The 72089-nt window shown below is 42.0% G+C and overlaps 2 protein-coding genes across 5 annotated transcripts; both read right to left on the reverse strand.

Moving 5' to 3' along the window:
- Positions 1 to 20853: 20853 nt before the first annotated feature.
- On the reverse strand, positions 20854 to 29499 carry LOC130862834 (arylamine N-acetyltransferase 2). Its single transcript, XM_057752654.1, has 2 exons — positions 29416 to 29499; positions 20854 to 22803 (listed from the first exon to the last, which is right to left on the reverse strand). Exon 2 carries the CDS (start codon positions 22795 to 22797, stop codon positions 21925 to 21927), a length of 873 nt encoding a protein of 290 aa, XP_057608637.1. The 5' UTR covers positions 22798 to 22803; positions 29416 to 29499; the 3' UTR covers positions 20854 to 21924.
- A 2153-nt stretch (positions 29500 to 31652) lies between these two features.
- Positions 31653 to 40632, reverse strand: LOC130863165 (arylamine N-acetyltransferase 1). 4 transcript variants are annotated; one of them, XM_057753063.1, is made up of 5 exons: positions 40578 to 40632; positions 40437 to 40475; positions 36629 to 36860; positions 35917 to 35994; positions 31653 to 33204 (listed from the first exon to the last, which is right to left on the reverse strand). In XM_057753063.1, the coding sequence occupies exon 5, from the start codon at positions 33196 to 33198 to the stop codon at positions 32326 to 32328; it is 873 nt and encodes a 290-aa protein (XP_057609046.1). In that variant the 5' UTR covers positions 33199 to 33204; positions 35917 to 35994; positions 36629 to 36860; positions 40437 to 40475; positions 40578 to 40632; the 3' UTR covers positions 31653 to 32325. The 4 variants fall into 4 exon arrangements, with proteins under 4 accessions (XP_057609046.1, XP_057609048.1, XP_057609047.1 ...); XM_057753065.1 differs by lacking the exon at positions 36629 to 36860; XM_057753064.1 differs by lacking the exons at positions 40437 to 40475; positions 40578 to 40632 and adding an exon at positions 39352 to 39406.
- Between the last annotated feature and the right edge of the window lie 31457 nt (positions 40633 to 72089).

Below are 72089 nucleotides of genomic sequence, written 5' to 3' on the forward strand. Positions count from 1 at the left end.
CGGAAACTTCATTTTTATTTTTCCTACCACATAAAAAACACTGTGTTCATTAGAATCACTTTCTTTCCATACTGTGCCCATTCTCTTCTAAAATTGATTGCAAATCTGGTGGTTGGAGATCCAGCATCCATGCTGTGTCTTGAGGATAATGGATACAGATTGTCTTCTCTGGTCAGTGGGGACATGGGAAAGACATATATCTGGTCACTTTGGAGTGGAAGGTGACTATAACAACCCTATGTCTATGCATTGTTGAGAAGGAAGAAATTAAAAACTGGAATGCCCACTTGCACAAACAGCTTCCTTGCTGCATGCTGAGATGCTTCCACGAGGATAGCAGATTGGCAGAGTCAAATGTCACAACAGTAGCAATGGGCACCTGCATCGGGAGACAAAATGAGAACTTGATTTTTTTTTTTTTTTAGAAAGGAGATTTTTGTCGATATACTCAAAGTCCTTGTACAAAAAGAATGTTGAGGGTCGACTTCACTTGTAAAGGAAACTGGAGTATTAGAATACGGCGGCATTGGCTAGGGGATGCCATTTCTTCTGGTGCCTATTTCATCTGCACGATATACTTTTTCTCTCAGAAAGTGTCGGACGATAAGCTAAGTAGCAATTGAAATTCACATCTGACCAGAATGGCAGATTCTGGAGGCTGAGAGCTTGCTCACATAGTGAACTGCAAAGAAAAATTTACATGCTCAGAATTAGAATTTCTTTCATGCATCTGTGGCCAAACTATTAATCGACGGACTGCATTTATTAACCCCCTAGATTTTATTTTTTCCTAAAAGACTTGCTCCTTCCATAACTTACAGCATAAATCAAGGCAGCCACATTGGCCACCTGTCCTGTCATTTTTCTTATTATTAGTATCACTGCTTTTACGATGCAACCTGTCCCTGCCTTGGGGAGGATTTCAAGGTTTTCAGCTTTGTTTGCTTCTGGTTCTGGTTGATGTGTTCGCTTGTTTTGTCATGGTAGGCAAAAATAAGCACGAGGAAGGGTCTGGAGATGTGGTTCTGTTATAGAGGGCTTCCCTAGTATTCATGAAACCCTAGGGTCAACCTCCAGCACGACAAAAAAACAAACAACAAAGATCCCCCAACAATAGCAATAACAACAACAAACACTTTTGCGTACACAACAGTATTTTGCCTTTTCTTATTACTGAGAGTGGAGAGCTTTGGTCTTGCCAGCCACCCCTATGGGGCACTAACCTCCCCTTCTGTTGGAGTAGATGGAGACCTTAGACGTGCATAGAGCACCAGACACCATAGTGTTAAAGGCCAGTGAGGATGTGGAATGGGGAAAGGTTGATCCAGTTAAGGGCAGGTTCCCTTCCACGAGCAAAGCCTGCATTATTCCTGTCTCATGCATCATTCAGCAAGCGTATCTTGAACACTGCTGTTTGTTGAGCTCAGCTCATCAGAACTGGATGCGTTCATCCATTTGTTTAACAAATATTTGTTTGACAACTGTGAGCTCAAGGATGAATAAGGCAGACTCCCTGCTTGGTGTGAGCCTAGTTGGAGCCTCCTTCGGGAAGAAAAGTTCTTCCCGTGCTTGCAGTCTCTCCTGTATGTCAGTCATAAGCAAACCGCATGCACTCATGAAGTCCCTTGAAGACTGCATATGCTCAGCAGGCAATGCAATCCTGCTCTTCCTCTGCCCCTTGTTGTAAAGCTTGCGTAGAGGCATTTTGTCATCTCCATGAATTTTTGTGGTTTAGATAGTCATTGAGAATCTCCTGTGCTGCTCAGAGGTTTGGGCTAGTGTCCCATTGGTTAGTGTTACAGCAAGACTGAGCTACAAAGTTAGATCCTGTGGAAGAATAAAGAGACCAATTCAATGCCTCATTCAGGGATTCGCCTCCACAGTGTAGCTCTAGAATGTTGATTTTTTGCAAAATATTTTCAGGACAAGTTCAAAGCATGAAAAGCGCTACATAATTCAGACAGTAGCACCGTGACAATAGAATACTAATGACTCAACTGTAACCATGAGCCAGTCTGAAAACACCCAGGAGTGCAGCAGTTGAGTGACGGATAGGCAGAGCCCCTGGGTGTTACCGGGTTCCCAGAAAATGAGTGGATTCTGGCTTCTTGAAGAATTAAAGTTTTCCAGGCCGCTGTTCGAAAGCTTGTGTCCAGCTGGGGGAATGCAGCCACCTTTCTGCTGTACACTGGCTCCTCATTTGCATTCAGACCCAGTACAAACCGCACAAAAACCATCTGAACACACACCCACATACATACACCAAAAGGTGAAACTCCTCACCCTCTAAACCTGAATGGAGCTTCTAAACTTGGCTGCTTCTTTACCCCAGGGTACCTTGGGTGGTCCTTGCCTCCATCCCCACATCTCCTTTCCTCGCCTTTCTGTCAAGTCCCCACAATGTCCGTGCAGGTCAGAGGTCTGGGCTTTGGAAAGCTTCATGCTGTAGCACCACACTCTGTCACTATGCCTGCTTCCTTTCATGTCCTCTTGCTCATCCTCTTTGCGATGAGCCCCATTTTTGTGACTTGGTACCCTCCTTGGTTTGTGGGTGGAAATGCCCTCACCCTACTGGGTATCATTTGCCAAGTCACTCACCCTATCAGTGTCTATCAAATTGGAACCCGTAATCAGAAAATAGTTCTTGCATTAACTTTGCCACCAAAAGGAAAGTGACAGGTTGCATGCGGTGACTCCTGAAGCCCAGAGAGTTGGAGTGTCAGCCATGGAAACAGCTCCCATGTTAAGGTTCAGTTCTAATCAAAGAATTACCACATGCACCCAGCTGGACTTCAGAACTGGTACCTAGCAGATGCTCCTGGGTTAACTCTTGCATGAATGGTGGCTGTCTTATGTTAGTTCCGTTATTGTATTTTGGGTGTTTGGAGGGAAAGTTATTTGTGCTGATAGGTGACAAGGTCTGAGGTCAAGAGCAATGGCACTTAAGGTTTGGACTTGCATTACCACATCGGAGAAGTCTTCTTCAACTCTGGACATGGTGACAAGACCTCGGCCTTCCAGCCTGAGTCTCAAGCCATAATGCAAGAGGGGGGTTATTTTAGAGTTTGAAATGAACAAAAAGTATTTTGCATATTAAAGGAGTGTAAAAAAATTCTGAATAGATGATTATGGCAGGTTATCCCTGTTATTCTTTGGTTGCTGGTCCCTTTAAGGGACAAGCCTCGCCCACTCCCTGCGACTTCTGACCTCTCGTCACTATCTTGAAACTTTCTTACTGTCCTTTCTGGCGTGTGCGCACGTGCCTGTCCCTCTCTCTCTCCTTTCTCTTCTCCTTCTTTCTGTCTCTCTCTCTCTCTCCCTCGTTCTCTCTGCCCCTCCCTTCTCCTTTTCCCTTCCATAACCCCCTAAATAAATATTTAACATGAACATGTTCTGTCTGTCCATGTCTCTGACTCCTGTCCATTCACCCCTGCTGACTAGCATTTCCCGCCGCCGGGCACCCACTGTGAGCTCGCCGCCCGCTTGGGTGGCTCTCCTGGGAAACTGCAAGTCTCTGCTTTGGAACTGGCTGTTTCCAGAGCTTGTTGCCTGCCTATAGCCACTCGGGACTTGCCAGCATTTCCCTCAGTTAGCTGCTCGGGGAACCGCCCGGGGATTTAGGAACACTGGGATTTTTAGAACAAAAATCCCAAAGATGGTCTGAAAAATGTAGAGTCTAGAACCTTCTACTTACGCACTAAGAAATGATGACTAGTTCTATCCTTGTATCTGAAAAGTTTATGGCTGTAAACCCAACGAGAATGTGGCAGAGAAGATACCTTGTGATTTTGAAGCTAGTATAAAAGGGTGTCGGAACTGCTGCCAGGAGCCATGTGACTTCTTCAGGGTTAAGGCCTGAGAGCAGCATGAGCAAGTTCTCCTTTTGTCAAAGCCTGGGGGAATTTAACCCATTTTGGCGAGGCCGATGGACAGTTCGCTGTATAATTCTGGACATGACGTAGGAGCATATTTACCGTGTGCTCCCCTTGCTTTCCGTAAGCCAATCGTATTGCTGGATGCCTCTAGTTTTATTCTCTTAGAGCCGTACATGAAATGGCTATTGCGTTAGGAAAACTTTCCCCTGATGACTCTCCTCAGGGTGAGCCAGAGGGGATATTACTAAAAATATACAGTGCGTCTAGTTTAGCTCCTAAAGCCTTTGATGGTTCAGGTGTGACCATGAATTCAGGCTTCTCAAGAACAGGTTGGCTCCTTTCCAATGCACCTCGTGGCTGGTGTAAAGGAGTCACAGTAGTTTATGACATTACAAATCTGCATAACTGATTTGAAGAGAATGATTTTAACCACAAGAGTCTATGAAAAATGTCAACAGTAGATGATATCGGAAGTTAATGGTAACAGTCTAGGAATGGGGAATGAAGCAGAATCATGGAAACCCCCAGTGTCCTCATTTCTAATAGCCATACCAATGCTATAGGAAGCTGAGAGGAGGGGGATGCGAGAAGGAGGAATAAACAGTGCCGACTATTGAGAGTAAGCTTTTAGGTTATGAAGTTTATAGGATGATAGGAAAACACCGGATACATCCCCACAGGCGGTAGAGTACTGTAGAATGAAGAATGAGTTTATTCAGCCTTGGTTGATAAGCTGATTGTGAGAACTCAGACTTCACCAGAGGCGAACATTAACTCCTCTTCACTTTGAAAGACGCTGTGATGGCAAATGCTGCCCACTAGGTGTACCTAGTTAGAACGCTTCCTTTGCTGCTCGCAGTACTGTTATGCTTTTAACATTAAACTATGAGCCAAGTAGGCAATGGTTACCAGTGGGAAAACTGGGGGACAGAGGGAGAATGGGGTAAGGGGACGAACTGGCGATTATTGTAATTATTATTAGAAACTTAAGGAAACAAATTTGATTATAAAACTGTTCATGTAAACTATTGAAACTGTACAAATAAAAATGGCTCAGGCTATCTGGGGCCACTTGTTTGAAACAGCTGGTCAGAGTTTTGTCGTTGCAGGAACTTCACACATCTGTCCCAGATCATTGGGAATAAGGACTTAGACTCGCCAACAGGTGGCGCCCGAACAGGCCTGATAGAATAGTAAATTACTGGATGCTTGCAGTCTGAGAAAAAGAAAGAAAGGAAGGAAAGAAGGAAGGGAGGGATGGAGGAAGGAAGGAAGGAAGGAAGGAAGGAAGGAAGGAAGGAAGGAAGGAAGGAAGGAAGGAAGGAAGGAAGGAAGGAAGGAAAGAAAAAAAAAGAAAAACAGCTTCTACCACAAGAACCTGCAGATCCCCTGGGGTTGAGTCCAGTTGAGGACGAATAGAAAATCCAAGAACTTTTGAGAAGCTAGTAAGAAAAATAGAATAAACTGAATTAAAGGACTGGATCTTTTTGGAGATATTATCAAACATTCCCTTAAAGAGACAGGGATTAAAAAAAAAAGCCCTAGTCAGGTTATGAAATTTCTACAATTTATGCAAACAGTCAGCCTCTGGCTTCCAGACTTGGGAATTTCAGATGTAGAGATAAGGATACAAAATACAACAAAGACAGTTATAAAAACCTGGGATACACTGACTGGAAAAAAGGACACGCCTCCTACAGCATTGTCTAGTTGGAGTGTGCTTGGCCAGGCATTAGCCTCGGATAAGGAGCCCCTGTGTGCACCAAAGCCCTTTGCTCTCCCTCCTTGTGAGGAAACTTCTTCATTGTTATCTTAATCAGGATCTAAGAAAGCAGCAGCAGGGTACTGTACTCCTGCTTGGCCTCCCCTGCAATGCCAGATTGCAATCACTGTGGGATTTGCTGCTGCCATAGTCAGGCCACTTGCAAGGTGAATCATTAAGGAAAGAAAAGAAAGAGTTTACTTGCAAATACTTAAGGGCGTGGACAACTCCTTGGAGGCCGCTCAACTGAAACTAACAAAGTAAGCCTCCCTGACAGGGTCTGAGTGCTATGCTGGCCTCTGACACAAATTGGAGATTCTAAAAGGTAATTACCCCACCCTTATGTTAATCCCAGCATTCAGGCTAATTCTCTTTATTGTCTCTCTAGCTGTTTCCTCCCATTCCTGCTCTGGGTGTTTGTCTCCCCTCTCACTGGTTAAGAGTCATTAGAAAACCACACGTATGGGGAAGCTTCCTTTAGTCCTACCAGGACCCCCATCACGTCGACACTGGCGCCTCTCCTATGCGATTGGGGACATTTCCATCTCATGGGTCTTTTAGTCTGTTTGGAGATGGGCCTGATTGAAATTCTTGTTACCAGTACACTTACCCTCTGTGCTTCCATAGCACCTCTTAGTTCCCTCCTGTAACTTCTATACACCCACCCCTCCCCAAGAGCTTCCTGCCTTCTCCAGTTCTCATTTAAGCCTAAAGTTACCAACAGACTGCAAGCTGTTAAGCATAATTTAAAAATACAAGTTAATGATTAGTTACCTCGTAAATGATCAAATTCTTAGTTATGCTAAGTAATAATGTAATTAATTTCTTACCTAGCCTACTGGCATTAAAAGTATTTAAACTTCCCATAATGAAAAGAACTGCCCCTAAATTCTCCCAGCTTTCTTCTTATGTAAAAACCAGGCCACAGACCTCACTGTCTTAAGGCTTTTACTCTCTCTAAAAAATGATTCCAAATTAAAAAAAAAAAAAATAGACTTGCCAAACAAGGTTCAAAGTAACATTTTAGCTATTCCTTTATTTAAAAGAACTTGCTTTTACAATGATTCAGTTGTCAACTACCTGTCTCCCAATGAAAAACTGGATTTTTAAAAAAACGTGTCTTGTAACATGAGGGCAGGCTTGTTGGGGTTTCTGTCCCGCTCGATACCCCACAACCGGCAAGCCCAAAAGAAAATCACACAGAGATCTCCATAAGTTATGAAACTGATTGGCCCATTAGCTTGGGCTACTTATTAGCTCTTGTAGCTTATATTAACCCATTATTCTTACCTATGCTAGCCATGTGGCTCTGTATCTTTCTCAGCCGGGCAGATTACATCTTGCCTCTTCGGTGGTCTGGGCTGGACTGGGAGGAATGGGCTTCCTCCTTTCCAGCATTCTCCTGTTCTCATAGCTCTGCCTCTACTTCCTGTCTGGTTGACCCACCTATACTTCCTGCCTAGCCAATCAGCGTTTTATTAAAATACATGATTGACAGAATACAGACAATTCTCCTGCACCAGTGTCTGAAGTTCTCATAGGCCTCAGGAAATCGACTTGGATCCACCTCACAGGTCAAAATATACTACGGATAAGTACTGCCAATCAGCAGTCTGTTTCCCCACCTATCTGTTTCTGAGGTATGGAATCCATCTCCCATCTGCCAGACCATTTCAATTAACCCATTTCTATTCAGCTATGTATTGCTACATGTCTGTGACATTTATAGGTCTGCTGGCATGTTGTTCCTTGGGTGGCTGTTCATCTCTCTCTCGACGCTGCCCCTCCTCATTTGAGTCCTATTGGTCAAACAGCTTTTATTATTAACCAATGGGAACAATATATATTCACAATGTACAGAAGCATCCCATAGCATTTACCCCTTTCTGTCTAATAAAAAATGAAGGTTTTAACTTTAATATAGTAAAATTACATCAACAAAAGAGTTATTAAGTAAGAATTATAGTTATAATAGCTAGTCTGTTTGTATCCAACAAAATTAGAAAAAAATATTAATTATTTATTTATTCTCTCTTACTGAGCTTAAAGTTTTATATCCAATTTATCCTTTATCATAATTAAAAACTATAACTATATTTATCTAGTCTTCAACTACATTAAAGACCTGAGAAGGAAATAATATTACCTGAGAAAGCAGGAAGTTCAAGCAAATGACTTCCAAAAATGTAAGAAATAACAGAAATATCTGGCTGCCTGGACAGTCACCCAAGATTCCTCTGCAACATTAGTGCATCCAACTTTGGTCTAAAGGCCATCACATTTGACAGATTTTCCTGTGAAGCAAGGAATTTTGAAGGACAGTCCTACCTTGTGTTGGCAAAGCTCAGCAATTGCCTTTCTTGTGTCCAGCTGGTTGAGTTTGGGCAGTGACTGTCAGCAACTGAGGGAGGGCAGTTTCTTGGCTCACATGGATAGTTTTTGCCATAAAGAAAACAAACTCCATATGGAGTTTTTTGGGTTTTTTTTTTTGTTTTTTTTTGTTTTCTGGAGTACATCAGTGTACTCTTCAGAACAAATATGTCTCAATGCCACAAAAAATCTAAGTTATTAAAACATTTTAAAAGCATTATTCTATAGGTCTTTGAAATGTTCAAAGTTATTTATCTATCTGAAATATATTTCTGTATATCTAAAAACCTTACTAACATGACCTTAAGTTTGACTATTATAGATAACTAACTGCATATTTTAAATTTTTAATTTTAGTTATACTTTACATTTTAATTGAGCTATATAAACACAATACCTTAAACAAGAATAATACACACACACATACATATATATATACATAGTATAATAAAATTAACCTTAAATATTATATCAATAAACTAAAATCCATACCAATGTAAAATATTTGAGATTAACAGCTGTTCTTCAAATTAAAGTTGATTCAATAATCTACCCTTTTCTTCTTCTTCATTTCTATATCATATCTCCCCTTATTCTTTAGGAAGAGATTGACTATGACAAATAACAATTTGTAACCAATCCCCTTAAATGAAAACATTCATAAATATATTCTGGGAATTTGGGTATAGCTCCCTAGACTACTTCCTGTGGATTGGTAAATGCTGGTAATCTTTGAGGGATCCTGGGAAAATATAGAGTTATGGTTAAATCTTGGCTGTAGAGGTCTGTGAGACTGCATTGAAGCTTTTCTGAATGTTGAGTCACCTGGGCCATCACTCCCATCAGAAGCCTCTCAGGAGTCTTCCTTGATCAAACCATATTAGCCTAGAAGGAATCTGCTGCTTCTCATCTTCTGTGAAAACAAAAGTCGAACCTCATTTCCAAAGCAGCATATCCTTATTCCCAAATTTCAAAGCCATAATATTTTTAAAATACATAGACTGGATTAACTTAGTAGCTCCCATATTCAAATGTCTCTCAGCTGGTAGCTTATTAACAGTCAAAAAATCCCAAATAAATACAGTAATATACATAATTCAGACTCTGTGTATTTTCTATCTTAATGTGGCTTACTATATATTAATATTTTCTATTCCCTTAATGACTTTAGTATTTTTAAATTATTTTTTTAGTATGTTACAATTTCTATCCTTTCTCCTTTCTCTTCCAAGGCTACATACATTTGAAACAATCTGTTACCTGTTTGGAGGGTTTTTTTTTTTTGTTTGTTTGTTTATATGATTTTTGTTTTTTGTCTAAATCTATCTTTATTCTAATCTATCTCTATTGTTTTTTGATTGCATGGGATAAATCTTAAAATTGCTATGTTAGCTATCTGTAGACTCAGTTTAGTGAATGGCAGTAGGGCATGGTGATTGGCGGGAAGGAGCCCCTCAGTTCTCTGAACATCTAATCTCATGGCAGAGGTACCAGAGAGTCACACTTACTTCTTCAACTCTGGGAGGCAGTGGGTCTATGCTGCCACTAAGGAGCATGCAGACCACCACCTACAAACCCCAATCAAGTGTTCCGTTGCAGAACCTCCCAAAAGAGCCACCCATAGTGCCAGCACCAAGCCAGAAAAGCTCTCTTTTAAAGGAGTTGTGTATCTGCTCACCACCAGCAAACAGAGCCTGCCCTGGAAAATGTAGTTACCAAGAAGCCATAGCTGACTCCATTTTTTTTTGTGTGTGTGTGTCTAGAAGCCCTTTTATTAGACTTTCTTAGACTTTCGTGCTACACTTGAGCACCATGTGTAAGTGGAGGTTTTTCTGTTCTGCTCCACTCAGTAACTGCTTCTAAATAATCGCTCAGAAGCTTAACATTAATTACAAAATGCTTGGTTGAATAGCTCAGGCTTATTGTTAACTAGCTCTTGCCTTTAAACTAACCCATTTCTATGAATCTATATTTTTCCACACGTGTTGTGGCTTTACCTGTGTTCCATTACATCCTGCTCCTCCACTGACTGGCTGACATCTACCTCCACTCTGCCTCTCCTTATCTGAGTTCTCAGTTTGGTTGTTCCACCTACAGCTTTTATTGTTAACCAATGGGAACAATACATATTCACAGTGTACAGAAGCATTATATAGAAATTCCTCATCATCAGAGTCTATCTTTCTGAAACTTTGATCACTGTTATCCATTCTCACATCTACCCTGGCTCTCAACATCTGATAATTGTCATTCTATTCTATCTCTATGCATTTGACTATTTTATATATTTACTTAATTTCAGTTTGTGAAGACAGAATCTTACTATATTGCTCAGGTTAACTCCAACTTGCCATGTAGCTCAGGCTGGCCTCCAATGTGTGACCTTCCTGCCTCAACATCTAGAGTGCTGGGAATACAAATGTGTGCCATTATGATTGCCTTGTCTTTCTTAAATTCCACATGTTAAGTGAAATGATAAATGTTGTTTTTCTGTTCCTGGCTTATTTCCCTTAGTGTCTTTAAGATTCATCCATATTGTAGCAAGTGATAGAATTTTCTTTTCTGTAAAAGCTGGATGGTATTTGTGTATGCATACTACATTCTAAAGTTCATTTGCCAATGAATGTGCACTTGGTTGTTCGTTTTTTGACTATTGTAAATAACACTATAATGGACACGTGAGTGTAGACATCTTTACAGCATACCAATTTCAATTCCTTTGGGTATGCATGTACAAATGGTATTAATGAATTCTAGAATAGTCCTATGCTCAGTTTTTGAGTTACTTTAATACTTTTTTTTTAAGTGTCTGTACTACTTTATCATATTGCCAGTAGGTGTCTACAGATATTTTATGTCTATATGCCTGTGAACTTGTGAAAAATCTTTTGGATAATGATCAACCTGTCAAGTAGCTATTGGCCTTTCATTTTAATTTGTATTTCTCCAATGGCTCCTTATAGTCTGCCCAAGTCATTTGCTGACTTTTAATAAGATTATTGTTGTTTCTATTATTAAATAGTTTGCTTTCTTTATATATTGTAGGATGTGTTGCTTTCATTAGTTGAGTAAAGAAAACTGCCTTAGCCTTTTGATAGGGCAGCCCTTAGGTGGGCAGAGTAGACAGAACAGAATGCCGGGAAGAAAGGAAGTATGGCAGATGCCATGATTCCCCTTCCCGAGACTGACGCTGGTTAGACTTATGCTGGTAAGCCATGACCTCCTGGTGACATACAGATCATTCGAAATGGGTTAATCAAGATGTGAGAGTTAGCCAATAAGAGGCTAGAAATTATGGGCCAGGCAGTAATTTAATTAATATGGTTTCTGTGTAATTATTTCAGGGCTAAGTTAGTAGGACAGCAGGACACAGCCCGCCATTCTTCTGTACTACACTATATGTTGGGTGTTAGTCCATTATATGATATGTGATTTGCACATCCTTTATTTCACTGTATGTGTTGTCTCTTTACTTAGCTGGTTACTTTCTGCTCCACGAAGAAGACTTTTGGTTTCATGGAATCCCAATTGTCTGTTTTTCTATTTAGTTTTATGTTTGTGATTTGGGGGTCTATCTAAGTTATCAATGCATAGGTCAATGTTATTGAGCTTTCCTGTTATGATTTAATCTGTTACTTTCATGGTTCAAGTCATCAGTCCATACTGAGGCTATTTTTGGGGTAAGGGGTAAGATAACTGTCTTCATTCTTCTACATATAGATATTCAATGTTTTCAACACTAGTCACTGAAGAGACTTTCCTTTTCTCATTATAACTTTCCTGGTATTTTTGTGAATAACTTGACCATAAATTACAAGGTTTATTTCTGGGCTGCTTGTTCTGGTCTTTTAGTTCAGATGCCATCTTTTAATGCCAATAGCATGCTAATTTTTTTATCACCATAATTCTAGAGGCTTTTTTGAGATCAGGTAATGATACCACTCATTTTGTCCCGTTGCTTAAAATGATTTCAGCTATAGTTTGAATAAATCTTCTAAAATTTGTTTGGAGATTAATGCCTCAACTCATATGCTAACATGTTTAGGGATAAAGTTATCAGGGGGTAATTAATACTAGTTATAGTCATGAGGATGAAGTTTATGATGGGAGTATTAGTTTTATATGAAGAAGAGATACTCTACCTGGCACACTTCCACTTCCGGCCCATGGTATACCCACTGCCAAATGCCATGCAGCAGGAAGACCTTCATACTAATGACCACCCTGAACTCTTCAGTTATAGTCTACAGAACTCTGAGAAATAAGTCTACAATGGTTTGTATGCTATCAATTATCAAGTATTCTATTTTAGGAGTAAAGAGTAGACAGAGTATTTTTTGGCTCTATGTAATTTTTTATTACTTTCAATTTCTAAGAAGCATGAATAGTTTTTCTAATAAAGCATTTATCATTTTCTATCTATAGACCTTTTGCTCCCTTGCTTAAATTTATACACACACACACATTTATAAGCAATATAGTAACTCTTTCTCTATATACAGCTGATTTGATTTTCTGTTATTTGTTTCATTCTACTGGGGACTCAACACAAGGGCTCACACATGTTAATTGAAGATTTACCCCTGAGCCACCTCCTCAGCCTATTTATTTAGTTTTGATATTATTGTAAAAGAGATGGCTTTCTAACTTTTGTTTCCAAAAGTCGAACATTAGCTTATAGAGATGCTATTAAGTTTCTTGAATCTAAAGAGAATATAGTGCTTTTATCATTTTTTCTTTTTTAAGAATTGCCTAATATATTCAAATTTATAGACATTTGAATGCTGCTTTTCCTCATTTGTCACAGGGCTGTCATGCTACATGTCAAATCTAATTACAGTAAGCACTGTTATTTCTAAATGGGGCTCACTTAATAGATATTTTATATACCCAACTATAAAATTGAGGTGATGTTTTGGAATCTATTTTTTCACATTTTATTAAAAATAGATTCTTTCCTCATACAATGTATTCTGATTACAGTTTCCCCTCAGTCTACTCCTCCCAGTTCCTTTCTACCTGCCCTTCCATCCAGATCTACTTACTCCCTATCTGTCTCTCATTAGGAAAGAACAGGCTCCTAAGATATAACAACAAAACATAGCAAAATAAATTATAGTAAGCTAAAACAAAAACCACCACATCGAATTTAGACAAGGCAAACTGACAGAAGTAAAAGAGCCCCAAGAGAAGGTACAGGAACAGGAAAACCACTTGTTCATGCGCTCAGGAATCCCATAAAAATACTAGACTGAAAACTATGGTATGTATACCAAGGACCTAGTACAAGACTTGTGCAGGCCCTGCGTTTGCTGCTTCAATCTCTGTGGGTTTGTCTAAGTTTTGCTTCATGGATTTAGAGAGCCCTTCACCACTTTGGCTCTTACACTCTGTCTGTCTTTTCTTCTGTGTGTTTCCCTGAGTTCTGAGGGGAGGGATTTAATGGAGATACCACATTTAAAGCTGTGTGTTCTAAGCTCTCTCTGTGTGCATGTGTGTGTGTGTGTGTTGTCTGAATGTGGATCTCTGTATTTCCTTCCATCTGCTGCAGAGGGAACATTTCGTAACGATGGCTGAATAAGCACTGGAGATGCTATTGATCATTGATTTTTAAAGATCACTCTAATACCACACAAATTTCCTGAATTTGTTTATTTCTAAGATTGTTAGCTGGGCATGATGGCGCACAGCTTTAATCACAGTTCTTCAGAGACAGAAGACAGATCTCTGAGTTCAAAGCCAGCCTGGTCTACAAATCAATCCCAGATCAGCCAGGGCTATAGTGAGAACTTTTCTCAAAACAAAAAACAGTTGTGGGCCGGGCGGTGGTGGCGCACGCCTTTAATCCCAGCACTCGGGAGGCAGAGGCAGGCGGATCTCTGGGAGTTCGAGGCCAGCCTGGTCTACAAGAGCTAGTTCCGGGACAAGCACCAAAGCTACAGAGAGACCCTGTCTTGAAAAACAAAACAAAAAACAAAAAACAAACAAACAAAAAAAACCAAAACCAGTTGTGTTTGTGTGTATGTATGTGTGTGTGGTGTGTTGAGAGAGAGAGACAGAGACAGAGACAGAGACAGAGAGAGAGAGAGAGAAAGGAAAGGAGGAGAGAAAGACGTCTTTTTGGTGGAGACCATAGGATTCCATATGCGATCATGGTTAGCAAAGACAAGGCTTTCATTTCTTGCATTCTCATTTGAAACTCCCTGCCCCCTGCCCCCGGAACTAGCATGCCACCCACACTAGGCCAAGCAGATTGCTGGGAGTGAGCATCCTTGTCTCATTGCTGACCGAAAAGGAAAACTATAGACTTTTTACCTTAGGTTATGATATTAGGTATGAGCTTGTCATATGTGACTTTTCTTCTTTTGAGGAGCATTCTTTCTGTGTCAAAGTCATTGAGAGGTTTTATCAAGAAAATAAGTTGAACTTTGACAGAAGTTCTTTCAACATCTCTTAAAGTGATTATATAACTTTTATATTGTTAGCATTGCAAATCACATTAACCAATTTGTATATGTTGAGCCATTCTTGCACCTAGAGGATGAACCCTACATAACACACTAGTGAGGCTTTGATGTGCTATTGGACACAGTGTCCTTGAGGGTTTGCATCTGTGTCATTAGAAATATTGGACTACTGTTTCTTTTCTGGGGACATCATTGCTTTGGCCAGGTGACACAGGGTTAGAAATGTGCCTCCTTCCTTCTTCAGTTTGCAGGAAGAGATTGAGAAGACTGTTAATATTTTTTCTTCAAATGATTCAGCTATCACGCCATATGGTTCTGGGTTTTTCTTCAATTAGAGATGTCTAATGAATGTTTTAATACCCTTTCTTATTATTGGTATATTCAAATATTCTATTTCTTTCTGGTTCAGTCTTGGTACATTATATGTTTCTACAATGATGTAGGAGGTCCTTCTGTCTATGTGTTGCTTTTATTGGTTAATGAATAACGAAACTGCCTTGGCCTGTTGATAGGGCAGAACTTCGGTAGGCAGGGAAAGCTAGGCTGTATGCTGGGAGAAAGAAGTGCAGAGTCAGAGAGATGCCATGGAGCCACAGGAGATAGATGCCAGGAATTTTAGCCAGTAAGCCACATCCTTGTGGTGATACAAAGATTATTAGAAATGGGTTAAATTAGTATGTAAGAGTTATCTAATAAGAAGCTAGAGCTAATGGGCCAAGCAGTGATTTAATTAATACAGTTTCTGTGTGGTTATTTTTTTTTTTTTTTTTTTTTTTTTTTGAGGGGGAAAAGCTATTACCCTTTATTTTGGAAAATATTGAATTGTGAATAGAATTATGCCTCCTGGTCTCTGTGTGGTTATTTTGGGGCTAAGCTAGCCAAGCATCTGAAAACAACCAAGCAGCTCTCTCCCCCAACACTACAAACATATCTTTTCCTTAGTTGTCTCATTCATTGTTAATGATAATCTCTTAGAAACCTTTGCAGTTGATATTAGTTATAAGGTCTCCCCCCCGTCAGGTTTTTTAAAATTTTTTTTATTTTTATTTTTTTTCCTTTATTTTATTCTTTTTTACTTAAAATTTCTACCTCCTCCCCGTTTCCCATTTCCCTCCCCCTCCTTCCACACATCACCCCTCCCACACTCCCCTCCCCTTCTCCCCACTCCTCTCCCCCTCCCCCCACTCCATTCCCCCTCCCTCTAGGTACTGAAGAGCAGTCCAAATTCCCTGCCCTGCTGGAAGTCCAAGGTCCTCCCACTTCTATTTAGGTCCAGAAAGGTGAGCATCCAAACAGGCTTTCAGCACTTTTTTAATTCCTATGTAGTCTAATTAATAGTTTCTTGGTACATTTAACTTTTCCAAAGTCTGTGGCTGATCTTTTCTATTGCTCTGTTATTGTGCAATGATTATCTGCTCTCATTTTATGTCTCCCTTCTATTAACATTGAAGTTAGATAGCTCTTGCTTTTCAAGCACCTGAGAATATAGTGTTAGATTATTTTGTTGATATTTTCTTCTCTTTCAATGTAGACACATTACTATGAATATCACTTATAGAACTGCTTTGGCTGTGCCAGGGCTTTTTATCTTCTGTGGTCCTACACCATTGAAAATGCAGGTGTAGCTATGCCGTAACCTACTTCCTGTGGTTTCTTCTCCAGAATTAAAAGGTGAACCTTTAAGAGAACTAAAGGGACACTGGCATTTGTCACAGTTCTTCTACCTGCATAGTGTAGATCAGGACATGAACTTCACTTGGCTCTATCTTAAAGACAGAAGGAACTGATGTTTACATTCATTGTTGGGAACTGTTCCAGACATATCCCTGGGATCAAGCTTCTTCTACCTTATTAGTCCAGAAGCTCTTGCAGGAGACAGCATATCCTAATCTCCATGGCTCAGGCAGAAGGACAGACAACAGTTTGGGTAACCACGGAGAATGGAGGGCTATCTTAAAATCTCTGGCTATACATTTTGTTGAGATTCTCCTTTATTTCTTTATTTAAACTTCATTTGGTAGAAACTAACACTGTGTAGTCTACACTCAAGTCCTGATTGCTAAATATTATAGCTATTTGTATCTTTTGGTACATTTTTGTTTTCCCCATATAGTAGAAAGTTGTAAGGAAAAGCAACTGGACTAAGGTTAGGGAGTTCATTGTACAAATAACTTCACTGAGAGTGTTCTAAAACCTCTTTGTTCTCAATGGGCCACATTTTGATTGGCTTAGTGTGTTGTGTTAGCGTCAAGGTCTTCATCAATGTGTGAGATTCTTTTCTGTTCAGAAGAACCAGGAAGGCTTGGCACTGGCAAAGAGAACAGTGGAGGAAAACACAGCTAAGGAAGGGAGGCGGGAAAGCATCATTAACTGAAGCATAATTTTATTATTCATTTTTACTCAGGTCAGGCTTCTTGTCAACCTCTGCCTAGGACGTGCATCCTCCCTGTATGTCTCTGTCACTACATAAAATATCCATGCGGAAACCCGCTAGCTTAAAGAATTTTTCTCTATTCTAATATTGCTTCTGACTTTACATTTTCTTGATCATCATAGTTGAAGAGAGAAAACTAGTCTCAGAAGAAGTATGGATTTTACATTCTATCCCTGATACTGGGAAACACAATAGAGAATGTGAGCTATAAAAAAGTCAACTTTCCAGGTCTGAAGTGCTAGGCATGAGCACCAGTATCAGGATCTGATATCAACCTTCCACCAAGGATAAAGCTGTAGGTGACAGTGGGAGAAGATTTCAGGCTAGAGAGAAATCATGCAGGACAGAAGATGGGACAATTGCAGAGTACAATAAAGCAAGACGGAGCTTTCATTAAAAACTCCCCAAACACACACATACACCCACCCCCCCCACACACACAGACATACACACACACAGAGACATACACACATAGACATACATACACACAGACACACACACAGACACACACAGACATAAACAGTCATATACACACATACACACATACATACACACAGACACACACAGACATAAACACACATATACACACATACACACATACATACACACAGATATGCACACACATACACACACAGAGATATGTACACATATTTTCAAAAATTCAAAATGCAGAAGTCTCAAATACTATTCCCAAGCATGTCCTGACACATTGATATGTCCTGAGAGTTGGAAATTGCTTGTGATAAAGAAATATGGCAGCGTCAATGGGGCAGCCTGCCTCAGGCGCTGGGTAGAAAATATGGACCTGCCTGACACCTTGCAGCGCTGGGTGGTTGAGCACTATTGTGGTGAGCAAATGTGCGGTGTAGTTTGAAAGGGAGAAATAGAACAGGTCAGTTCCTGTGGAGAGAGGCAGATCTGAAGAGGTGAAGGGTTGACAAGTAGGCTGAGGTGGCTGGATTGCTACCCGGGGCCATGGTGATGTTCAGGTCTGGGCTGCTGCCAGGGCCCGTGTCTGGGTCCATGACCTGCTGCAGCCATGGTCTATGTTGATGTCCATGGCTCTTGATACCACTCAAGGCTGAGAGGATAGGGCTGCACAGAGTTGGCCCCACACTTTCCTGGCTGCAACACAAAGGGAGAACTGGCCCTGCCCCTCACCCACTGTAGTACATGAAAGAGCAGGCACAACACCTTGATTGGGCAGCATAGTAGAGCTGACCCTTTGGGCACAGGCATGGGAGAGCTGATCCCAAGGGCATGAGTGTGAGCTAACTGTTCATCTGTCATGCAGCTGCATGGACAATGAAGAGATGCCCCCTCGCCCTTCACCTCTTGCCTCCTGCAACATATAAGGGAGCTGATTCTTCCCCCTACCAGCTGCAGCTCTAGGGAGAGTGAGCCCTGCACTTTGCCTCGGCAACAAAGCAGAGCTGATCCTGTGGATGGGAGCTTGGGTGAGCCGGTTGGAGAAAATGAGTGTTGGAGATCTGGCCCCATCCCTCATTGGCCATATAGTGGTGTGGGTGAGGGAGAGAAGCCCCCCCTCGCCCCTTGCTACCTGTGGCCTTTGGGAGAGCTGGTCTTCAGGTCATAAGAGCAGGAGAACTGCCCCTGCGCCTCACCAGCTGTGGCACTCAGGAGAGCTGTTGCACCTCACCTGGGCAATACAGAAGAGCTGGCCCTGATGGTGTAGGTGTGGGCAAGCCAGCCCAGAGGGTGTGAAAGCAGAACTGGTCCCACCCCTTGCTTCTTGTTCCATAGGGTGAAGTAGCTGGGGAAACTCTGGAGAGCTCACCCTGGTGGTGAGGATCGGGAAGGACCCTGAGACTGATCAACCCTGCAGTTACCCAGGCCCAGAACCAGGGCTATGAATTGTTCTACCCCATCTTTGATCTGCTGGAGAACATGAAGAGGCAGGTCCAAAGCTGCAGGATCTCCATGGCACAGGGAAACAACAGGATAGCCAAGAGGGCCCAGTATCAATGGTGTGGCAGATACCAGAGTTCTCAAGCCAGACCAAGACTCATTGCAATGAACACTTGCAGGTAAAGATGTATGGACTAAAAGATATACTGTGTCACACTATAGCTTCCATGACATGATTCCCTCCCTCCCTCCCTCCCTCCCTCCCTCCCTCCCTCCCTCCCTCCCTCCCTCCCTTCCCCCCTCCCTCTCTCTCTCTCTCTCTCTCTCTCTCTCTCTCTCTCTCTCTCACCTTTAAATTTTATTTTATTGAGGGCAGAGGATACAAGGGCAGGGGGTGGATACAAAAGGACAGGAAGATAAATGGGATTGGGGTGCATGATGTAAAAGACACAAAGAATAAAAAAGTTAGACATAGAAGGCCAGGCAGACGCCAGGGATCTGCACCACCACCTGGGGCCACTCTCCCATGAGGGCCATGCTGATCCGAGTGTACTGTGTTGCCACCTGGGACCATGGTGACAACTGAGCCCAGGCTGCTGCCAGGGGCTATGTCTGGGTGCCTGGTTCCACTCAGCCAGTGGCTCGTGGTGCCAACAAAGGCCACATGGATACCTGGGTTCTAGGCCACATTCTGTGTCCATGTTGGTGTTCAAGGGCCATGCCCACTGCTGATCTGAGTGTCCTGCACTACCCCACATGGTCATGGTGTTGTCTGGACCCATATTGTGCTGTGGACCATGTCCAGGTCTGTTCCCGGCAGCAGCCAGGATCTGGCTTGAAGTCCACGGCACATGTTACCACAGGGCTTCAGAGGAACCATGCGTGCTGAAATCCTAGTGTTGTGTTGAGCCAGCCCTGCTTCTCACTGGCCCTGGGATAGCCGGTCCTGCCCCTTACTGGACCATTCATCCAGAGACCTGTCTCCACTCCCCATGTGGAGAGTTGGCTCTCGGCACTCAGGAGAGAGAGCCCTACCCCTCACCACAGGCATGAGAGAGCTGGATCTGTACCTCACTTGAGCAGGGCCACCCTAGAAGTTGGACTGACCAACTCGGCTACCACCCAGCCCCACACCATAGGTCTTGGGTTGACCCATCCTACCTATCTATCTAGCCCATCTATGACCTGATTGAATGAGTGAAGGGACCAGTTAAGAGGAGTTCACTGAGGGTGCAGTGATGACGGTGTGCCAGAGGCCTTGAACCAGACCAGACTCATTGCAATGGGTATTTTGTGGGTGGGGCTGATTGGACAAGAGGATACACTGCTTGACACACCACAGCTCCAGATGCCGCTAGGATGATTGAAGAGGTATTGGAGACAGAGGAGTGAGGCGGGCTTTTTGTTGCTGTTTTGTTTTGAATTAATTTGGGGAGGGGATTCTTTTGAGGTGACATGCTGCAGGGATGAGGGGCAATATGGAAGGACTAGGAGATCAGGATTGGGGTGCATGATGTGAAATTCCCAAAGAATCAAAAAAAGCATTGTGTTAAAAAGTTCTCCTGCCGGGCAGCGGAGGCACACGCCTTTAATCCCAGCAATCGGGAGGCAGAAGCAGGTGGATCTCTGTGAGTTCGAAGTCAGCCTGGTCTACAAGAGGTAGTTCCAGGACAGGCTTCAAAGCTACAGAGAAACCCTGTCTCGAAAAACCAGAAAAAACAAAAAGGTTTCTCTACTTTCAAAATGAAGATATTACACAGGCATCAGACATCCATCTAACAGATAATTATTAATAATTTAGTCTTTACTGTAGGCATAGAACTCTCCCCCCATGTGCCTAAATCTGTGGCTGACTTGTCACAGATAAAATGAATACCACCGATATAAACTTGAGCTGATAGTTTGAGGCTCAGCGATAGCTGTAGAGGTGAGAACACAAAGTAGCTGGGCACAATGTGCCATAGTCAGAGAACAATTGAATAAACATTGCTCAGCTCCCTTTCTGAGAATTCTTTCCCATTTTATCCAGTCAGGGACCTAAATAAGGGCATGGAGCCATCCACAATCCTTCACCAGCTGGGTCTTTCCTCTTCAGTTAAATGTTTCTAAAAATATTCACAGGAGAGCCTAAAATTCCTCTATGTGATCACAAATCTAGTCAAATCAGCAGTAAAGAGTATCAGCATGATTGAGGAGGAAAATAAAGAGAAGACTCCTCTGGAGAAGACACCATGTCCATTGTATCCCTGCTCCTCCAGACGAAGCCCTCCATTTACACCACATTAGTCAACGTGTTTTAATAGACCTCTTTGCAAATGTTTTAGATATATATTACATCGTTTATATTAATTATTTTAGTCATACATTTCAAAAATCCAGAAGCTGAAATTTCTAAATATCGTTATTTGTTCCCATAGTAAGAAAAATCATATAAAAAGGACTGGATACAAATACAACACAGAAAGAAATTTTTAGCTGTGTGACTGGTTCTCTTGGGTCCTAATCATATCTCTCTAGGTGTTGGTGGAAGTCATATATTGATAGACTATATAGTCTTAAATATATTTGGAACCAACATTAGCACCCATTCTTCTTTGCTGCATCCAAATCCTAAATTATAAGGTAACATCTCATAAAAATTAGATATTGGATACATGCTGTTCGAATTTAACAGCAATGCTTTTCTCACTACTCTTTTTATTGAGCTATTAGCACAAATTCCATGTGAATTAGCAATAAGCAATGTCAAGAACTCTCTAGCACACATCAGCATGGTCACCAGTATGTTCATGTCAACAGTAAAGTGCTCTTTGAATGGCTGATTTCTAGCTCTGTTTCATTCAAAAGTCATGCAACCAGAAGTGCTGATGTTTTATGGATGACATGTCTAGGGTTTTCTTCCATTAGGATACAGGAGTAGAGCCTTGCACAGTGGCAGGCAATGAGGTTTATCTAAGGCACAATTGTTGCTAGTTAAAACACAGAAGTAGAGAGGATACAACAGATTGTTAGTTACCGATAACTGAGAAGCTGGGGGATGGATGCAGAAAGACTCAGGTGATTACATGTACTGCATGTCTGTTTGAAATTTATCATTAAATGTTCAAGTACACAGAGTGACACCACAAATTTTTACTGCTGCTTATTCTAAATGGTAAAAAATCTATCACCATGCTTGGGCACAAGTTTTTTCTCTAAAGAAATGCCAAATATAGTTTTCAGTACATCGTCTATCTCTTCCTCCTTCAGACTCTTAAATTCTACAAGATCTATATTGTCCTTATAACTGAATCTCCTATAGGTGAGGGTGGAGCCCACCAAACAGTGAACCCCCTCTGGGGTCTGCAAGGAACAAAAGGACTTGCTTGTAAACACAGATGCTGGCGACGTCTGAAGGTAGATATTCATGGACTCGAAGTCCTCAATAGTGCGCGGCTCCAGGGTGAAAGAGTAGATTTTCCGATATTCGTTCTTCTCAAGGAGGTCGGAGTTAAGAAATTCTTGGTTTGGAATATACTGCTCTCTTCTGATTTGGTCCAAGTACCAGGTTCCATTCTCTTCTGTCAAACGGAAGATGGCAGGCACCTGAGGCTGATCCTTCCCGGATGCTAATTCTAGAGGTTCCCACATCTGGTAAGAACGTCCAAATCCAGCATCAACAATGTAGATCCTATCACTGATGGTCACCTGGACCAGAAGGTGAATCATACCAGTGCTGTATTTATTAGCTGGAGCGTTAAAGACGTAGCCTCCCAACATCGTGGTTTCAAAGCCCATTTTAGTCAGAGCCCAGTACAGGAGATGATTGACCTGGAGACACCACCCACCCCTCTTCTTCCTCACAATTTGATCAAAGATGGCTTCTAAGCTCAGCTCCATGGGTTCCCCGCAATGGATGTTCAAGTTCTCAAAGGGAACAGCTCGTATCTGGTGCTGAAGGATTTCAGTTAATGTCTGCAAGTCCAGTTTGTTCCTGGAGTTCTGATAACCAATTCGTTCAAAGTACGCTTCAATGTCCATGGTTCCCTAAGGCAAGGAAAACAATCCAAAACAAATATTACTACTAAAGTGGAATAAGTACAGTCAAAACTCATTTTCAGTTTATAAATACAGACAATGCTTACAACTGTTTATTTTGTCCTATTGAATGAACTGACACACAATCAATGTTCATAACACCTAGACAAGTGTAGAATACTCTCTGTGTGCCAGGATGAATATTTTCTCATTGACTTGAAATACAGGCTAAATGTTGAGGCAGACAATAAACTGCTTAGATGTAGGGCGCTCTGTAGCCTTTCCTGTCTATGCTCAGTACAGGCGCCAGGTAAAAAGAGCCAGACGAGGGAAAGTAACAAAAAGATTCCACTCAGAATCCATTAAAATAGGCTTCTGCACAGTTGCCTATAGAATCAGAACTGTGCACCAAGGTACACAGTTGTCATGGTACCACTTACGTAAGCATTAAACATCTAACACCCAGAAAGAACAAACAGAATTTAGTTAGATGTCCCCAGCACCTGTTTGCCTCCTTGCTCGGATTTGTATGGAGTCTATGGGGGAAGCGAGCAGACTGGGTGGTGGCTAATGCATGACAAGGCAGCTGACTGTTGCTTCCCCAGGCCTGGGGAAGAAGGGTGAGGTGATAATGCACAGAGGATGGGACTGGAGCAAACACTTGGAAACCATTACAGGCATCACAGTGAGGTAACAGAAACAGTGGAATAAGCAACAGCCAGATTTTGTGTTTGGTTTGAAGACTAAGTTTTGAGTTGGAATTCAGATTTAGTAACTGTAGGTTCATTATCATTAAGTCAGCTTTCGCTAGGAGCTCAACACTAGCTATATGTTGTAAACAAATCTTACCTGGGTATATTGTGACTAAATATATTTCAGCTGTATACTGATGAAGCTGTGCACAAGGTAAAATCTTATGAGTTCCTGGAGAGGAGTTGGTAGGGAAGGAGATCTGTGAAAATTGTGATTAGTTTTGCACGCAGGCTAGCAGAGTCCCTGTGGAAGGACAGACACTTGCTTCAGCCTGATCATCAATGTAGATAGGACTTAGATAAGGCTGGAGAACACACTTAGATCCTTTGAGATTTCTTAGAAAATGCTTTTTTATATGTATCAGTTCAAAGTAGGCTGTTGGCTTTAATTCAAACAGTATCAGAATGTTTCTTCTTCCTGGTACAAACTCTAGAAAGGAAAGTTTAAAAATGAACTATAATATGGGCTGGGAGGACGGCTTAGAGAGAGGAGAGCACTTGACTCCAAGCTTGAAAACCTGAATTTGATCCTCATAACTTGGAAGATGGATAGAGAAAACCAGCTCCCACAAATTTTCAGCCCCATACATCATGGTATACAATCCCCAAGTTATTGTAAAATGCTAAACTGGTATTACTTTTCTTTAAAGAAAGAGGTAGTTGTTTGTAGCATAAATGACGTTACAAACATAGAATATAAACTGCATTGAAGTGAACCTCTGAGCTACACAGGGAAGCCTGTAGAAAGTGTGATGTTGATAGATGGGAGTACCATGATAGGTTCTCAGCCTGGGACTTCCAGAAGTACCTGGATGTTCTCCTAAGTACAAGGTTCAGAACCATCATTAGTTGGCATAGGAACATCAAAGAGATGAAGCCTGTTTGATGTCCCTGATTAGTTTGTACAGTGGCCTTCCTTGACGTGACAGCTACAGCAGGAGACTAAGGGCAGGAGAAGACAGTGGCCGTCTTAATGTGGTTGCCATCGGAGAAGGAGAGGGATGTGGTGATATCCTGTCTGTATACTAACAAAGTTGTCTGAAGATCAGAATGTGGAGCTAGACACTAGTTAACCATAGAGGTCTGGAGGTCTGTACAGACAGACAGGAAGTGATATGGCTGGGCATAGAGAGGAATATAAGGCGGAGGAGAAGGGAGCCCTGTCTCTTTTTAGTCTGAGGATTTTGTAGAGGTAAGAGCTCTAGTGGCTGGCTGCTCTGCTTCTCTGATCTTTCAGCTTGAATGTGACGACGTAAACGAATGCAGACAGATTATAAAAATATATACAGCTTTAATAGGGAAATAGACTTACAGGACCACAGGTTCCCGCGGAGAACAGGAAAAGCAGAGAAAAGGGGCTGCTGGGATCACACCCGGCAGATTTATCAGTAAACATTAGCCCGAGGCGAACACGCCCCCAATGGGTGGGACTATATCCCTACACTTGAACCCCCTAATATCTGACTCCAGGTTTTTATTATTAAGACCAATTAGAATTCGTGCTACAGAGGGACAACTTCCTTGTGGAAAACATGTCACCAAGCAATCTCCTGTCACATTTGATTCTCTCGCCTCTTCTGTTATGAAGTCCAAACCCGATTCTGGATAGACACTTCACCAGTCAAACTGGATTCAAGGAAGAAATTAAGAGTTCCACATGCAAAGTTCCACATGCATGATTAAATAAAGTGAAACAGCAAATGGAAATATACCAAGAGGCTGGCACTAGGAGAAGAGATATGACGAGCATGTCAGAAAGAAATGGGAAAAAGGACTAGAAGTTCTTCATAGAGGCGACAGACATACAGTGACTGAACAATGTGGTTTATGCAAAGAAACACTTCAAACTTAGACTTATTAAAGACATAAAGCAAGATATTACATTAATTATGATAAAAAGCACTCTATAGATAGAACATAATAACACACCAAGTATGTAGAAAGATAGCTTGATGGTCAAGGCTAATGGAACAATAAAGTTAAATGCTCATAGATGCAAAGAGCACCAAAGTTTCTGAAATGGAAAGTGTAAAATTAGAATAAAAAAATATATGATGTAAGATGTGTGCATATGAAAATACTGCAGGAATCACATCAGAAAGAGAAGTGAGATAACATTCCAGGAAAAATTGAATTCTATGTACATGACATGTGACTATATCTATTTAAACGTTTGAAATCTAAAATTATGAAGAGCTATTCAAGCATCTGTCAGAGAAATAAATAGTTCCTCATCAGGAAGATATCAGCTTGGCAACAGAATGTTCCACAGAAGCACGCAAAGGTAAAATAATAGAACCATGTCTACAAAATAATGAAGGGGCACGCAAGTCGTGCTTGGTATTCTCTTCGCATCCACTGAATGAGAAAGTCTCCAGGCACTCAGAGACAATCGGAGAAACAACTGTGAGCTATCCTGGTAAAGTGCTTCCTCCTTCCCAGCCAGTGGAGGGGTAAGTGAAAAGGAAAGGCAAGAAATAGAGAGGGCAGCAAGCTGGGATGCTATAATCATCGGCTCCTTTCATACAGGGAAGAGTAGGGAACACATTGTGGTTCTGGATCAAGCCACTTTGTCTGATAGAGAAATAGATGTAAGCCAATCATTAAGCTCAACGAAGAATTGACCAGAACTAGGAAGACCCGATGAACCATTACAAAGTCAACCTGGAATATCTGATTTTGCAATAGCTAATGGGAGTTGACAATTCATATGTTAGACAGCACAGACCTCAACCAGTTCAGTGTTCCCGTGGGCTGTGACCAGTGAAATCTTTTCTAATACTCTCCCTGTCAAGAACAAAGGCCGTGTTTGAGGAGTCAAGGTAGAAAGCTCTCAGAGATGGCTTGGAAGCTTCTGATGGCAAAGTCTCTGGCTTTGTTTATTGTTTATTCTATGAACCACAAACACTGGAGTCATCCAGTCAAAGGTGACACACAGGCTCTGTAATGGATGGTTAGCAATCATGATAAACAAGCAAAGAACAAAGACTGTTTGATGAGCTAAGGTAGAAAGACCTAGCGATTGGCTGGCAGCTTCTGATAGGCTAGTCTCTGGCCTTCTTTACTGTTTATCCCATGAACCACAAACACTGGAGCCACCCAGTCTAAAGGTCATACCGAGGCTCTGTAGTGGATGGTTAGCTCTTTTCTGTTGCCGTTATTAAACAACAAGCAAACAACCTATGGAAGAAAGCTCTATTTTGGATGGCAGTTTTAGATGCACCAGTCTGTGCAGAACTGGCTTCATTACCATGGGTTTGTATTGAGACTGAAGTATATGGTAAGGCAAACATGCTCACCTCATGATCGTCGAAAAGCAGAGGCAAAGAGGAAGGAAAGGGTGACAAGATAGACCCTTATGGCAATACCTCCAGTGATGCACTTGCTCCAGTGAGGTCCTGCTTCCTAAGAGCCCACTCAGCTGTGAGCTTGGTCCATTGACGAGGTGAGCATCCTCACAATTAAATCACTGCCAAATAGCACCAGCAGTTGGAATTCAGCCTTCAATATCTGAGCTATTTATGGGGACAGTTGGTATCCAAACCTTAAAGAATGAATCCCTAACCTAGATAATGTATTGACATACAAGGCAAAAAAGTATGCAACAGGGAAGGGCAAAGCCCAAGCAGAGTTGGATTGCACTTCTTACCTAAAATGAGAAAAATACATGTAAGAAAATATGGCTGGTGAGATGGCTCCATAGGAAAAGGCAGTTGCTGAAAGACAGATAGATGGGTAAAAATAATGATAATATTTGAACACAGCATGAATCACACGAAGCCCTTACACATACTTCTGTCTACCATGTGCACTAAAGAATAAAGACCATGGCATGTTTGTGCCCCCAAAGAGGGCACAGGAGCTTGGAGAAGATTTAAAATCAAGGTGAGGTTGTGAGGAAGGATTGTCAGTAATTCACTTAGATCTGTAGATTCTTTTTACCACTTCCTGCACATCTGTGGCATGGCTTGTATGCTTATATTTACATAAAGCCCTGAACCCTGTACCTTATTAGGGGACTCCTGAATGGCTTCTGGGGGTTCCTTTGCTTTTTTTTTTTTTTTTTTTTTTTTGCTAAAGAGTATAAATGGCAAACCCAAATAAATGTCCTCCCAGCTGTGGGCCAAGGACACATTGGCACGGGGACTCTGCACAGCTTCCTTGCTCTTGTGTGAACAAACTAAGAGTTATAAACATAGGCAGAGCTGCCTGTCCCCAGCAGTTTCCTCATACATGTAACTTTGCCCTATCTTCAAGTTTGTTCCATGGAACAAGGTAAGGGACTTCTATACAGTCTGCATGCCACAGGACTGCAGATCACAGGGATATTTATTTAGTCAAATGATCCATATGCGATAGTTATACCAGCTGCTGTCATTTGTCCCTAAATGACACAGCACAGCACACCACTCACAAGTTGTCCTTTTTAGACACCCTGCCCTCCACCCCCTGCCAGAGAACAGGTTGGTGTACAGAACTCTTGTTGCTTTAGCTCTGCATCTTTCTAGTAAAGGAGTGATTTTCAACTGTTTTAGTAAGAGAACTCCTTATTCTTCCCACGATGGACTTGTGAGCAAGAGGCCAACAAAGAAAAGCTAGAGATTAATCCAGAAGGACATGTGAGTGGCATACTGTCGTGCTGGAAGCAGGAGATACCATTGAGGGGCGCTATATTCACTACATGGATTACCAGCAATACTCAGTGAAGAGCTATGATGAAAACTAATGAATTGCTTGCAATTTTGAATGTGTAGGCCACCCCCTCCAAACCCTTTTTCTCTTTCATTTCTGCTATGAAGTCCACAACATACAACATACAACTCTATTGACAACCAAAAGCAAAAAAAAAAAAAAAAAAAAAAAAAATCTTTGATTAAATGGATGGAAGAGACTACACTTGTTGACCTGGACATATGCAAAGAGCACCAGCTACCTGCCCCCAGGTTATAGAAAACCTACCTGGCACCCGTGGCTTCCAGTACAGGCCACCAGCAGCTAGGCAAAGGTAGGAGAGCCTCCAGGAAAACAAAACCAAAGAGAAAGAGAAACTAGGGCCACAGGTGAACATGGCATAACCACATAGTTAGTCTGTGGTAGGCAACTTTAAAAAAAAGTTGGCATATTTTTTTCCTTTTTTCTCTCTGTTTGAAAAACAGGGTGGAATCAGTTGCCTGAGGCAGTCAAAGGAGGGGCTAGAGAGAGGGAAGAGCCCTTATCAGAAAAGAGCCAAGCACTGTTGTTGACATTTTGCCCACAGTATAGAACAGAGTTCACAGCTAGAGGCCAATGGGCTGCCAGCTCCTGGACGTTTGCAGTCTCTGGCGCCTTGCTGCTGTGTAATCTTACAGTCTTGTTCAGAGGTAACAACTCAGTCTGGGTTCACAGGAAGTAGTTAATTTCTGACGTTATTGACAGCTCCTAAAAGACCCTCCAGACGAGCCCTTCTTCAAGCATGACAAAAATTCCTCCGTAAACCCCCTAGACGTGCAGTGGTCAGCATCGTTAAAATTATCCACGGGGATTCAATTAAAGAGCTCCTAAGCGGTCGACACACCTCTTTATCTCTCACAAACCCTTTGAGTAGCACTACTCGTGTGCTCGTGACTAATAAGGAAATAGTACCAAACGGCTCTTGAAGTCTCTCTAATAGAACCTGCTGTGGCTGTCACCCACTTGAACAAAACGTTGTTAGAATCACCTGTGTGCGACAAAGTATTTATAGCACGGGTTCCAAGTCTGTGCCACCCAAACTTCCTCAACAACCTCAGGATTGGAAACTCACGGCTGAGTTATGCTGTTTTCTCCTGGTCTATCTCTTAGAAGAAGAGGGAACCCCGATCTCCAAGTTTATCTGGGAGAACCCACTTACCCAGCTACTAGGACCGCGGCCAGGAACACCTGGAAGCCGGCTGAGAGGTCTGCAGAGGAAGTGCTTTCATTGGCTGTCCAAGTTGATCCGTCCCCCTAAGCCTGGCGAAAGCCAGGCCAAGGATCTCTGGGAAATGTAGTTGTAGGGCCTCACGTCCCCCTGGCAAACTCTCAAGTTTGAAAAGGGCTGAGCTATCTTGTGAAGGGTCTTGGTATTTCACAGAGTTCACGCTCTGTCGGCGCCTGTGGGAGGTCAAAGCTTGAGAAGGGCGCAGGCAAAGCAGCCAGGACATAGAGGAGGAAGCCATGGCCCCGTCTCATTCACGCTCCCAGTAAAGGAATCCCCTTCTATTGATGTTTCCCTTTTTCTTTCTTTTACCTCTCACCTTCAGGTCCTTCTGCTTCTCTCGCAAAGGCACTGTGGATTGTATATGACGTGTGTCCGTACCTGTGCTGTACACAGGGCGCGTGCCGTATGGTTGTACTTCAGCGGTCTTTGATTTATAATGATAGTGGCAGATAATGCTTGCTGCTTCTTAGCTGTTTCCCCTGTCCGTTGTATTTTAAAGACCCTCCAGAATCAATCCTCTGTGTTATCCCTTTGGCTCATACTATTCATATATTCTGGGTAAACAGAATGGATTCTTAAATTTAAGTCTCTGGGGGAGGGGCTTGAGGAGGAGGGGTGAGTTACAGAACCCGTATCCCCACTTTCCATCTGCTCAGTCGGGTCACTCTGAGGCATGCAATGCCTCTCAGTGTGCTTCTGAGGGATTTTGCTTCCTTTGTTGATGACAACCATTTGTTAGCAAACAGCTTGTTTATTTTTATTCCTGTACTAGCAGTTCCCAACTATTATATTGCTACAAGCAACCAACCAAAACAAAAACAGAAAAATTGCTATGCTGTGGCCGCTGCCTAGTCCTAGCACTTGGAAAGAGAAGGTAGAACAATCAAAAACTCAAGGCCATCCTGAGTTACATGGCAAGTTCAAGGCCAGCTTGGGCTATGTAAGACCAGTCCCCAAAGACAAAACAAAACAAAATAAAACAAAACAAAACAAATCCATCCTTGTGGCAATGTAACCTGTACATTTGGAAATATCCTGGCCCATGCTTTTCTGTTAACCTTAATATGATCATGACCAGTTGAAGACTGAAGGATAATGGACTCTCCTGTGTTAGCCAGAGCCCTGACATTGGAATCTGAATGGAGAGGGGTATTCAAGAACACCCTCGACTGGATTACTGGGGAGTAATGGGTTTATTGGAAGAGTTATTAGCATCATGGGTGTATAGACCAAGGGGCAGCAGTATGGCTCCAAGGAGACTTCAGGCCTCAGCTCCAGAGTCAGGCAGCATAGCCGGGTCTCTGAAGAGAACAAGAATCTATGTGGTAGAGGATGGAGGAAGTTCTCAGCAAGAGCCTGCAGCCAGGATCTCTGATTCCCAAGCAGGATGTATAACATCTACAGTGCCAAAGCCAATGCTTCTCTTGATGTTAACTGGCGCTGGGACCGCCTGTTAGCTAAGGGCTCACATAAAGGAGCCTGTCAATCAGTACCCGTCGCTATGGAGTGAAGGTTGCTGCAAGCACGGTGGCCTGAATAGAGGCTGGATTCCAACACGACACTCTTAGAGAAACCAGCCAGAAAGCATAGTACAGAGAAGTTAAAGGTTCAGATTTGGGGGCACAAGCCAGACGTGTACGCCTCTGGCGTCTGTTCTCATCAAGAACGCCATAGGCAGCTCACAATACGAACAGAATTTTAACAGGAGTGAAGAAAAGCAAGAGGGAAAGACTTAGAAATAATTGCCAAATCCCAGAGCAAAATAATTTTGTGTGGTAATGCTGTAAAGCAAATTCTCGGCTTCCAGTATAGTGGGCCTGTAGACTAATCCTTGCCCTACATTTGTCTTCTTTTTGTCGGGGACAGAATATATATGCCTCAAACTTAGTTTTATTTTTTGAATCAGATCCACAGTTCTACCCAGGAATGTGCTCAGGGACTGAACTCTGAGGTCCACTAAGAGCCATGTTTGCTTGCTTCTCTTGAGCTAAAGTGGAGAAGGGAGTAGAGATATTAGACAAGGATGAAAGGAATACATGCCTTACAGATGGCATATCCCTTATCATATCCCAGTATTTCCAAGAAACCTTTGACTCAGATGATATTAGCCAACACTACTTTAATAGAGTTAGCAATCAATATACTTCATAAACAATGTGTTCCCAGTAACATATATTTTATAAATCACCTAATTCCAAATATCAGTGTTCCCATAGCTTTAAAAAAAGTATCAAATACAAACAGACGTATGTCACAAAATTAACCTTGGAAGAAATTCCACGCCATACCATTATCTTGGCAGTTACTCATAGAGCCCCATGCACTGGCTTGAGGAAGTTGCCTGGAACTGAATTGATGACTCATTCTTGCTTGCTTTATTCTGATCCTAAGTTGTGAAGGTGGCTTCTTGGATACCTTGGTCATCAGATTTTTTCTCACTGAACTTAACAGTTGTGTTTATTCATACTGAACTACTAGTATAAGTTTTATGTGAGTTCAACAATAACATAATATTTGAAGGTTTTCTCTTGCAAGTGAATATGGCCCCCAAGATAACCACATCTTCATTAAGAATTTTTTGTATGATTAATCTTGAAAAGGATTGTGATTATATTCATTAAAATTTTATTTAATTATAACTGATTATATTTTTCATGGTTAAAATAACAGGACTGCTAGGATTTCTTTTCATAAAATGTAAGGAAAAAAAAGATACAAATCATTAGTTGATCAATATCAAGTTCAGTGATGATCCTATAAGGACTGTTTTGGATACATCTGCATATGTTTCAAATGTTAAAGAACATGAAATAGTAATGAAAACCAATTTTACTCCTCACCCTAAATAGTAAAAGACAGGTTACCATTTTTGGGTACAAGCTTTCTCTCCAAAGAAACACCAAATGCAGCTTTCAGTACGTCTTCTAGTTCTTCCTCACTTACATTCTTAAACTCCACCAGATCTACATTGTCCTTATAGCTGAATTTTCTACTTGCAAAGGTAGAGCCTATTAAACAACAAACACCTTCTGGGGTCTGCAAAGAACAAAATGAAGTGTGTACAAATGCGGATGTTGATGACGTCTGGAGGTAGGTATTTACATATTCAAAGTCCTCTATAGTGCGCGGTTTCAGGGTGAAAGAGTAGATTTTCCGATATTCGCTCTTCTCAAGGAGGTCGGAGTTAACAAATTCTTGGTTGGGAACACACTGCTCTCTTCTGATTTGGTCCAAGTACCAGGTTCCATTCTCTTCTGTCAAACGGAAGATGGAAGGCACCTGAGGCTGATCCTTCCCTGATACTAATTCCAGAGGCTCCCACATCTGGCAGGAGCCTCCAAAGGCCGCATCAACAATGTAGTTTCTGTCACCGATGGTCACCTGGACTAGGAGGTGAATCATTTCTCTGCTGTATTTATTGACTGGAACTATGTAAACGTACCCTCCCAACATTGTGGTTTCAAAGCCCATTTCGGTCAGAGCCCAGTACAGGAGATGGTTAACCTGGAGACACCACCCGCCCCGCTTCTTCCTCACTATGTGGGCAAATGTGGTCTCTAAGTCCAAATTCATGGCTTCTCCACAATGCATGTTAAGATTCTCAAAAGGAACTGTTCGCATCTGGTGCTGAAGAACTTCAGTTAGTGTGTCCAAGTCCAGTTTATTCGCTGAGTTCTTATAACCAATCCTTTCAAAATATGCTGCAATGTCCATGGTCCCCTAAGGCAAACAACATGAAACCAAACAAACATTACAGCAGTTCCTTGTGGATGTCCTGGGGTCAGCTAACCATAGCTAGAATGTACTATTAATATGCATGTATGAACAATGCCTGTACATGTCTCATCAATAATCATATTGTTTCTACTGCATTACTGGCCTTTATCAGCAGGTCATTAAATACTCCCAGTGACCCTTGAAGGAGAGCTTTGCTATTTATTCTGTTTTCAAGATTTTGAAGTTAGAAAGTCAGATTAAATGAGCAGTCAAAAGTCTAACAGTTTAGATGTGGTCTCCTTGGTGGTATGGTAGACATTGCCACTGGCATCCTGTAAAATAAACTTCTAAACAGTTATTCACTGTGGTGGTTTGAAAGAAAATTACCCCCACATGGAGTGGCAATATCAAGAAGTGTGGCCTTGTTGGTGGAAGTATGTCACGGTGGGGGGCAGGCTTTGAGATCTGTTTCTCAAGCTTCCTTCTGTGTGACAGTCAGTTGACTTCCTGCTGCCTTCTGGTCAAGATGTAGCCAGCAAAACATCTGCCTGCATGCTGCCATGCTCCCTATCATGGTGACAATGGACTGAACCTCTGGAACTGTAAGATACCATCTCAATGAAATGTTTTCTTTGTAAGAGTTGCTATGGTCATGGTGTCTCTTCACAGCAATAAAAATCCTAATTAGGACATTCATGAACATGGAGAATTGTGTACCAGCAAAACACAGTGGCCATGCTGAGTGATCCACTCCACCACTCCATTTAACTGAATGTTTTACACAAAGCTACCTACTCAAAGATTTGCACTGATGGACCGACTCACTCCTTCATTCAACAAGTGGTTTACTGAATACCCTCGAGCTGCCCACTATTGATCTAGTGTTTCCTTGCCGTCTAAAACTTTGCATTTTAGTGGGCATTAAAATAATATACATAAAGTGAACTGAGTAAATTTTTTTTGGTTTTGGTTTTTTTGAGACAGGGTTTCTCTGTAGCTTTGGAGTCTGTCCTGGAACTAGCTCTTGTAGACCAGCCTGGCCTCGAACTCACAGAGATCTGTCTGCCTCTGTATCCTGAATGCTGGGATTAAAGGCATGCACCACCACCACCCAGCTGAGTAAATTTACTTTTATAAAACAATGTGGTAACTATCCACAGAATAACTAAAATAAGAAAGAGGTACAGGGGAAGCTTTGCTCTGAAATAATGGGGACAAAGCAAGCCTCAGTCACACGTGAAGGATGCCACACAGAGAGACTGTGGGTATATGCGCAGAGGGTGGTTCCTAGCAGAAGGAATAGAGAGTCTTCAGTGAATGTTCTAGAAAGCCAGGTTGACTGTGGAAGATGTGTGAGAAGAGTGGACTGAGATGAGCTCTTGCTCTTATCAATGACTTTACGGCTAGTGGGGACCCGGTGAGCTCTGCTGAAAATGAGATCAGAGTATAAGTCACAGAAGGCTTAGAGGAGTGTTACACTGTGACAATATTTGATGCGCTCAAAATCGGTTTTCTAAACCACGATCAATGATCAAATGCAGTCGATAGTGCTAATTCAAAACAATGACACTCAGGTACCAGTGTCTGACTCACGAGATGCGCATCAAATGCATCCGTGAGATGTTAGTGAGAGACTTATGTTCTGTAGCAGGGCAAAATCTACCGAAATGATGAGACAAAAGCAACAGCAACAAAGACTGTGGATGGGAAATGAAGAAGTGGGTGCTAATGCTATTAGTTGACAGGTGACGTGGACTCCCCACTAACCCACTTCCATCAGTCTGTTCAGAAAGGGTTGGTAACCTGCCATCCAAAGAGCCTTACTTTGATGAGACTCTGAATAGGAATGAAGAACAGAGGTCCTGAGTGAAATTATTTGCAATGTAGTACCCTCGGGAAGGACACGGTACACAGGGCCTGGCCCTCGATCAGTGGTGATCACCGAAGCCTTTATCTGTCGTGTGGTCACAGCATTTCTCTTTGTCATGCAGCTACCCTTCCCACACTCTCAGGTTCACACCTTCTCTCCCTAGTTTTACCATAATCCTTCTTTGGCATTTGGACAACCTCTAAAATCTATTATTCAGGCCTAGAAAGGACAAGTGGTGTTTGTCAGAACATCCTAAACTCTCCCTGGCTCCCATCCCAGAATCTGCACTAAGTATGCTAGGAAGAGAGAGGAAGATTGAACCAAATGGGAAAGCATAGTTAGCCAGCATGCTTTCTCCTAGGAAATTATATTTCTTTATAAGTGAGATCTTTATATTTAAGGCTTTCATCATCCCTATCCCTGTCTACCCCTTCTTTCCCACTCCCCTCTTTCCCCATACGTTTTCTATGACATTAACAAAAGTCTCCTGTAAGATAAAATGCCAAACTGTATTGATTGAAGCTCCATCAGAATGAAATTTGCTAGGGACCTTGATACTAGTGACATCTTGTAACCAATCCATACTTTGGGTAGCCTGTGCCTAAACAGATTTTAATTACCTATTATTGAAGCTGAGATTTAGAAGGAAATGCTGAAAACACTTATAAACTAGTTGCCAAGAAACTCCTAAGGGAAACACGGCTGAATCCACACGATGACTTGCAGCATCTCTGTGAAGCAGCCGACTCCTTCCTTTCCACTTCATCATTAACATGAGAAGACTAAACGCGGGTGGAAGGAACACAGTAAGGGAAACCTGCGGAGAGTTATCAGGCTCTTCATACCTGTCCTGGTAAGCTTAATGTGGGCTGATGGTCAGGTTTAGCTCAGGCGTCGTGGGATGTTTCTTCTTCTTGTGAAAACTGTAGAAATGATTAAAAAGAGCTTCAAATATATATAATGGTTTTTCTTTTTAAAACACCATCTTTTTACCTCTATGTGTCTGTGTGTGCCTTCTTGAGTTTATGTGCACCACATGCCCACAGGCAGATATAGAGACAAAAAGAGGGCATCAAATCCCCTGGTTGTGAGCCACCTGATGTGGGTGCTGGGAACTGAACCCAGGGTCTCTGTAAGAATACTGTTATTAATTGCTGAGTCATTTCTCTAGCCCCAACAGAGTTCTCATTAAAAACAAAATGGTAGTTTAATATAGATCACAAGTTCTGAAAAAAAAAATCCCTAAATATTTTGAACAGAGGGAGTGGGCAAAATAGTGAAAAGGACATATGATATACACAAGGACATTCATCCAAAGGATTATTATGGGAGCTGGTAGCACCATGATAGGCTCTAAGTTGTGAGGTCGAGAAGTCATGAGTCATCTACCAGCCAACGAGATACCCAGTTGCCATGGGACAGCAAGGATACACCAACACCAGTAAGCAGCCATAGCGTCTGACCTTCCTGCAGGAGATGATTATATTTGGAAATACTGGAGCAGGAAAACAAAGCAATCTATTCATAGAGGTGGAGAATATAAAAGTAACCACTTACACAGAGAATCTTCACAAAAAAAGTCTCTTGTCCACTTCATTGTTTTTCCCATCCTCTGGCAAGACTGAAGAGTCCAAGCCTAGCAACTGTCAGACTTCACAACAGTCGCAGCAGACTTGAGAAGTATACATAGAGCAGAGAGACAGGTACATGACCGTAATGACAAACAGAGGAAAAGACACCTTGCTATTGGGGAGGAAGACAAGACAGACACGCAAAGAAAGTTCCAGACCTAGAAAGACAAGCATTGGAACCATTTAGAAGAAGAAACAGAACAATAGAAAGAACTTCTTTATAGGTATTTGACCGTACAGAATCTTAATAACCAAAAGTTAAACATAACCCAACAAAATACCGTGTTTGGGGCTAAGAGACGGTGTAGTCTGTAAGGTGCCGGCCACATAAACATAAGCACGGACCCGAGTGCAAATCCAGAGCACTGAGGATGGATCTGTAACCCCAGTTATGGGGTGGGATGGGGTAGAGCCTGGGGATAGATGGATTCCTGGTGTTCATTGGCCAGTCACCCTAACCAATCAGCGAACTCCAGGTCTAGTGAGAGACCCTATCTCTAAAACAGAGGTCGACGGTGGCTGAAGAAGACACCTGAGGTCAATCTCTGGTCTCTGCATGCACAATGAACGCATGCCAAACGAACCCATATTTAAACAAGAGGGTGAGGTAACTTTCTTTAGCAGTTTGGACTCACCCATGGCCCTATTGCTTCGAATCTGTGGTGGCAAAAGGCAACATGGCAAGATCGTGCGGTGTACAAAGTTGCTTAATCTGTTCACTCTGGGAAGCAAAGAGAGAGACAGGAAAGGAGCAACCTCTGATAATCCTCATCAAGAGAGCACCCTCCATGGCTTGAAAGGTCTGTGACCTTCAAATCAGAGCAGGAGCTGCCATAAAACCTATAGCAATGCACCTATAGTCCTTATTCACACCAGTGTTCTTCCCTCAGCTCCTCTTAAAATGCAAAATTTATCTTCTCCATACCCAAGACCTCTAAAGCTTAACTGTCCAGTATCACACAGAAGTCCAAGTCAGAATTCTCCCCCGAGACTCCAAGCTTCTTAGCTGGGAGCCACTGTGAAATCTTAAACGAGTTATATGTTGATAAACAATGACCTGGAGTTAGTGTTCTCTGGAAATCAGAGGACAACCTGAGAGAACTGGTTCTTTCCTTTTACCATGGAGTTTCTGGGTATGGAACTCAGATCATTAGGCCTGATGGCGCACCCCACGCCACCCACTCAGCGGTCTTGCTAGCCCACACTCTTACATTTTTATTTGAAAGAGCAGAATCACCTCAAGACACTCAGGTCTGCCACTGGTGCCCATTAGACCCATGGAGAGACTGAGCTTTCATTGTTAGTAGTTTAAAAAAATCATGAGGTAATCTAAGAAGGTTCCAGAGAAACACAAAGACAGAAAGACTTCCCGAGACATCCTTTCTTATCGAAAGATTTTCTGCCCTAGAAAATATTAGAGGCAATTTTTCATCCTTACAACTTTGAGATTAAAGATAGTGGTCTAGCTCTTTCCAGGGATGTCCCTAAGGTATCTTTTATATTGTCCCAGTGGATTTTTATAAGAACCCCAGAACTGTACCTCTTATTCATACAACTTCATATATGCGCCTGTCATGGCCAAATTACAAGTTTTCCATACCTTGCAGTTCTGTTTCTCACTGAGATCAGGCCCACTGTCTGGCTGCAATCACCCGTGACATCTATGTCACTTCCTGAAGTCTGTGTTGCCTTGCAATCTCCTCCATCTAGTGAGTAATCCAGTCAGCTCCAAACTCACCCTAACACACAGCCTCGGGGGATCATCTGACATGGTGTGACCTGGATGGGTAGTCTAATCCCCAGTAGATCCTTCCTTCCTATCTGAAGCCCTGGGAGCACATCACTGCCCGCATTTCCATTTGTATTTGGCTCTTCTAAGACTACAATGGTCACATGTTAAGATCTGCGTGGCAATCTCTTGGCATTGTCTAGAAGGCATCTCCAAACTCCCTGAAACTCATGAGGCAAATCCCAAGGCCTCTGAAACACACTGATACAGTAGCAGCAGCGAATCCTCAACCCTCAAATTCATTTGCTCTTAGTTTCATCTCCTCAACACACTATCTGAGGTAAGCAATTAAAACTAAAGGATGTTTTAATTTATATCCTAGTTTTGAGCCGACGGTCCCTTATGCCCACTGTGTTTGGGCCCGACATGAGACAACACTTCATCAAAAGCAGCGTTTGGTGGAACAAACATTAGGGAAGGAAGTCAGAGAAAGAGGAAGGTGGAGGTTTCAGGATCTTGCTCAAGGGTGTGCCCCACACTTGTAAACTGACTGTTAAGTTGCCCTCAAGGCTCCACCATCTCCCAGGGGCACAGCAGGCTTCAGACCACAGATTTAGCACATGCATCTTTAAGACCATAGCATCTCATGTCTAAGAGATACTTTATAGTCACACTGAAGGCTGATAAAAGACAACTCCGTACCAGAGCAGAAGAGAATCAGAAAAGAGAAAACCACGGAGGAGGAGAAAGGGAAAGTGGGGCAGAAAGAGGATGTGAGGAGAAACACAAGCATGTTGAAAATGGAAAAGAAAATGGAAGAAGCTGTGCCCTGATAAACAAGAAGGACACAACTCTGGAAAAGTGTGATGCTGCAATACGTTGTCATTGCATTCGTGAAATGCAGAAGGAAAGAGACCCACCTGAGCAGGCAGCAAAGAGAGAAAGCACTTCATAAGAAGGGAGTTCTCCGTCCGGCACCAGAATGTTCCACAGGCATGTTTGGAGGGGAAGAAATGCAAACTCCATCTCCAAGGTAGTGAGGGAAGCTACTGTCCTCACACACTGCACGGTGAGGACTTCGTGAAGGGGTGGGGACAGGTGTGCAAAGATCTCAAACCTTACAGAAGTGAGAAGAGTAGTAACTATAAACAATCCCAATGAAGTCCTTCCTCTCCATCTCAGGGAGCACAGCAAAGGCCTGCTGCGAAGGGATGCTCACTGTGCCTGCTGGCGAGCCTCGTTGTCTTTTAGGGAACAGAGAAGTAAAATATTGGGGCAGGAGAGATGGCTAAATGGTAAAGTCCACTGACTGCTACTCCAGAGGATCCAGGTTCAGTTCCCAGCACCCACTTAGCCATGCATAATCACCCCCAATTCCAGTCCTAGGGTATCTGATACCCTCTTCTGGCCGTAGCAGGTACCAGTCATGTACATGGTGCACAAATATGCATGCGGAAAAAACACCCATCTGCAGAAAATAAAATAAAAATGATGGGCTAGCAGTAGAGCACAGCTGGTTGAGTGCTTGCCTAGAAAGCACAAAGCCCTTGGCTGCATCCCCAGCATGGCAGAAACGAGGTGTAGTCTATGCCTGTGATGCCACCACTCATGAAGTAGACGTAAGAGGATGAGAAATTCAAGTTCAGAGCCATGGAGTACAAAGCCAGTCTGGTACCTGTGAAACCCACATCAAAACAAACAAACAAAATCAAAAATGATACCTGAAGACTACAAAAGACCAGAACTAGAAAAATCTGGTCCAGTACTGTCACACTGGAACTATCGAAAGATCAATGTAATTAAATTCAAATTAAATAGCTCATTTGAGCAGATAGCAACCGAGAAAACAAGCCAGAGACACTGGATCCCATGCAGTTCTAGAAAAGACAAAAAATGCAAAGGAAATACACTCGATTAACTAAAGAAGATGGTTTAGAGACTCCAAGGCTTCCGACTGGAAGCATGCACTCCGGTGGCTTCTCCAAAGTCGCAGGACAGAACTTACCTGATTAAACAGCTGCAACCCAGGCTGAAGAGTGATTACCTATAATGAAACAGGGAGGGTTGGAGCTGTTAAGAAGCTGGCGAGTTCACTCCTTGCCCAGAGCAATCACAAAATACTTAGAAAGCATACAGCCCAACTCACACGAAGCCACTCAGAACTGACGGCCTCCCTGCCTCCAGGATGGGCACCAACATTAAACAATCAAGCAGTGGAACCCAAGCTCTGAAGGCACCAGAGATCGGGCAGAATTCAGGGTGGAGTCCTTCTTTGGACTGATGGGGGTGGAGTGGGGAGGAACTTGGAGAAAGAAAACAGCAGCTCAGAAGAGGCCCAGGAGGCTTGTTCTGGTAGTCACCTGACCCATGAGGCAGAAGCAGTTCAGAGCAGAGGACATGGGCCCCTTCTTCTTGGGGCTCTGTACTGTGGAAGGCTCCTTGCCGCTATAGAATTCTGGACTGTGCTCAGGGCTGGCTTCATAGTCTGACCGAAAACGAAGTTGATAGTTTGTCCTTGATGGCTCCTGGAGGCCCTTTCCCCTGTTCTTTCCAGCATGCTAGAACTCCGCTGGACAACACAGATGCACAACCTAACGAGGCTGGATATTTGGGGCCAGTGGGAGAGTCTTCCTCAGCTACCGCAGACTGAGTCACTCCCCGCACCGTTAACTGCGCCCTTTGGGACTTTCCCTATTGGGGACAGAGGACTGGTTCCCCTGAGGGAAATGCAATTGTAACAGTTCTCTGTGAAGATACCTACTTAATCCTGACAATCAACCTTTTAAGCAAGCACCCTCATTTTACTGTTAGGAAATAGAGTTTTAGACAATCTAAAAGAGTTACTCAAATTTTCACTGGTAGAATGTATCCTGACGATGGCTGTCACCCAGACGATTTGAGCTAAGTATCCCTCGTACAAGTGATGCTCACCCTTCATAATGCTGCAATTCTCTAAGTTCCTCATGCTGTGGTGACCCCCAACCGTAAAATTATTTTCGATGCTACTTCATAACTGTAATTTTGCTTCTATTATGAGTCGTAATGCAAATATCTGATATGCGACCCATATGAGTACCACCCATGCACTGTGAATAATTACAACAACTTTAGAACTTGCCATTCAGGCCCGGGTAGACTTCGGCCTCCTGGTCTTCCTATGAAACCCGTGTTGCCAGACTTTCAAAGTGCTCTGCAGGCTAGTTCCAGGACAGGCTCCAAAACCACAGAGAAACCCTGTCTCGAAAAACCAAAAAACAAAACAAAACAAAGTGCTCTGCAGGTTGTCAGGCAGCCGGGCAGCTCAGCTCAGGGGTACACCCTGCCTGTCACCAGGAAGTGGTGGCCGGCTGTCCACGCCTAGAGAGGGAGTGCTCATTGGCTGTCCAACTGCCCTGCCCCCAAGGTTCTCTGGGAACTGTAGTTTACGGGCTCCTGGGTTTCCTATTCTGAGAGTGCATGGCATGCCTCAGATTGTTCCTGCCGGCTGCGAGCCTGAGATCAGACTATTCTGATGGAAGGTCAGAGCATGAGGAGGGGCCCGGCAAAGCAGATCCAGGACCTAGAGAGGCAGGAGACGCTGGTGTATTTTATTCCCACTACCAGCTCTGATGGTCTTATTTTTCCAGTTTTCATCTTCTCTTCCCGAACTCACTCCCATTTACATCTCTACCCAAAGGCAGCAGGCAATGTCAGAAATATATCTATGGGTATGGCGTCAGAGCCACTCCGCTTCGTTTGTATTTTCAAATTACAGTAAAAGCATTATCTACAATTCTTGATGCTTCTTATATAACATAGATGGAAAGGTCTATGTTTTAAATATATAAATTTATGTATCCTGAATATATAATATACATATTATATTTCTATAAGGTGTAAATGCAGCCTATACCTACACTATATTTATATATAATTTATATTAGCATACTAAAAATTAGTTTAACTAGGGCATTTTTTAAACAAAATTTGTTTTTATTGTTTCTCTTCACTCTTCTTTCCCCTCTTCCTCTCCTTCCTTGTGCCTCCCACACTCAGTAGCTTCCTTTCCATCTTCAGATAACAGAGGATCTTTCCCCTCCTTTCCTCCCTTCTCAACACCTTGTCCCCTTCTCATAGTCTCCTATATAATTTCATAATCTATACCCACTGTTACATTTCCTTATTAAATACATATAGTCCTTAAAAGTTAGGATCTGCATATGAAAGAGAGCTTGGAATTTTATCTTTCTGAGATTGAATTACCTCATTTAATACAATACTTTCTATTTGTACTTATTTCTCTGCAAATGATTCATAATTCTATTTTCTTTGTATAATTCCATTGTGTATATATGCCACATTTCATTGTCCATGCCTCTGTTGATGGACATCCAGCCTAATTCTATTTCCTTGCTATTGTGAATACAGAATTAATAAATAATATGTGCAAATATCTCTGTGGTAAGATATAGAGTCCTTTATGTATACACTCAAACCTGGTCATGTGACAGCACTCTCTTTAGCCTTTTGAGGACCCTCCATACTCATTTCTGTGGTGGCGGGACTAGTTTCTGTTTCCACCAGCAGTGGATAAGTGTTGTGTTAATGTTCCTGGCATCAAATGTCCTGGGCATTCTTATCATTCCCTGGTGAATAACCTGGAACTCTTTTGGCTGGCTAGGTGTAGCACACACACACACACACACACACACACACACACACACACACACACACGCATGTCCCTGGTGCAGTGCAGCAGCACACCTGAGAATGAAATGAGCTGTAGGATGCACATCGGCATTTCCTTTCTGTTCACTTGGGGACATTCTGAGACTTGCACAGCACTTTCTCTTGGTGTTGTTCAGAGTGATTTTTGCCTCCTTTGTCAACAGATGACCTCCAAAATGCACCCTATGTAGGGTTAGTGATACTGCTCTGGTCTCTGTGTCTCCTCCTCCACCAGTGCTTCCTTAAATCAATTTCAAAATAAGTTGCATATTGCAAATTGTTTTCTGAGGGTGTGGCTTTATAGGGACTAAACTTTAGTCTGTGTGTTTATCTTCCCAGTTAAGGACGCTTGGGTTGTGTTCCTCCTCTACCTCCTGCAAACACCAGTGTGATGAACAAGCACAGGAACATCTCTAGGATGTACAGTTAGAATACCATCTACAGGACGACAGAACATAGCTATATTTAAGTTCAGTCACCAATACCTTATTTCCACATTGTGTAGAACAAGTCCTATTTAAGCCATGTTTTAATGAACAGTTTTGATTAATTAGGAATCTGCAAATGTTCACCAGATACATATATATTCTAACATTATAAATAAGGTGGTGATATTTTACTTTCACTTCTTTGAATGCTAGTGAATCTGCACTGATTACTAATAACCAATCTCATTTCCACGGTGTGTATGTGTGTGTGTGTGTGTGTGTGTGTGTGTGTGTGTGTAGTTTAGATAGAGTTATACTTTAAAGCTCAGGCTGGCCCTGAGATTCAGACCTTTTGCCCTCTCCCACAGTATATTGGGATCACAGGCTACACCACTGTGCTTAGCTTTTATTTCCTTGCGTGAGCTAAGTGGCACAGTTTGGCTACTTTCTGAAAATTACTCCAGACACATCATTGATGTGGGATGAATTAATTAACAAGCACATCTAGGCATAACGTCTTTCCCTAGTGCAGGGGCAGAAGGAGGCAGGGCTAAAATGTTCTGGAATTTATGGTTCGGATCTGGTCTCGCTTTTGACCAAGCATTCAAGGTTCTTTGATGAACATGTTTCAGTTGTCACTTCCTTGAGTCTAGATAGAAATATGACTCTTACATTTTATCAACTTAAACTGACGTTAATGCATTTTTAAATTTTGAATTTGCAACTCTGGTTATTATCAAAGTGAATGGGCCCTTCTAGAGATGATCGGCAAAAACTGATAGGAAAATAGGAAGATGGTCTACTCAGAACTGTAATTAGGGCACAGTTGGATCTGAGTTAAGGATCTTGGTGGCTGAGGACAGGAATACATAGACTAGAGGGCAGGGCTGGGCTATATCTGGGTTTGAACCCTAGGCTATCAAGTAGACTGTTCATTTCAACTCCCCAGCCTGTCTTGAGTGCTTCAGTGATTTGGGATGGAGCAGAGCTACAGCTCAAGCTGCCATTCACATCCTCCTCACCCCAGAAGTGGGTTAGGGATGGTGGCAGGGAGATACTGGGCCTGCTGCTGCACTCCTTGAATCCCAGTGTAGGGGAGGATTTTGAATGCAAAGCCTTTAAGATGTATAGCCTGTGTTATACAGCAAGACCCTGTGTCAAACAACAACAATAAATACAGCAAAAATATAAAGAATGCCATGTTTAACTTAAGAAGGGAAGGAAGAAAGGAAAGAAGGAAGGAGAGAGGAAGGAAGAAAACACGAAGTCTTAGACTTAGTTTACTTTAAATTCTAGCATGCGCTAACCTATATTCATAGTAAAGTTCTAAAGTTAGGTAGCTGTGTTTCATTGTCTCATTTCTAACTGGAAAAGCATAATCCTTTTCCTTTTTAAATGGGGGGACATGTGAGAACACTGGTTCTATGTTAAAGACTTCTTGTTCAATACATTTAATTTAAAAATTTGCCTCTCAGGAAAACTGGTTTCCATTCCAGTGGGTGGTTAGTGTTGTTCTTCTCTCCTCAAGGAAAATACTGAATAAACAAAGTCAACCACCCTTTGAGAGACATCAGCGAGCTGAGAAATGGCTATCTCAAAAAATGGGCGGAGATAGACGATGAATGCACTTTATTTTCCAACCTGTGGTTAAAAATTCATGATTTGAACACTGCTGATGATTCTACTATAAGGCTCTTAAATGTTGTTGCCTGGTGACTCTCTAAAGGCTCAGTATAGGTAATCTACGGAATTAAAAACTTTTGGGCAGCCAGTCTGTGTGTGAGGGGTCTCAATATCTCTGTGTTTCCTTTCGTGTTCTCATTCTGAAGACTACAATCTCCTTGGGGAAGGGGGTTCTATCAGTAGAAGGAGAAAAGCACTCCCACTCCTCTCTGATATAATATAGCTCAGACTAGCCTTGAGGTCATGACTCTTTACATCAGCTTCCCAGGTGTGCCACACAGGTTGACGCTCAGCCATTCTGAGATAAACCAGCAGCACTCAGTTCTCCGTTCTCCTTGAAGGAAATTTCAAGAACCTAACTGAAGGGAGATAAAGGAAATGTCTTCTTCCAGTCCTGTGGCATTTCAGCCTCATCCCAAGGGGAAAAGGCTGGGAAACACTTCTGCACACTGTAGCTGAGGGTGACGAATGACTGCCATCAATCATAGTGCTAGAGAATGCCCTTCTTCTAGCCAAGCTTGCCACTACATCAGCACAGCAGTAAGCAGAGCAGGAATCCTAGACATGAACCTAAGGGCCTATAGCTGCGGTATTTCTAAACAGCACACAACGCCGAGTTTGTAAGAAAAGACATGCCAACACACAAAGAAAAACAAGTCTAAAGAAAGGAAGGAAACATCAGAGTCTAGCTCAAATAAGGTAGAGATTGTGGAGTTCAGACAAGGAATTCAGAATAACTAAAAGGAGTTACATTGATGGGAGAGGACAGGACAATATGATAGAATAGGCCTCTACAGTCATCCATATTCATCAGAAACACCAAGCTGGCCATTTACTCATGTAAAACTGCCTTCACAAGAGTTCCAGAAACCAGGCAAGAGAATGCAGCCCCTGGTTCTGACATAACAGTAATGCCCAAAAGAAGCAGGAAGGGTTATCTGTGTTAACGCCAGCCAGCATCTTCAGCTGTAAGCAGTAGTGTTTGAAGCAAGAGGTCTCTGCCTTAGGTGAGTTAGTAATGAACAACTTTCAAGTTGGAATTCAGTATTAGGCTAGTGTTAGGCATAGCCTAGAGTCTCTACCCAGAAATAATGTATAAGGGCCATGTCTTCTGCCTTACCGTAGAGCCAGAAGGAAACTCATAACCTTAGCTAGCAAGATGCTTCTTCTTGGTACCAAATATCTGTGGTTATTCAACTCTGTCACTACAACAGACTATTAAATCTACTTTTAATACTTAATTACCTCTTTCTAACAACAGAGGATAAAGGGCCAAATCTTTATTACACAAGTCTGGGAACTATTCTAGGCCTGAGGTGTCGCATATGTCAAGAAACATTAAGGTGGTGGCGCACGCCTTTAATCCCAGCACTTGGGAGGCAGAGGCAGGCGGATCTCTGTGAGTTCGAGACCAGCCTGGTCTACAAGAGCTAGTTCCAGGACAGGCTCCAAAACCACAGCGAAACCCTGTCTCGAAAAACCAAAAAAAAAAAAAAAAAAAAAAAAAAAAAGAATTTTCAAGGAATTATGACATCACTTACCAGACAAAATAAGGTACCAGAAACTGATGTAGGTGGGTCTTCTATCTATCTGTTGCTTTCATTGGTTAATTAATAAAGAAAACCTGATAGGGCAGAACTTAGACGGAGTAGACAGAGCAGAATGCTGAAAGGAGAAAGGCAGTGAGGCAGGCACTATAGCTCTCCTCTGCAAGATGGACGCAGATTAAGATCCTTCCCGGTAAGCCACCACCTCGTGGTGCTACACAGATTATTAGAAATGTGTTAATCAAGATGTGAGAATTAGCTAGTAAGAGGCTAGAGCTAATGGGCCAAGCAGTATTGAAAAGAATACAGTTTCCATGTAATTATTTCAGGTGTAAAGCCGGGTGGCAGGACGCAGCCCACCGCTCCATCAACAAATAACCAGCCACAAAGCCAATGATTATGTGTGCTCTCTTGGTCAGATAATGCAAAGTAGTTGCTTTTAATGACACTCAAATAATTTCAGGAAAACACAGAGAAATAGCTCATTAACTAATCAGATAAACTTAATGATGAGACAAATTGTTTTTAAAAATCAAACAAAAATACTACAGCTGAAAAATACAATAAACAAAGTATCTGCTAGAAACAATCAATAGAAATTCCAAAGAATCAGTGATCTCAAAGGCAGGTTACTTACAAGGAACCAGAGGAAGAAGAAAGAAGAGAGAGAGAGAGAGAGAGAGAGAGAGAGAGAGAGAGAGAGAGAGAGAGAAAAGGAGAGAGGGAGGGAAGAAAGAGAGGAGAGGGGGGAAGGAGGGGGAGGGAGGGAGGGAGGAAGGAAGGCAGGAAGGAAAAAGGAAGGAAGGAAGGAGGAAGGAAGGAAGGAAGGAGGAAGGAAGGAAGGAAGGAAGGAAGGAAGGAAGGAAGGAAGGAAGACAAAGAGTAAAGAAAGCTCCCAGGAACTTGAGGCTGGTATTACAAGAGCAAATAGTCCAGATTATTGGAGTTCAAGAGATCCTTGTGAGTGCAAAGAGGTAGGAATAGTATCCAAAGAAATAGCGTCAACAACTTTCAAAACATAGAAATGATAAAACATATTCAGGTACAAGATGGGTTAAGGATCACCCGAGAGATTGAACTCTATCAAATCTACTCAAAGACAGACAACAAGTATAAAACAGGGAATTCTAAAAGCAAGTAGAGTATATGTGATCCCCAGTTCCACAGATAGAAACCTTATCAGAAGAAAGACTACAGGTCAAGGGAACTCAGAGATGATATAGCTGAATGACTGTCACCCTGGATAGCCAAGAGACTTAGTCTTTTGTCCCTTCCCTTGGCAGCACATCAAAAATAAAGTTCTTCCTAGTGAGGATTAGTGCAGGAGAAAAAGGCACAGGCTGTGACTTGGCATTCAGTCATGAGTTAAAGTCTAACACGGGTCTAAATAGTCACCCCCAGGACAGAGCTCAGAGACAAATTCTTCAGACTCATGCTTGTCTAGGGGCAAGTCAAAGTCTTTGTCAATCATAATTCTATTTCAAATAGCATTATTGTGGCTGGGCTGATTGTAGCTTTAATTTTCCATGAGTGTGCAGCCCAAGTTGGCAGCCCATGATAATGTGCACTTTGGTCCTGCTCCTTTGTTGCACTGACCTCATCATGCTGTGTGCTCTGGGAGTGGCCCATCATCGCAATGGTAGTAACCATAAGCATGGCCATCCCATTCTTTCTTTGCCCCCAGTGACTCAGCAAATATAGAAAGTTGCTGTCTACCTGGGGGAAAGGGAGGAGTCTCCTTGCATGAAAGCCTGAAGAATTTCCCTCCAGGGCGAGTCCCAAGGCCAGGCAGAATTCTGCAAAACTTGAATACAGGCTATGGAAGAGGGAAAAGGTGATTCAAAACACTAAATTCACTCCAATATACAGTATAATAAAGCTCAAAAAATATAGCTAAAGAGAAATATCTTAAACAGAATGAGGAAATACACGTAAATATGTCTCAGTTCTCTGTACACGGCTGTCAGCGGAAGTCTTCCTGGAAGGTCAGAGAACTGAGAAGAATAAACTCTGAAGCAAAAACACTGTATCAACTAAAGCTTTGCTTTCAGAATGAAAGATTAATGCACTCCAGACAAATAATAGCTATGAGACTTGAAACTACCAAAAGATCTTAGAAAAAATTGGTAAAATTCTTCAAACTGAAATAAGAGAGAATAATGAATGAGAAGAAAAAGTTGTCAGAGGCTTACATTCCTCAGAAAGAACGTACAGATTTGAGTGTTTTAATATTTTAACCACAATGTGCTATAAACATATGTAAATGTATATAAAGATTAAAAACAAACTACTAAAATAAGTATAATAACACCTTAGGAGATAGGCAATGTAGAAAGATATAAAGCAGGGCTTCAAAAATTCCAAATGTGGGACTGGAGATGCAGTTCAGCATTGAAGAGCACTGGGTGGCACCTCTTCCGACCAGCATTAACAATGCACCCACACACACAACATAAACCAATTTTAATTGAAAAATTTACCCCTCATCATGGAAGCTTCTCAATGCAGTAGAAAGAGACCACTGCAGAAATCTACAACCAACAAAAGTGCCTCGTTGAGCCCAGTCCCAATGAATACATCTACAAAACACTCCCACATCTAAGACTCAGGGAACATTATGGAAGAAGGGGCCAAAAGATTTTAAGAGCCAGAGGATCAGGGAGTTCGCTGTGAGATTGTATTGTAGGAATGTCAGAAGCTTCACCCATGAAATCACACCAACATGACTGCCTAACCAAGATCTGAACAAGGACGGCATCAACAGACATGGCAAGAAGTGGACAGGGAAAGACCAGAAAGTCTCAACCCTGCACAAAGAACTACAGGAACTTTGGAACACAGGCAAGAAAGGAATGCTGGGAGTGGGAAAAATAGTCTTCTTGGGGGCTGGAGAGATGGCTCATCGGTTAAGAGCATTGCCTGCTCTTCCAAAGGTCCTGAGTTCAATTCCCAGCAACCACATGGTGGCTCACAACCATCTGTAATGAGGTCTGGTACCCTCTTCTGGCCTGCAGGCATACATGCAGACAGAATATTATATACAAAATAAATTAAAAAATTAAAAAAAAATAGTCTTCTCCAGAAAGGAGCACACCAATCGGTTAACCAATGCCAAATGATCAAACCTGAAAATGTACATACAAGTAACATTATATAGATTGAATGGGTCATATTTAGGTACAGGTTGTGTTTGTGTGTTTTGTGTGTGTGTGTGTGTGTGTGTGTGTGTGTGTGTGTGTGTAAAACAGGCCAGGCATTTGAATGAGAATGAGGAGGGAAGGAGGGTTTGGAGGAAGGAAAGGGAAGGGGAAGGGAGAAATGATGCAATTCTATTATAATCTCAAAAACATTAAAAACGTGGTGAGGGGTGGATCACAAGTGTAGGATTTTTCTGTCAGTACTTTATTTTTGGTTTCAGTTGCAATCTTTACAACCAATGTCAATCATTACTAAAATCCTTGTTTAAAAAAAATCTCCTGTAACAAAAGGGCCCAAGTTTATAATGGGAATATTAAAACAATGCGGGAGTAAAATAGATTGCTCAAGAAAATCTAAGCACAGAGGAGACTGTGCACAGGAAGAGAAAGGAGGCAGCCATAGTAAAAGCTGAAAACAGGAAACAAGATAGCAGTAGTCCAACCTTCCCTAAGTACCCTGAAAGTAAACGGATTCAATGCTTCTGTTATATAGCATGTTGTGCCTGGCTAGATAGAATGACCTGACCCCCTGTGTGCTGCTTATGTGACTCTCACTTTACCTCTACAGACAGAGAAAGTGAAGCAGTGGAGTAAACCACTCTATTGGTGCTCACATGAAGCAAGGTTAGCCATCTTTACATCACATAAAATAATGTTAAATGAAAGGCAATGAAAGGGGCAAGGAAGGTTGTCATGTGATAAAGCTGCTAGCTCAACAAAAGTATATGACAATTATAAACGTATGTTTGTTCACCCAGTGTCACAGCCCCTACAGTCATGAAGTAAATAGTGCACTTGGTGGAATTTGCCCTCTGTTGCTATTGGTTCGGGTATGCCTTCTATAGTGTCTGGTAGGCCAGTGTAGCCTAAATGAAGTTTGTTTATTGGCTTTCTGTGTACGTGACCTGATTCATGTACAGTGTGTCATGTTGAAGCTCTATAACATTATTGTTTTGTAACTTTATTTGCTAACTTTGGAACTCTTACCATTTGGTTGAATTGATGTTTAGGTGTTTCAATACTGGATACCACAAATTCTTTTCCACTACTTGATGTCTTATTATTCGTCATGCCGGAGTTCATGCTAGGGTCTTGTTCATGCTATGAGCACTTTATCATGGAGCTATATTCCTAAGCCCACTTCATGCCTTTTCCTTGGAAATAATCCATTTCTTCAAGGTAATTATTATTACAAGACTTGACACTAGCTTTTTAATAACTGTTAGTTAGTATGCACACTATTGATTTTCTCCTTTATTGATATCTTTATGGTTAGATAAGTTTCTGAATATGTGATATGCTTTGAATCCATTCCTTTTATCAACTGTGTCTACCACTGGTTTTGTTTTGTGATCCAATCAAATGCCCCTAAGATATATTAACTTACTGGCTGTGTTAAACTAATAGCAACTTGGCTTTGATCCTTTGCATTAACTCCACACTGTCAAAACTGAACTTGTTTTTGATGGCACACTTTACATCTTAGTAAATCATAATTTTTAACCACCCACTGTAGCGCCAGTTGTTGAAAGCTTTGTGCTTTCCTCCTTCCTAGAGATAGAACTTATTTCACAGTGCTGTTTCAGTATCCATGATCTCAATGTCACCACAAACTTACTTTTATGATTGTTTTATATTTTATTCCGTTTTCAGATTGAAAATATAATGAGCCTTTAATTTAATGAGCCTTTCCTTCAGTTTGCAGAAATGACATTTCCGATAAGGTAAGTCTGGGGCTGGCACACGACCTCAGCTTGCGTTTGGCTGAGAGGACTCAAGTTTTCACACTACTGGGTAGCTGTTTATAGTGTTCTTCTTTCTTGCTTGCTGCTCTTTGAACGTGCGCTTCTGCTTAGTTTTTACCTGAAGAGTATCTGGTGAAGGAAATCCACTTATAGTTTTATAGGGTTCCCTTGCCTGTAACAAACTGCTCTTCTATTAAAGATCTCTATTTTCTCTATTATCGGACCTTTCCCACAGTGCATCTTGGTGTCCTACTGGGTGTCTCGGAGCATATTTAGATTCTCTTCTCCAGACCTGGAACTTTTCTGCTATTATTTCTTGGATACATTTTTCTGATTTTGTCTCTTTTGATTGATTGATTGATTGATTGATTGACTGTTTGATTTAATTATTTGTATTTCTCTCACTGGTGCTGGGGATTAAACCCAGGGTCTTGCATATCCTGGACAGACAACCTAGTATTTAAGTCACATTCTTTGACAGTCTTCCTTAAAACATTTATTTCCTTAGTGTGTGCACATGTGTGAAAGTAGCTCCTCAGTTTTAGATTCGGAACTTATTCTTTCTGAGCCCCAGTTTCCCCATCTGATCCTGGTTAGAATTGGGTTGCACAATCATGAGACCCAGAGCAGCGAAGACCCACACAAATAGTTCGTAACACTGAAGAGAAGAGCAGTATTGGATAGTGAGTCTGAAGCTCACGCACTTAGCTTTTCAGCTGGTGGGATGCCACAAAGAAGATTAAGTACCATCAAATTTGATGTCATACCTTGTAGAGATGTGACTTTGATGTCTGTAACATATATCACCTCAATCTGTATTGCATAATACAGAATATATAAAGTAGCAGGTGATGTAAACAATACCTACCACTTTAAGAACTTGCTACATGCTTGTATTATTTAGAGATTTTCCTTAGTCTAAAAATTCTTTAGAAAATTATGTAGCTTATGAACATTCTTGTATCCATCTCACCTGTGAAAATGTCCTAAAATACATATTTCATAGCTGGGTATGTACATTTCAGTCTTGTTAAATATAGGCAAATAGCCAGCCACCTGTGAGGGTACTGCCTTTTATATGTAGTTAATTATAGATTCACCTGGCAGTTTAGGTGACCATCTGTGTTAGCTAATTGGTTTTATCCACAGGAATAGCAACATTCTCATATTTTTAGGAGAAAAGTTATTTTTGAAACTTGAAGGGAAAGATCCTACTGAACTTAGATTCCTTCTCTTCCATAGAAATTGGGAGGAAGGGGTTATTTATTTATTTGTTGCTGTTTGCTGTATTCCAAGGTAATAGGTCCTAAATCCATGTGAAAGACTTACTACTGACTCCTAAAGCCAGCAAGCAAGAGGCTTGCTTAGCTTCTAAAAAGATTTGCACACATTCCAAAGACAAGGAACAAGAATGTGATTTTAAAGTTTGCGAAGTAAATGTTCTCAGAAATAAGGAGAAATATTTTTTAGATTTAAACAAAGAAAATATAGCTTCTCATTTTAACTTTTTAAAAAAGAATGAATTGAAATAAATACTATCTTATTTGCCTCCCTTTTTTCTAGTTCCCTGTTGTAGGAGCGACGGCGGGCTGCATCCCACCACCCGGCTAGCTTACCCAAAATAATTACATGGAAACTGTATTCTTTTAAACACAACTTGGCCCATTAGTTTTAACCTCTTATTGGCTAGCTCTTACCTATTGATCTAACCCATTTCTAATATTTTGTGTAGCACCACGAGCTGGTGGCTTACCAGGGAGGCTCTTACCTGACTCGGCTTCTTTTTTCCAGCATTCTGTTCTGTTTACTCCACCCACCTAAGGGTTGGCCTATCAAATGGCCTAGGCAGTTTCTTTATTAATTAACCAATGAAAGCAACAGATTAGAAAGAAATCACTCCCACATCAGTTCCCTTCCAGGATTCTCATTGGCTCAAGAAGCCAGAGGCCAAGGATGTCATTTAGTAGGGTACATAGCAAATGGCTCACTGGGGGTCAGGAGCTGGGAAGAGAGGATGGAGAGAGGCTTGGAGGACTAGCAGGAGGCCAAGCAGGTGCCTGGCACCTGCTGGGGCATGGAAGACAAGGAAAGAGAGAATGCCAAGTTGAGCGAATAAAAAAGTCAAATGCCCTAAAAACAAGTGCAACCCTGTTTGGAGATACATTCACTGATTTTTTTAAAGACAGAAGTTTATTGGATATTGGAAAACATTTTTAGAGGAGTGGAAAGAAGGAAAAATGCAGTGCATGGCTTGAGTCATGGGCAGAGCATCAACAAGTCGAAAATGTTCTCATAAAATGTGTCCAAGTGGCTAGAACAGTGCTTAAGCACATGTGATGCTTCTCAGAGGACCAGAGTTCAGCTCCCAGCATCCACATTCAGCAGCTCATAACCACCTGGAACTCCATCTCGTAGGGGATCTGATGCCCTCATCTGGATTTCGTGAGCATTTGTATACACGAGCACAAATTCACACACAGACACATATGCATCAATTAAAATTAAAAAATGAAAATAAAATGTGTGCATAGGCTGACGTTTACTAAATATCCAAAGAGTATGTATTTTTTTCAGCAGTATTGGTAATAGAATAGCGAAAACCAAGAAGAAGAGTCATTTTTTGTTGTTGTCATTATAGGGGAATGGAGAAACATCACATTATGAGTGGAGAGGGCAGGACAAGGTTTAGAGAGCTGATACTGTGAATACGTGAGCAGAAGGTGAAGGCAAAGCAGGCAGACTCAGTAGGGTGATTTAATGTCTTAGCAAGGCAAGAGAGGATTCAGAAGGAAGACGGGTGGCTGCCAGGCAGTGTGAAGGACGCACCCTGCATGGATGCCTTGAATTTTTCAAGAGATGCCAATCTATTGTTCTTGAGAAAGCTGAGAAACACATAACACTCTAAACACATCCACTGGATTTCAGTCCACACCCTGATAGGAATGACAAATATTAAGTCACAATGAGTTAGTTTTCATCTATTGAAGGGAAACCTTATTATTTGCAGATAATGGTTTTGAAATAGAATGTAGAGATGAAGCTACAGAGACTGTCCCCCAATGATGGACTCGGAGCTAAATGTCAGTATTCTCAGCTCCAATTTCAGGCCATGCTGAAGCCTAGGATTAATTGTCTTGAAAAAATTGAGCTCTAAAGACAAAGAAACAAAGCTATATTCTTTTATGTAAGAAAAAGGGTCAAGAATAAGTGAAAATGTTAAGCTTAAACATCGTAAACTTTGGCAAGGTGTTGAACAAATGTAGCCTGGAGCATTACCGCTATCCCGACAGCAAAGCAAAGGCCAGTATTTAGGAATGAGAAGTTACCAGCTCTGTTAACTGCACCTCTCAAATATCAGCTGTCTCAGTCAAGCCTTTGGCAAGGGCTAGCTCAGCATCCATTCATGGATGAGTTCTCTGAAGACTCGAAAAGCTGATATTTTATGCTGTTCTTTGAGTAGAAAATTAGGTTTCTGTTCCCTGTCTCCAGCTTCATTAGAATGTAGCTAACAAATAAAGATCATAGGCACCCATGGTACGCCGCGTAATGGATGTTAGTGCATGTAAACAATGTGAATTATTAAAATCAACACAATAAATTCATCTTTTATCTCATTCTCATTGCTTTTTTGAGTTGAGAAACTTTATGACTTATTCTTCTGGCATTTTTCAAGTATATAATACCAATGGACTGTAGTTAACAAAAAGTACAAAAGATTTGTAGAAATTATTCACCCATCTGTTGAAATCTTTGTATAGTTTGAGCAACATGCCTACACCCCCTCAAACCTGAAAACCACTGCTCTGTGTTTCTATGACCTTGACATTTTTAGATTCCACCTACAAATAATATCATGTGTCCTGAGTCTGGCTTATTCACTTAGCACAATGTCCTTTAGGTTCCTCATTTTGCTGCAATTATCCAGACCTCCTTTGTTAAAACCACATGTGTGTGCATGCACAGACACACATCCCTTTTTACTTACACAGTTTCATACCACTGTGATCAGAAACCATTCTTGATGAATTTTAATCTGCTTAAATTGGTTAAGACTTGCATTGTGCATTGACCTGTTCTGGAGAATGTGTGTTTAAAAAAGGTGTGTGCTGTTTTTTCTGGAGGTGTCTGGTAAGTCCATTTGGTCTATGGTATTCTGCCTGTCTACTTTTTCCTTTGTTTTTTTGTTTCCTCTTCATGATTTATTTGCCCATCATGGAAATTGGGGTATTAAAGCCCCTTACTGCTTTGCATTTCACTATCTGTTTCTTCTTTCAGTTCGGATATTTGCTTTATTATAACCAAGTGCCTTTCTGCTAGGGATCAAGATGTATTTGCAGCATCCTCTTTATAAATGGATAGTTTTGTCAATAAATAATGACCTTAATCTCATTGTATAGCCTTTTTCTTGAAGTCTGTTTTATTTGACACAAATACAGACACCATTATCCCTTCTCTCCCTCCCTCCCTTTCTTCCTCCTACCCTTTATCCCTCCCTCCCCTTCCTTTTGTTCTGCCACTCTCTGTCTACTGATTGAAGAATTAAATCAGTTTGTAGTAAGATGGTTACTAATGCATAAGGATTATAGCTGCTGTGTTAATTGTTCTTCACTTACCTTTGTCCATTTGTCCCATTGTGGTGACATATTTTACCTCCTGCTTTACTCTCAATTTTAAAATTTTGTGTTTAAATCTGTCCATTTTTGTTATAGGAGATGTCTTAAATGTTTTTCTGTATGTTTATTACAGGGTTTACAAAGTCTGCTATGGTTTGCTTATTTGAATTAATAATTGATTGAAAGTTCATGTGAAGGTCCCTGTAACCCATACCAAGTCTCCTGTGTCTTTGAACGACTGGTGACTGCTCACTACATACATACGTTGCATTTCACATCTTCTCTATGCAATCTTGCCAAATTAGCTGTCATAGCTAAAGTCATTTCTTATCCACTGCTTTCAAAGCATTTATTCAATAGGCAAAACTGGTCTGTATTATACTGATAGGGGAATGCTGAGGTAGAGCAATTCTATTTTTTCTCAGCTCTCGGGTAGTCTTAAACCCAAGAGTGTAGGTGTGGGAGTGAAATATGAATACAACGGAGTGAGATTTAAACCTTAGACTTCAAAACCTGACCTGGTCTACAGGAGCTGTTGGTATCAATCAAAACAGGGCTGAGGCAGGACCACAGCCTTTGTCCACAAGATTGTAGGAGCACAGTCATTGGCACTCTTGACTTGGGTGTATGGAGAAGCAGAACACCAAAGAGGTGGAAGCAACAAGTGAGAGAAGGGTTGGGCTAAGATGCCTCCAAATACCAGACTCCAATAACCTACCAGGTCCCACTTCCTGAAGTTGCCAGAACGTCTCAAAATAGCGTCACCAGATAGGACTAAGAAGCGACGAACGCATGGCGGATATTTCATGTTCAGACTGGAGCGTTCCATTACCCTTTAGCCACCTTTCTCCTGCTCTCCTCTGCTTCCAGAGATCTTTCTCCATATCCGTTTTAAACTCTCTTTTGCATCATCAGGTGGCATCACAGCAATGACTCTGTCTTCTGGTTCTGTTTTCCTGTCCTGTGTTGGCAAGTTTTCCACAAGTGTAACAAAACATTTGGAATAACCAGCTTTTAAAAAGGCAAAGGTGTGGGGCTGGAGTGATGGCTTAGTGAGCAAAGGGCCCAGGTTCGATTCTCAGCACCCGCATTGTGGCTTGCAGCCTGTAACACATCAGTAACTGAGTACCAGGGGATCTGAGGCCCTCTTCTGACCTTTGTGGGCCTCAGGCACTCATGTGGTATATAGATGACATACACACAGACATAAACCCAGAAATACACCCAGACATACACCCAGGCATATACCCAGACATACACCCAGACATACACACAGACATACACACAGACATGCACCCAGACATGAACACAGACATACACACAGACATGCACACAGACATGCACACAGACATACACCCAGACATACACACAGACATACACACAGACATGCACACAGACATGCACACAGACATACACCCAGACATACACACAGACATGCACACAGACATGCACACAGACATACACACAGACATGCACACAGATATGCACACAGACATGCACAGAGACATATACACCGACATGCACACAGACATGCACACCAACATACAGACGAAGCATTCATACACATAAAATAATAAAATAAGTACATATTTTTAATCAGGGAGTTGTATTTTGGCTTTCCGTTTGGAAAGTGTTGGTCCATGGTGAGGCTACAAAGGCGTGCCAACCCAAAAACATCCTTGAAGAAGAAATTCCAAAGAGTGAAAATTTCTCTGGAATCTCATGCTGGGAGAGGGGAAGGATAAGACCCTGCAGCAGGATTGTGCCCCCCAGGATTTTCATAGCTTCTCTCACAGCTTAGTTAACACATGCACATTTTCTGTGCTTTTTTTTTTTAAGATTTATTTATTTATTTATTATGTATACAACATTCTGCCTCGATGTATGCCCGCACGCCAGAGGAGGGCGCCAGCTCTCAGGACAGATGGTTGTGAGCCACTATGTGGTTGCTGGGAATTGAACTCAGGACCTCTGGAAGAGCAGCCAGTACTCTTAACCTCTGAGCCATCTCTCCAGCCCCCACATTTTCTAGTCTTTTCTCTAATGACATAACAGTGCCATGGTGGAGGCAGAGGGAGGCTAGACCTCTCGTCCCTCATGTCGCTGAAATGTAAGGGAGCCTATTTTCTCTTCCTGTTTTCTGTGTGCACTAATTTCTTCAGAAGAAAAGGAAGCTGATGTGCCAAGTTCATGAAACTAAACTGTCCATCACAAAACTATTCACTTCCGGGATGTAAAAGGAATGAGAGCAAGAGAAAGAGACAGGGTCCACATTCCATTTCCGGCAAGCTGTCCCAGGCCATCAGCCTACTCATGAGGTTCCTTCTTTAAGTTTCTACTGCATCCTAATCTTGCCAAGCTGGAACCTAGACTTGTGTATGCATGGGGACATTGAAGCTAAACCATGGCATAGAGACAAGCCATCCTGCCTGGCGTGACCTTAGGCATGGGGACCCCTTTCCTCCTCCATTGTTGGCAGTTTGGGGGGATTCTGTGGTTAGTGACCGTTATCTTTCTTCCTCTTCTTCCTCCCCAGCAGCGTACTTATTTATGCTGACTCTGAAATCTTTTGGAGAAAGATGTTTCTATTAAACCTTGAGCCTAACTTACATGATTTAAGTCAACGTTGGCCAAAAGGCTATTAGACTATGTAATACTGATCCGTGTCCAGCTATCAATAGAAATCTTTTGGTATTTGGGGACTGGAGTTATATCTCAGTGGTAGAGTACTTGCTAATCACAGGAAAGGCTTAGTGTCAATCCCCAGTGAGAGACAGGGTGGGGGTGGGGTGGGAGAGGTGTTTTGGGGAAGGGTTCCATGTCTCTGCACTTTTGCAGAAGTGAGAAGTAAATGCTGGGAAAGGATTTAAATGCTCCTTTTCCATAACAATCCTTTAAAAAAAGTTTTAAATAAATTGAAAGTGTTAAATGGTATAAATTGTATCAAAATACTTGTGAAAATGTCGGCCTGTGTACTGACCATGGTTTTCAGTAGATAGTAAGATGAAGTAATATGAATTTCAGTAGATAGTAAAATGAATTAAAATTATATGATTTTGTTTATTTGTCTTTTTTCTATAATAAACATAATTACTTAAAATTAAAATTAAAACATAGGAAATCATCATGTCCATTTTGTACTATTGATTGATCTGTAAAAGCATATGTTTATCACATGTCTACTGCTGAATCAGGATCCTTCCAATAGCATGCTACTTCACCATGATCCATTAGCACTGGAAGCCTGTTTTAGGTTTGAAATTTGAATATTCAACTCAACTCACTATGCCTATTTGCATTTTAATCAGGATTTAACTTTAATGTCTGTGTGCCTTAATGAAAATTTAAATCCTCCAAGAAATATGAGAATTATGTGTGGGTAGATCTAAATACTAGTCAAGATGTTTCTAGGCGGAAGAACAAGACTGACTGACTCACAGATGAAAGCATTGCTGAGAGGAGCCAGGATGGCTGGTCTGAGGGATATCTACGTAAATGGGTAAGCTCTCTCTGTACTAGTTTCTTCTTTTTGTTCATCTATCAATTTTTTCGATATACATTTACCAGCTGGCTTCTTTTGTATAATCTTAAGTTACTTTACATTGGAAATGATACGGATGAGACTAGCAGTGACTGAGTTAAGGCACTTGCCTCCAATCATGACTGTGAGATTGGATCCCTGGGACCCACATGGTAGGAGAAAACCTAGTCTACAAGTTGTTATCTGTCTTCCATTGTTTGTGTCATGGCATATATACCAACCACACCCGCCCACACCCACCCACGTCTACACCCCCACTTACACCCATCCCCGCCTACACCCATATCTACACCTCCACTTACACCCATCCCCGCCTACACCCATCCCTGTCTAGACCCATCCCTACCTACACCCACCCACACCTACACCCACCCACATCTACACCCACCCACACCAACACCCATCCACACCTATACCCACCCATACCTACACCCACCCACACCTACACCCATTCCCGCTTACATCCATCCCCACCTACACCCACCCACATCTACCCACACCTACACCCATTCCCCACCTACCTCCATCCTCACCTACACCCATCCTCACCTACACCCATCCCCACCTACACCCACCCACACCTACAGCCATCCCGGCTTACACCCATTCCCACCTACACCCACCCACACCTACACCCATCCATACCTATACCCACCCACACCTATACCCATCCACACTTACACCCACCCACACCTACACCCATCCCCACCTACCCCAATCCTCGCCTACCCCCACCCCCACCTACACCCACCCACACCTACACCCACCCACACCTACACCCTCTTCCACTGTTAGCAGTTTGGTAGAGTCCGAGACACCCTGTGGAACCATGGGATAACTGCAGCCCCAGACAGCTTCACAGGGCATGCACTTCCAGACTTCTTTGTGCGTTGACATGGGTAATATTACCACACGGCAGAAAGTTTCATTAAAATGAGCTAGCAAGAGGAAAGAGAGAGAGAGAGAGAGAGAGAGAGAGAGAGTCAGATTTTCATCATTTAACCTTGAGGTGACACACATCACTTTTATAGGTTTTCAATTCAGTAAAGTAAATATAGTAGGTATATCCAGCACTTAAACTTTGGGAAATAGACAAAAACATTTTTTTACTAGAGTGCCAGCGATCATTGAAAGAATATTAAAAGACTCTTTACCCAGCTGCTTTCTGGCCTCCACGTAAAAGCTTGCAATCTCCTCCCTCCCTCTTTGTCTCTCTCACTCTCTGTGCGTTTGTCTCTCTGCATCTCTCTCTGTGTTTCTCTATCTCCCTCTGCGTCTTTCTTTCATGTGTGTACATGGGTGCATGGATGCATGCAGATGTGCTAGAGGTCAGCAGTTGATACTGGTTTTTTCCTCCATTGCTATTCATCTTGTTTCTTGAGACAAGGGGTCTTGCTGAGTCTGGAGAACATGGACTTGGCGGGCCTAGCTGGCCTGAAAGCTTGAGCATCTTTCCATCAGCACTTTTGCAGCTTCGTGTAGGTTCACACAACCATGTTAGGTTTCTGACATGGATGTTGCAGATCTGAGTTCAGGTCCTCACAATTAGACATCAAAAACTTTACAGACTGAACCATCTTTCCAGCCTCAAAACAGCTTTCTGTGTCCAAAATGTGCTCTTAATTTAAGGAAAAGCTGTAAGCCGGGTCCCTTTCTCTTACAATTGAAAATATCATTTTCTGAGAGGAAATTCTTCTTCTCCTGGGTATAAATTGAGATGCTTTATGCTGCTTCATAGAAGTGGAGAAGCTGACCCAGGCAAACTGAGATGCAGACCTAGTGTGGCAGTATTGGGGGAGTTAGCTTTGCTCTCTGTCTTCCCTTCACTGACTGGTCAAAGGAACCTAGCTTCCATATTCAGTCCTTATTTTAAGAACTAAGGTTTATATCAATAAAAAATTTTTTTCAGGGTGAGGAGGATAGAGAGATGGCTCAACTATTAAGAGAACTGGCTTCTCTTCCAAAAGGCCTAGGTTCAACTGCCAGCTCCCACAGGGCAGCTTACAACCATCTGTAATTCCTGTTCCAGGGGATAAAATGTCCTCTGGCTTCCATGAGGAACAGGCCTTCATGTGGTACACAGACGTACATGCAGGTAAAACACCTGTTCTCATCAAATAAAAATCTATAAAAGTGATTAGTTGAATTAAGAGTATCATTACCTCCTGCTTTCTCTCCAATATTACATCTAGTATCAAAATTACCAGTCAGATATCTCCTCTCCAAGAGCACTTTGGGTGTAGCTGTGCACAGTCTCTTCCATACTGTGAGTGTTGTGATGGATCTGAGTGATGCGGACAAGATGTGGAAGTGTGAAGGGAGAGTTAGATGGACCTGCAGGTACTGCAGATGTGATGTAGACAGTGAGCTTCAGAAAAGGTGAGAAACTGGGAACTCTGATGTCTGGGAAACCACTGTGTGGATGAGAAACAAAACAAGGCTTAAAGGATGATCCAAAATTCAGTAAAGACCATGGAGGTATGTTACAGGCAACTGGAATTCTAGCTACACCAGAGGAAGTGCCAAGAATCTTGGAGAACATATTCTCCAAGTCTCTCTGTACACAGACTACATAATCTAAAAGAGAATAATAACACTTTTTCATGATGATCCTGGATGAGCAGTTACCATACTATACAATTATATACATGCATGCATATATGCTCTAATTCTTGCCCTTAGTGTTAAGTCTAGGTAGAAATATAATATACAAACATAAAATAATGCAATCCCTAAAACGTACATCTCATGATGTGTCGTATAGGCGGTATAACTTAGAGGTGTTTGGAAATGAAAGTAGTCACTTATATGGTGAAACTTCTTGAATCTTCTTAGACATTGTCAATACCTTGGCTCTAGACCAGGAACACTAGTCTATTGCTCAGATAGACACAAGGTGAGATGGTAATGAAGATTCCTGTGGGAATAAAAATAGTAAGTCAGAAAGGAGCACAATTTTATTTAGAACACATGAATTACTTGGTTTTGAACAAGGAAATATGACTAAGCACAGTGGGGGTGGTGTTTTGAAAAAAATGGGGCTATTTCAGCCAAAATCAGAGAACACAACCTGGAGCCTGGGTTCTTAATGAATTATGGAACAGGAAGTGTTTCCATTTGTTCTCTGGTAGGTGGTGCGGTGGCCAGAGGGATTTATATTTTAAATCTCCACTTATTTATAATTCAGAACTAGACAGGGGTGATAGCTGAAGAGCCAGGTTTCCAAAAATGATCATATTGAGTAGCTGTGAATGGCATTTGACGTCCCTTCTGGAGCTGACTTATCTTGGAACACAATCAGTGAGCTCAGCTCCCCTGTGCTGCTTCTGTGCTCAGGTGGGCAGCATAGGGCTGTTGCTGGTCTGCTCTTTTCCGGTGATTCTGCACAAGCCATCACTACCAAGCACATAAAACTCTGACCACGATAAATCTGTTGAGTCAATACTGTGTTGAGGGGCACTGGGCTTTCCATCATGTTTATTTCTATTTTTCAGGGTCTTCCTGTTGCCTCTGCTTGACCCTTTACCACACCTGAACTACACAGTCTTGTGTCTGTGTGTGTGGTCTGTGGATCAGAGGCACTAAATCTTGAGACCCATCTACACAGAATGAGTCAGTTCACGTTTTAACTGAATCATCCACATATGCTTCAAACTTTGAGTGACCTAACAGCCTGAATTCTGCTTGAAGAAGGTATGGAGTAGTGACCCTGTCTCTAAGCCCTCCCTTAACCTTAGTCCTTGAATCTCTTGTCTTGAGTTGTCACAAGATCTAGAGATTGCCTATCTAGCTTTAAGAAGTCAAGATAATTGGAGTAGGGTAGGGTGTGTAACCATCTTAGCTTATCTAAGGCTAATGGGCTTCTCAGAGTTGGTGATTCTAGTCACACCTATTGCTAACCTACTTAACCCTTACAGGTTACCTAATCCTGTCCCAAATGCAGAGAGTGTGAAATGCATGGGTGTGGAAACTGACTCCCCCAGTTCTGATTGGTTCAGAACTGCTTTTGGACAACACTACAAGAGAGAGGGAAGAGTATCTCTGTGGCCTCTGCAGTCAGACTTACACGCAGCTGTCTTTGGGATAAAAGTAGGGAAACAAAAGAGAGCTCCTGTAAAAACTGCCACTAATAGGTACTACAAACTTAAGTTACTGAGTAGCTGGTACTTAAATTGTCATTTTTAGTTTATTTTGGTGCTGGGAATGGTATCCAACCCCACTCAGGCTAAACAAGAACTTGACCACTGGCCTCCTCCCACAGTCCAATTTATAAGATTTTAAAGTCACTGCACATGGTCTCTCTCTCTCTCTCTCTCTCTCTCTCTCTCTCTCTCTGTGTGTGTGTGTGTGTGTGTGTGTGTGCGCACGCGTGTGAAAGTCAATATCCTTGCCTGGCCTTACTCATGTAAAAGTCAGAGATTGGACACGGAATGTCAGAATTCCTTTATAACTGTTCCCCATTTTTGGAGACAGGTCTGTCCTAGTGAAGAGACACCACGAACAAGGCAGCATAGAAAACATTATTGGACTCATGGTTCCAAAGGGTTAGAGTCCATGATCATCACAGCAGGGGACATCGTGTCAGGCAGGCAGGCATGGTACTAGAACAATAGCTGAGAGCTTGCATCCTGATCAGAGAGAGAGAGAGAGAGAGAGAGAGAGAGAGAGAGAGAGAGAGAGAGAGAGAGAGAACAACCTAACTGGGAGTGGCACAGGCATTTGAAACCCATTCCCAAATGACACATATTCACTAACAAGACCCCACGCTAATCATTTACAAACAGTTCCATCCATTGCAGACCCAGTATCCAAACATATGAGCCTATGGGAGGGGGCATTCTCACTTAAACGACCATAAGGAGTAATGAAAATATAGAGTTCACATCACAGATGACTAGGGTGGTGCTGGGCATGGGTTGGGCTCTGTAGGTACTGCAGGAGTAATAGTAATTCTGTACTCTGATGTCTGCCTTGTTAGATCTCTGAACAAAGCCTTTCTGCCGCAGCATCCAGTCTGTGTTTGGACATGCTGTGCTAGGTTCTCTTGTACGGTGATGCTGCAGGGGAATGTAAACATAACAGTGACAGGGGCTGGAGAGATGGCTCAGCGGTTAAGAGCATTGCCTGCTCTTCCAAAGGTCCTGAGTTCAATTCCCAGCAACCACATGGTGGCTCACAACCATCTGTAATGAGGTCTGGTGCCCTCTTTTGGCCTTCAGGGATACATGCAGACAGGCTATTGTTTACATAATAAATATTAAAAAAAAAACAAAACATAACAGTGACAGCTCCTACCACTGACTATGGATCTTGCCATTGCCCCTAGGATCCCAGGCCCGGAGGCCCCGATTTCAGCATGCTGTAACATTGATTTACTTGCACCAGGCATCTCTCACTTAAACACATTTCTTAGAATTCCTGTTCCATCTTGCAAGTAGTCAATATCAAAGTAAATGCTCCATCTCTATTTGAGTTAGAGAGCCTTACAAAATGGATGGACACAAATAAGTACCTCTGCCAGCAAACACAGGGTCCTCTGGCACAGTGTTAGGTCACAATGATATAGTTCAGGAAATGGAAATGCTGAGGGTGTCACTATGCAGAAGAGCTCTTGCACAGCAGGTGCAAAGCCCTGGGTTTGATCCTCACTATGACCACACCACCCACAGCAACAAGCAGAGCACAGGCATTATTCTGAAACCCCTTCTTTGCCAAGTCTGTTTATGTGTGTTTATTCTGTCACAACATTCTTCTCTTCCTTCAAGAACTTTGATCTTTCTTGTTCCTGGCACTAGCAGTATATTAGTGGATAAAGTTCCATAAGATTAAGTCTCTGTAAGGAACTCAGAAGGGAAAGAACAGTGTGTAATTAAATCATATGATGCTTCCATAATTAGAATAATAAATTAGGGAATCATTAGGGAGGCATCCAAGGGACTGCTTAAGAGAGATCATCTCTGCTAGGGTCCCAATTGTGAGTTCTCTTCAATCTGCTCGTGGCTAGAATCTTAAGTACATTTGAGTTTATCTCTCCTAAAAGGTCATTGAAAGTAGAGACAGAAATTAGGACTGTGGCTCACGCCATCAACATTCCTAGTATGTGCACACATGGAGGCTACATTCCACAGAAGAGAGGGCACGTTCTAAACACTGAGCTTCAGTCAGAAATCCAAATCAGTTTGTTCTTGAATATCATTCAAGTGGACTTGGCATAGATTTCTCCTTTCTTATTATCCCAGAACCATAAGCTACCTCCAATTTCTCGTTCTTCCTCTTAAGATTTTTTTTAAAATGAAAAGAATAAAAACATATTGAATGAAGCTTTTGGAATATTGATCCAAAGATTTAGATGATAAATAAAGATAGAGATAAATCTTACTGAAGAGCAATGACTTTCTTCCAGGGTTTATTTTTCTAGAAGTGTGAGTATTGAAATCATACAGAGCCACGTTTATTAGGAAGCAAAATAATAACCCATCTTATGCTTATTTTTGCCTCCAAATCCTCAGTTCAACTGTAATAAAGACATTGCAACTTAGTTGGCCCTCCCAGTATCCACACAAGTGCCCCACCTGGAGTGTATTCCATGAAGATGGAGAGGCATCTTCACTGCAGTGGAGGCTGGAGGCAGAACACACATCACACCTTGAAGATATGGACCAGAGACCTAGGATCAGCTGGTCTACTGCCGTGTTGTGTTAATGATTCAGACTCCAGAGAAGAGACAAGAGACAAGCTGTCTTCCTTTAGAGGGTGTAGCAAGCCAGTGTTTTATAGTGTGACTGAGGGCCCCACTCCACTATCAGTAGAATTGAGTGTCCAGTGAGTGATTTGAGCTGTCTCTGATGTGATCTTTGCTAGACATTTCATTTTATGTCCATATATTGTTACCAAGGCTTCCTGTTGATTTAACATTTAAAAGTTACCAAGCAGCCCAATATGGAAATGGAAAGGAAGACAGGTTTGCAGGACCATAAATGGAGAATGAATACTTCTCCAATGACAGAAACCAGCTTGCTCACTCTTTCATGAATTTAAATGAGCCCAAAGGATGGGCATCATTATGCAACTAAGTCTGACCAGGTGTGGTAATAGTTCTTCATCTTCTACTCTGCTGTAAGTATTAAAAATTTAGGGTAGAGATAGAAGGCAACTGTGCTCCTTTTAAGGGTCTGGTCTTTATGTGTGTAAGGGAGTTCTAAAAAGAATCTTTTTTCTGTGATTGGAGTTTGGAGAAAAGTCCCAAATGATCTGAGGATCTAAAGATATGAGGTAATTTCCTACATGTCAACAAGTCAAAGACTGGTCTTGGTGGTACAATTTCCATAATCCTATCACAATAAATGGTTTTTATGTTTAAATAAAGAGAATCATATAGATGCTTGGGACCAAGAAACCTGATTGCTATTAAAATGTCACCAGGCTGTCACACCATTTTGAGTTCCTCAGAGTGTCTCATTTTATCTCCATCAATGCTCACATTTTTAGTAAAGAGAGCAACAGAATGAATGCAGAGCAGAGTCTTTACAGCACTGGACAGGGTGAATGCAGAGCAGTCACTGCAGCACTGGACAGGGTGAAGACAGAGTGGTCACTGCAGCATTGGACAGGGTGAATGCACAGCAGTCACTGCAGCAGTGGATAGGGTGAATGCACAGCAGTCACTGCAGCACTGGACAAGGTGAATGTAGAGCAGTCACTACAGCACTGGAGAGGGTGAATGCACAGCAGTCACTGCAGCACTGGAGAGGGTGAATGCACAGCAGTCACTGAAGCACTGGAGAGCGTGAATGCACAGCAGTCACTGCAGCACTGGAGAGGGTGAATACAGAGCAGTCACTGCGGCACTGGACAGGGTTAATGCACAGTAGTCACTGCAGCACTGGAGAGGGTGAAGACAGAGTGGTCACTACAGCACTGAACAGGGTGAATGCAGAGCAGTCATTGCAGCACTGGACAGGGTGAATGCAGAGCAGTCACTGCAGCACTGGAGAAGGTGAGTGCAGAGCAGTCACTGCAGCACTGGACAGGGTTAATGCACAGTAGTCACTGCAGCACTGGAGAGGGTGAAGACAGAGTGGTCACTACAGCACTGGACAGGGTGAATGCAGAGCAGTCATTGCAGCACTGGACAGGGTGAATGCAGAGCAGTCACTGCAGCACTTGAGAGGGTGAATGCAGAGCAGTTACTGCAGCACTGGACAAAGTGAATGTAGAGCAGTCACTGCAGCACTGGACAGGGTGAATGCAGAACAGTCACTGCAGCACTGGAGAACCTGAATGCATAACAGTCACTGCAGCACTGGAGAGGGTGAATGCAGAGCAGTCACTGCAGCACTGGAGAGGGTGTACCACGTCATTCTTTTCCCTTCTCTTGGAAAAGAAACAAAAAACAAAACAGAAAAGGAGAAGAAGAAAGTGGTCCGGAGTTAACAGAGTAAGCACTTGTTATTTTGAAGTGCTCATTTTTCTTCTGTAAGAAGCTGTACTATCAGTCAAGCATCCCTGTTGCTTAGTAGCTTGTTCAAAGATCACTGTGTGAATGGTTGATTATGTTTTTCTGACAGTCTCATGTAGCCCATACTGGCCTCAGACTCGTTACTTAGCGAAGGCCAGTCTATCACCCTGCTGTCTTCTTAAGTGCTCGATTACAGACATGTACCTTTAGGTCCATCTTTTGCCAGTCTTTTTATGGTTGTTTTATCCTTATCTGGCTGTCCACATGACCCTGGGTGAACACTGCTAGAGCAGGGTCCCAGATAGCAGGGAAATATGACTCTCTTGGTTTTACATCAGGATATCGTGTTTAGCTTTTGATGACTCTATAGTGAAGAAACAAATGCTCTCGACACAAGACTCAAACAAGCTGATCTTAGTGGCATAGCCCTGTAATCTCAGCTGAGACAGGAGATCAGTTAGCTCAGGGCCAGTCTGGTCTGTGAATTCAAAAGGCCAGTCAAGTGATATAGAGGCAGAACTGTCTCGGAATGAAGAAGACGAAAAGAAAGTGGCTGAGCATGTAGCTGAGTGGCAGCATGCTTCCTGTTTATCCTGTAGGAACTCTGACTTCAACCTCCAAAGGCAAAACAAAACCAAACCAAACTTAAACCAACAAAATCCAGTAGAAGCTGACCGCGGTCTTTAGTTTAGTCTCGATAAATTCCTGATCTTATTGGAAGAAATTACGTGTCTGAGATGAACTGTTCCTGAGCTCTCTTGTACCAATGATAGAACCTCCCTCCATACCGGTACAGATACACATACCATATGATACACAATACGCTAAGACCAGTGTATTGTGATATAACCTCCCTCTATAATCTTACATTTATAAAAACTGAGGCCCTGAAAATGAAGGGTTGTGAGTCATGTAGAATATTATTTTTAGCTTACCTCTTGATTCACAAGCCTCTGCTTCACCCATCTTAAGTAGCTGGGTCCTTTATGTGGTAACTCAAAGGCTATATAAATGGATAATTTATATATATATATATATAAACATAATTTCATATATATATATATATATATATATGAAAGAGACACAAGCAAGAATAATTATGATGCACAATGAAACATGAGGCAGACAATTTCAGGACCCAAATACTCAGTCTTAAACCATTTTCTCAAAAAAATTATTATCTGGGATACTTCATAAACCATCCTTCAAAGTCCTGTTAGAGATCACGAGTGTCAAAGTTATATGAAGAGTTAAAAAGGATTCATTGCCCCTGGAAAGTGCCAAGAGATGAACAGAAATAAGCTGTGACGTACATGGGGATTTCTTACCTGGTTTGCTAAGATGAAACACTTTTTCTGTCTACCTCTGCTGACATCTACTGTTGGGTCGAGTGGTTTGCATGAGATGGAGGGAGAGGATAAGGTCCAGGATCTGCGGGTGTATTTATTCATCCATAAGACTAAGAACCCTAAACAATAACAAGTGAATTGGAGTCCTGTCTAGTCCAAAGGTCAACAGGCATCCAGGTCTCCTCCAATAATTTATTTGAAGATGTGTATGAGGTCTTATTAACAGTGGTCTCTTGAGGCTGTGTGCCCTGGGTCAACGCTACTCCATTTTGCTTTTTTATTCTTCGACTAAAGGGGGGCTTTTATTCATGGTCTCTCATGTAATCTTTCCATTAACTTTTGTTATTTATGGGTGGTAATGTTAAGTCAATAGAAAGAGAAGAATAAAAAAAGAAAAACAGAGATAAATAAAAAAGGATTACTCTTCACTATCACTGTGCTTTGGTCGCCTTCCTTTTGCACAGGGTTTGCAGGCTGCCAGGAGATGCTGACTGCTTTAAAATAGCTCTCGGAGGCAGATGAAGAAGGGTCTGGACGTTTCTGGGGGTACGCATGAAGACCTTGAGGTCTGTGGGGGCTCTGGCTTTGCTCTTTCTCCTTCCTGAGAATTCAATTACTTTACTCGACCTGACAAAAACCTTGCAGAAAGAAAGACTAGCAGAGTGGGTTTCCGGAAAAATGCGAAAATCCCAATGCCAACAGAGCCAGGTGTACAGAAGTGTTGCTAGGCAACATCTCTAGATGACAGCTACATTTTACTATTTAAAGGATCAGAATACATATTTTTCCATATGTCTAGGTGTTCTGCCCACAAGTATGTATGTGTATCATATGCATGCCTGGTACCTTCCTTTATTGGCTTGAACTTTCTACCAAGCTCTTTTATAAAGTTAGATGAAGAAAACAATTTTTTATTGGATCTTTGTTCTCCTTCTGGTTTGTTTGTTTCGAGACAGGTCTCAACTGTAGATCAGGCAGGCCTCAAGCTCACTAGATAGCCCAAGCTGGCCTCAAACCATGATGATTCTTATGCCTTAGCCTCCTGAATTCTGGGATTGGGTCACTATTTTTGACTGGAAAATTTTTTTAAAAGAAAAAAAATGATAAAGGTCGTCTTGGTTTAAATGTGACCTTCTATGACTTGTGACTAAATAAAACAAGGTAGAATCGATGGCATGGGACATCACTGCATCCGATTATTGAAGCAATCACCTCAAAACCCTTCCTCTCCACCAAACATACATGTTTGCTTTGATTTAGTATCATACATTTTCTCAATACATATGATATGCAAATCATCTCATCCTATCTCCTTATCCCGAATCTCAGACATATTAAAGTCTATGTCTTCTGTAAAAACCCACTAGGTCTATTCCTCTTTGTAGACAGAAGGTCAATAATTTGGCTAAAAGTTTCTGGTCATAATTCCGGTGGAAGGAAAACCTGGGTTTATAGTGTACACAGAGAAGACATTACTCTGAATTATCTGGGTGACCTTTCAAAGGCTGGAATCAATTCTCAGTTGCGATAATTAAATGCTCTTTCTCCCATCTAAGAAAAGCAATGCACATTCTGGAGATGCTTGTTGCCAGGCAACAAATGCATACTTCCTTCTCCTTAGACAACTTCCAAAAAAAAGTGCTAGGAAGAAAATTGGCCAATAAAATAAATCTGGTGGCTCTTAGTGTGGGAGGAGAGCAAATTCACAAAGTGTGCATGTGGTGTGGTGTGATGTGTGTGTGTTTCTGGGTGTATATGAACTCATGAGGTGGGCAGATAGGAAAGCATAGAAGAAAGAAACAGAGAAGTATTGTCATATAATATTAATTCATTAATTGTGTGTGTGTATTGTATGTGTGTGTTGTATGTGTATTGTATGTGTGTGTGTGTTGTATGTGTATTGTATGTGTGTGTGTGTTGTATGAAACTTGCCAGGCATGACTGAGGTTTCCTGTTTTAGGCGGTACCACTATTTTTATCTCCTCAAATCACAGCGAATATTGTGATCATTTCAGGGGTGAAGGAAGACTGTAAAGATGAAGAAAAGTACTGCCCTTTCTGGTTTTATTGTTGTTGTTGTTGAGAAAACTAAGGCTTGAAAATGTCAATGTCTTAGCCTATTATCTGTTGCAATGGTGAGACTGGGAAATTAGGAATGAAAATGGGTTTATCTCACTCTTAGCTATAGGTGTCTGGAAGTTCATGGTTGACTTCCAGTACCTTCTCCTCTTCTGTTGTGAGCTATGCCCTGCACCGACTCATGGCAGAACATCAGAAGGTGGGAAGTACAGTGGGAGAGCAGGTGTGTAAGAAGATGAGGGGAGGCACCAAACTCACTTTACGGCTAATCGCTCCTGTGATCGCCTAGCTCAGGCTCATGGAGACTGTGT

Source organism: Chionomys nivalis, chromosome 20, assembly GCF_950005125.1.
Source record: "Chionomys nivalis chromosome 20, mChiNiv1.1, whole genome shotgun sequence".
Lineage (NCBI taxonomy): Eukaryota > Metazoa > Chordata > Mammalia > Rodentia > Cricetidae > Chionomys > Chionomys nivalis.

Bases quoted from the DNA above. Each gene is read 5' to 3' on its own strand.
- LOC130862834 (XM_057752654.1), bottom strand. From the start codon at position 22,797: ATGGACATTGAAGCGTACTTTGAACGAATTGGTTATCAGAACTCCAGG.
- LOC130863165 (XM_057753065.1), bottom strand. From the start codon at position 33,198: ATGGACATTGCAGCATATTTTGAAAGGATTGGTTATAAGAACTCAGCG.